The sequence below is a fragment of the Ochotona princeps genome, unplaced genomic scaffold (genome assembly GCF_030435755.1).
Source record: "Ochotona princeps isolate mOchPri1 unplaced genomic scaffold, mOchPri1.hap1 HAP1_SCAFFOLD_148, whole genome shotgun sequence".
NCBI lineage: Eukaryota > Metazoa > Chordata > Mammalia > Lagomorpha > Ochotonidae > Ochotona > Ochotona princeps.
The window spans coordinates 189443-242732 of NW_026697404.1; the positions used below are offsets into that span (position 1 = coordinate 189443).

Consider the following 53290-nt stretch of genomic DNA (forward strand, 5'->3'; position numbering starts at 1 on the left):
TCCCTGTGTGGAGGTGTAGTCTGGGGGGCCCCCCGATGAGAGCAGTGGACCCCACCACTGAGGAGCCTCCAATGTAGGAGGTCAGAGTCTGGGCGCTTTTACTCCTGAGTTTCTTCTAAAGATTCAGTTTAATCAAAGGCAGAGAATGGGGAGAGAGCGAGCTTCCTCCCACAGTTCCCTCCCACATGGCCACCTCGCCAGATCTCGGCACCTGGGTGGCCTTGGCCACTGGCCTGCCAGGCAGCAGAGGCCTGCAGCCCTCGAGGTCCTCACGGTCGTGCCCTGGGATGGAACAGATGCCAGTGAGGCCTCCCTGCACACACTCTTGGCTGACCACACCGGCCTTGCGCGTGTCCCCTGCCTGGGCCTGGCGGGAGCGCGGGCGGCCAGACTGTAGACCCTGCTGTCCCTTGGTTGTCGATCCCGTCTGGATCTGTGTGGCTCCTGTGCTCGGTGGGGTCCACATCCCTCCACCCCCGCAGGCAGAGGGCACAGTGGGGCCCCGGCCTCCGCCATGGACAAGTCTTGGGGCTATAGCGCTCGTACCACACAGTGGCCATGGACACACATGTGAGTTCCCCTCCAGCTCAGTGAGGGCAGAGGAGGTGGATCTGCCAGGAACCGGAGTGCCAGCGGTAGAGGCTGCGGGTCAGGAGGTGGCCGAGGGTGGCTCTGCCCGAGGCTCAGGCTGCTGGTCCCTGGCTGTCCCAGGTAGGTTGTCCTCTGGCTCCAGACACGCGTCCATGTGGCTGGTGCCATCTGAGTCGCTCTGCTGCTTCTGTCGCCGTGTCTCCTTGTATCGTAGTGTGATGTCCCTGGGGCAGCAGGGCCAGGTCAGCGCCCACCCTTCGCCTGCCCACAGGAAGTGAGGTCTGGGGTGCAGGGGCAGGTCCCCAGGTGCTCACCGCAGGAAGAAGCGCCAGACAGTCCAGGTGAGCACCAGGATGGAGCCGAGTGTCCAGCACTGGGAGATGTAGAAAGGCAGCGACAGCGTCAGCGTGTGAGGGTCGTACTTTACCACGATCAGCAGCTCCGTGACTGTGATGGCTGCCACCAGCCAGGCCTGCTGGCCCAGCTTCCTGTGGGGCTTCCTGCAGGGGGACAGACAGCTGGCCTGGAGCCCCACCCCACCACAGCCCTGCTCCAGAGCTTACAGGCCAACCCCAAGCCCCAGGTCGCCCTCACGGCCCCACCCACTGTGGCCCAGCCCTGGTGCTCACAGGTCATCCATAAAGTCATAGATCTCCCTCATGGCCACGCCGCCTACGTTGACCAGGAAGACGAGGCGCAGCAGTACCAGGTAGTGCTCGGGTGGCATCCACAGCACAAACTTGAGGTAGAAGGTGTTGAGCTCGGCTAGCAGGAACTAGGGGCAGGTCAGAGTGAGAGCGCAGCGGTGTGGGGTGCAAGGTGGGCAGCAGGGCGGGCCAGGCCTCACTCACCACCAAGATGATGCCGCACACGGCCAGCCAGCGCCGCAGGCTCGAGGCTGGCCTCCACTCGAAGCGCACCCAGCTGTAGGGTGTGAACTGGAAGGCAATCCTCTTCATCTTGCCCCTGTGAGTGTGGAGCAGAGCCGCTGAGACCCTCACCCGCCCGCACCCCTGGGCCCAGTGCTGGGGAGGGGCCGCACCTGTAGGTGGGGATGTTCCAGAGGCCCTGCCACTTGTATGTCTTCAGGGAGAGCCACTCGAGTGTCTTCATGCCGCAGTAAATGCCCAGTCCATTGCACACCAGCACATCCATGATCCACTGGGGGTGGCAGCCGGGTGGGGGGCTGAGGGACTCTCCACACTCACGGGGTCCCCACACTCACATGCCCCCTCCTGGGTCCCGCCACTCACGTGGTCCCACCAGCACTCGCTGAAGTTGGGCAGCTGGTGCTCCAGGCTGTACTCCAGGAACTCAAACATGACGCTCACAATCATGCACATCCACCAGTCGCGGATCATCAGGGTCTGTGGCGGGGTGGGGGCAGGGCACGCCTCGCAGGGCAGCCCCACACGGGGGCTACGCAGACCCCACCCCGAGGGCACAGGAGCGGGCACAGGAGCGGGCGCAGGGCTAAGGGACCCAGAGTTTGCCCCTGCCCAGTACTCGGCCAGGGCAAGCTTGCCCACCACCTACCCTACCTTCAGGTACCAGCCGATGAAGTGGGCAGGAACAAAGCCATCGAGCTTATCCTGTAGGCAACAGGGGCTCTGCTCAGGCACAGCCCACCCACAGCACCCTTATCCTGTAGGCAACAGGGGCTCTGCTCAGGCACAGCCCACCCACAGCACCCTTATCCTGTAGGCAACAGGGACTCTGCTCAGGCACAGCCCACCCACAGCACCCTTATCCTGTAGGCAACAGGGACTCTGCTCAGGCACAGCCCACCCACAGCACCCCCTCCCCCGGCCCACAGGAGCCTCACCCAGATGTTGTGGAAGGGGTCTGTCTCATTGCCCGGGTCATAGATGAGGCAGTTTCCCCCGTAGTCCCTCTCAGGCAGCGGCACCCCCAGTCGGGGGTCCACATACTTGAGGAACTGCCGGCCGTCCTGGACCGTCTGCAAGGCAGCACCTCCATGAGCAAGGCCCAGGATTCCACCCATGCCTACCCATGCAGTCTCTGAATGCCAGGACCCCTCCTGTAGTCCCCGCCTGGCCAGGGGCTCAGGGACAACTCCCGTCCTCTGCCCCAAGTGTGCGTGAGCTCCTGCTCACCTGGAAGAGAATGAAGATCAGGAACAGCTCGTAGACCACGCTCACGCACAACCAGAACCTCCAGTACGCTGTGGGGACAGCCAGACGGTCAGTGACCTCTGGGCCCCATCCCCACGTGCCACTTACCAGCAGAGGACAGGGCCTGCAGTATTCACAGCCTGTGTGGGCATCACAGGGCCCTGCAGTGTTTTCCCTGCCTGGCCTGACCATGGCAGCTCCTGCAACAGGTCTGCCTTCAGAAGGAACCGGTCCCACCCTCCTATACATAAGGGAGCTCCCAGCCATATTGAAGTCTTGCCTGCAGCAGGGCCAGCCCAGACACCTAGGCTACTTGCACTCACTGCTAGTTGGCTCAGAGAAGCAGTTTTTTGGGGCAATGGCTCAACTGGCTAATAATCCATTTGCAAGTGCTGGGATCCCGTATGGGCATCAGTTCATGTTCCGGCTGCTCCCCTTCCCATCCAGCTCCCTGCCTGTGGTCTGGGAGAGCAGTGGAAGACGGCCCAAAGCCTTGGGACCCTGCACCCACATGGGAGACCCAGAGAAGCGCCTGGCTCCAGCTTGGCTCAGATACAGCCTTTGGGGCTATTCTGGGAGTGAACCAATGGATGGAAGGTCGTCTTTGTCTTTCCTCCTCTCTGTATATCTGACTTTCCAATACAAAGAAACTAAACTAAACTAAAATAAAAATAAAATGCATTTCGCGTCTCCCATAACACATACCCCTGAGAGGAGCCCCCATTCCTGTCAGGGGTCACATGCCTGGGTCTACCTTCCATGGCACTGAGGCAGGGTATTGGGGAGCCCCACGCCTAGGCCCTGGCAGTGGCTGGGCAGGGAGCTGGCGCTCTCAACTCAGGGTCAGGTATGCTGCGGGAGGAACAGAGGTTACCTGGGTGAGGTCTAGAGAATGGCCCGTCCTTTGCTTGCGTGACTCCAAAGCACAAGAACACCAAGATGCTGGCCACGATGCCCCTGCAAGAGACGGAGACCCTCCTCGTGTGCACACACAGCCACGAGCAGACCCTCCTCATGCACACACAGCCACGAGCAGACCTCCTCGTGTGCACACAGCCACGAGCAGACCCTCCTCGTGTGCACACACAGCCACGAGCAGACCTCCTCATGGATACTCAGCCACGAGCAGACCTCCTCATGGACACACAGCCACGAGCAGACCTCCTCGTGTGCACACACAGCCACGAGCAGACCCTCCTCATGGACACACAGCCACGAGCAGACCCTCCTCATGGACACTCAGTCACGAGCAGACCTCCTCATGGACACACAGCCACGAGCAGACCTCCTCATGGACACACAGCCACGAGCAGACCTCCTCATGGACACACAGCTACGAGCAGACCCTCCTCGTGTGCACACAGCCACGAGCAGACCCTCCTCATGCACACACAGCCATGAGCAGACCCTCCTCATGGACACACAGCCACGAGCAGACCCTCCTCTCGTGCACACACCAGCCACGTACAGACAGCTGACTGTCCCTGTGTGCACACTTGGCTGTGTCCACAGTGCCCAGGGATCAGAACACTGGAAGACTCCAGCCAGGGCAGAGCTGGTCACCACTCTGCAACCAGCAGCTGGGCCTGGAGTGGCTAGGAAGTGGCCTCACTGGACGTAGGGTGAGCAAATGGAATCTGGAGCAGGTCACACCAATATACACAGTACAAAAATGCACACACTCACACGTGTACACACACCACATACCTATTGCACATGCAGCTCACCCCTGTACACACAGCACACCTGTGCATACCCCTGAGGTACACAGAAGGCCTGGAGAGCATCCCTCACCCCACAGCCAGGTACCAGGCAGGCCTTGGTAGACAAGGCCACACCGCCTCTCACCTCTTGGTGTTGTAGGCCGTGTCCTGAGGCGTCTCCTCCAACAGTGTCACGTAGCCCAGTGCACAGGTAAGGATGAAGAGGACAGTGAGGGTGTGTGCCCGCCTGCAACCAGACACAGCCAGCTCAAGCTGGGTGGGACACCAGGGTTCAGCTCACCTCCAACTCTCAAGGACATCTGACCCTTTTGGCCAGGGACTCCCAGCCGAGGCCTCTGCACCTGCCACAGGGGAACAGCAGAGCCCAGCGTCTCAGGGCTGATGGGGGCTACAAAGCCCACACAGATGACCCTGACTCCAGCGAGAGCAGCCAGGGCCAGGGTCCAAGGAGGGGGTGGAGAAGGTGCTGTCCACACCTCCCCAGGCCTCAGAGACCCCAGCCATGGCTGTTCCAGTGGGCCCACTGGCCTCGCACCAGAGGCCTTGTCCAGCATACCCTACCCCCAGGTATAGCCCCTGTCCACCCAGGCCCCTACGAGAAAAGGTGAGAAATGAGAGGAAGCCAGGGACTGGGGACTCCAGGAATGGGGCAGGTTGCACTCCAGGGGCAGGGCCCCCAGCAGCATGGGATCCGAGGCTGAGGACGCCGAGTCCACTTGGCTGGGACCAGGCTCCTAGACGCCCCACTTTCCATCTTAACCCTAACCTTAACCCTGCTCAGGGCCTGAGAAAGTGGCAGGTGGTGGTCCAAGTGTCTGGCCCTGGCACCCACATGGGAGACCTGGAAGAAGCTCCTGGCTCCCAGCTTCAGCCTGGCCAGCCACGAAAGTTGCAGCCATTAAGGGAATGAAGCCGCACCTCTCTCTAACTCGCCTTTCAAATATATAACGAAAGAAGGCAGAGGCCCTGAGACAAGGAGATGGCTGGAACCTGCCTTCTAACAGCCACGAAAGTCCATACACAGCAGCCACAGCTGGACGGGAGATGGCTGGAACCTTCCTCCACGCACACTCCAGTGAGACCATGGGCAGGACCGGCCCATGTCAATGAGACACAGAGCGGGCAGGACGAGGCCCCTATGGCCGCCTGCTCTGCAGTGGGGTGGGCTGTAAGGACACCATCCCAAGTCAGCCCAGCTGCTCAAAGTGAAACCAAGGGAGTTTCCCAGCACACAGCTGCCTTCATAGCCCACTAGGACGCAGCCTTGAGCCCACCTGGGTTAGCACAGGACACAGCTCCAGGCCCACATGCTAATAACATTTCAGCTGCAGGGGGCAGGCCTGGACCTACACACTGACCAAAGTATAAGAGTGTAAGAGTGTGACAGGACACAGCCCTGACCACACACTGGCTGTGCGAGGGCCCCTGGTCACTCACACAGCTGACCCTGCACGCCAGGCCATGGGGCCCTGGTCACTCACACAGCTGACCCTGCACGCCAGGCCATCAGCCACCATCCCTGGATGGTGTGTCCCTGTGCCTGTCGGGGTCTGCAGCCTGACCCCCAGCATCCCCTAACAGGTTGTCCCACTGCAGAAATGGCTGCGACCCATTCCCCGGGTGAGGTCTCGTTAACTGGCCGGCTGCAGCTCGGTCCAGCCCCTGGCTGCCGACCACGTCGCAGACACACACCACGACCCGCGGTGTGTCCTGAACGGCGCCTGCTTGGGTTAGCGGTTAACTTCCTGAGTCGCTGGACTTGTCCTAAATGCCGGAGAACCATGAAGGCCAGTGAGGCAGGCGGCTATGGGGCGCACTCAGTGCAACAAGCCTGCCCCCAGAACCACGCCGGCCCACTCAAAGCCTTGCTGACCTCCGGGCTGTGCCCGCTGCAGACCCGCAACCAGCAGGGTCCCCGGCCCCGCGCACACCGGCCGGGCTCTGCTCCCACCCCGGCCCCGCGCACACGCGCCGGGCTCTGCTCCCACCCCCGGGCCGCGCGTCCCTTCGCCGCGCGGCGCAGCCACAGGGCATCCCGCCGGCGAGGGCGGCCGAGCCCGCACTGCCCGCACCGGGACCCGCGGGTCACACGCGTGGAAGGAGCCAGGAGCCCAAGGGCGCGGGGCCCCGCCGGAGCCGGCGGCCGAGCCTCACCAGAAGAAGGTGTTGGTGCCGTCGTCGTAGACCTCGGACTCGGTGCTGCGGCGGCCCGGCCCCGGCGCTCGGCCGGCGGGCTCCTCCAGGCAGGCCTTGCCCGCGGGCGACCCCGGCCGCGACCCCCCGGCGCCCCTGCGCTCGCTCCTCCGCATGGCGCGCGCCGCGGCCGCTCAGCCCCCGAGGCCCCGGTCCCGGCGCAGGCGCGGCGGGCGGGCGGGGGTCGCGGGCGGCCGCCGGGGTCCAGGGGCGCCGCGGGGCGGTCAGGCGGGCGCGGCGCCTGCTGGGACTCGTAGTCCGCGCCTGCCCTGAGCATGCCGGGCTGTCCTGCACGTCACGGGGTGCGGCGCCGCAGAGCTTGCTGGAAGGACGCCGAGGGTCGCTAGGTGACGGGCGCGGGAGTTGGGGTGCCCCGCCAAGCCCGGGAGCATGGGGGCCGCCGGAGGCTCGCTGCGCTCGGCGCTGGCGTGGTGGGATCCAGGCCACCTCCGGCTGCTGTGGGAGCCGAGAGCGCAAACCCGGCTGATCCTGCCTTTCAAGTAGGTTAGAAACGGAAACTTCAACAATAAACATATTTTGGCTGAAGGCCGTCTCTTATTTTTATTTGAAAGGCGGGGGGGGGGGGAATCCTTCCGTGCACTGGTTCACTCCCCCAAATGACCAGGAAGGGATGGGGTGCTGGACCTTTGGGAAGCTGGAACCAGGAGCTCCCCTGGGATGGGGCAGAGGGAGAGGGAACCCAGCAGGGACCTTGTCCAAACTACCTGTGCAGAAAGTCGGGAGCTCTGGGGTCCTGGCTGCCTCCCCATGACTCCTGACGATCCTTGGAGACCTGCATTTCGAAGGTATTTTACCCCTTAATAAAAGTTCAACTTGGACTTCGTGTGTGACACAGGACAGCAGCACCCAGCCCTGCTACCTGCAGCACCCCGGGAAGGGACAAGCCAGGATGGATCCCCAACACAGACATCGGCATGAGTGTGTTCCGTGGTGCATGCGGAAGCTGGGGGACCTTCAATGCTAGGATCTGCTCAGGGACCCAAGAGTAGGCTCAGGGGCCATGGGGGCCGCACTCACGAGGGTTGGGCTGTCAAGAACACACACGGGCCCATGGTCACCACGTCAGACTCTGGGGACATGTGGGGCTCACAGTGACCAGGCCTGGGCTGCCAAGGACACACACAGGGGCCCACGGTCACCAGGGCTGGGCTGCCAAGGACATACACAGGGGCCCACGGTCACCAGGGCTGGGCCTCCAAGGACATACATGGGCCCCAAGGTCACCATGGCTGGGCCGCCAAGGACACACACGGGGCCCATGGTCACCAGGGCTGGGCTGTCAAGTAAACACACGGGGCCCATGGTCACTACGGCAGACTCTGGGGACACGTGGGGCCCACAGTGACCAGGCCTGGGCTGTCAAGGACACACACGGGCCCATGGTCACCAGGCCTGCGCTGCTTTGGGGTTGGAAGGCTTTCATGTTGCCAGTGACCAGCAGCAGCTTGGGTCTGTGTGAAGAGATGGGGTCCCCTCTGCCTGGGGCCCTGGACTAGGGTTCAGGGCTGGTGCTCCCCGCTCATGGCCTGGGAAAGCAGTGGATGGTGGCCAAGTACAGGGCAGACCTGGAAGAAGCTCCCACAGGTGTGGGCACTTGGGGAGTGAATGAACAGGTGGGAGACCTCTCACTCCCAAACAAAATAAACCTTTAAAAATAAGCCTAGCCATAGAGAAAAGAAGTAGCCTCCTTGTGGCTGTTGGTACAGCAGGTGATCTACCCACAGCCTCAGGGAGGACCCTCCTGCCGAGCATGGGCCTCACATGGGGCACAGACAGGCTCCTGCCTGTGGAAGCCACACGGGGGGTGGGCCAGTGGGCCAGTGGATGGAAGACTTCTCTCTGTTGTTTAAGTTTGCAAACAAATAAATGGATATTGAAAGAACAGAATGGGGCCAGCACGGCAGTGTAGCAGCAGTGGAATCCCAAGTTCATACCAGTTACAGTCCCGGCTTCTCCACTTTCCATCCAGCTCCCTGCTTCTGGCCTGGGAGAGCAGTGGACAGCCCAGAGCTGTCCCTGCACTGTTGGGGCAGACCCAGGGGGCTCCTCGCTCTGCTCCTGGCTCAGGTACTCTGGGGAGTGAGTGGGCCAGTGGGCGGATCGAATGAATACACATTTTTGACAGGGTTGGTTTGTCTGGCCTGACTCCCAAGTAAGAGCTGTGCTGCAGCCCCGTGCGTGTCTGAACGAACCACACACACACACACACACACACACACACACACACACACACACACACACACACACGAGGAAGCTCAGAGGGCCTTCCCCGCGGCTGGAGCACCGCGCTGACCGGCCTCGGGGCGCGCGCCGTCGGGCGTCGCGGGGCCTTGTGCGCAGTGTCCCCGGCTTACCTGCGCGCCGACGCCGCCTCGGCCGCGGCCTCTCAGTGGCCAGCAGGTCCGCAGAAGGTCGCTCCGGCTTGCCCGGGCGCCAGTGCCCGCAGCGGCCGGCCACCGCGGGGAGTGTCCCGCGCGGGGCAGGGGCGCCTCACCCGGCCGCGCGGGGCCCCGGGGCGCGGAAGCCGGAACCGCGGGCGGGCGGGTGACGTCTTGGGGTTCAGAGGAGGAAGCGAGCGGACCCGGCCCCCCCAACCGGCCTGGGCCAAAGTTCCCTGCCAGAAGGGCAGGGCCGCCGCTGTGGGGACACGCCAGGAGGAGCCCGGTCTGCGGGAATCAATAATGATAACCTGCCGGGTGCGGGGCGAGGCCGCGGCAGCCCGCGCCGGTGGGCGGGTGGACCCGTGGGCCGGTGGGCGGATGGAGCGGTGGAGCGGTGGGCCGGTGGGCCGGTGGAGCGGTGGAGCGGTGGAGCGGTGGAGCGGTGGGCGGGTGGGCGGGTGGACCCGTGGGCCGGTGGAGCGGGTGGAGCGGGTGGACCCGTGGGCGGGTGGAGCAGTGGACCCGTGGGCCGGTGGGCGGGTGGAGCGGTGGAGCGGTGGGCCGGTGGGCCGGTGGACCCGTGGGCCGGTGGGCGGGTGGAGCGGGTGGACCCGTGGGCGGGTGGAGCAGTGGACCCGTGGGCCGGTGGGCGGGTGGAGCGGTGGAGCGGTGGGCCGGTGGGCCGGTGGACCCGTGGGCCGGTGGGCGGGTGGAGCGGGTGGACCCGTGGGCGGGTGGAGCAGTGGACCCGTGGGCGGGTGGAGCAGTGGACCCGTGGGCCGGTGGGCCGGTGGGCTGCCCTCGCAGCACCCGGGCTGCCGAGGGGCCTCCTCTGATGGAGCGTCTGTGAGAGGGTGTCTGAGGCGTCTGTAACAGGGCATCGCTGATGGGGTGTCCCTGACGGGGGTGGGGGCATCTCTAACTGGAGTGGGGGGTGTCTGACGTGGATGGGGGCATCTGACAGGACATGGGTATCTCATATGGGCGTCTCTGACAGGGTGTTTCTGACGGGGGTGGGGGTGTCTGACATGGATGGGGGCGTCTCTGCGGCGTTTCTGACAGGGGTGCAGGATGTTGAACGGGGATGGGGCGTCCGACAGGGATGGGGGTGTCTCTAACAGGGATGGGGGCATTTCTGACAGGGGTGGAGGATGTCTCTAACTGGAGTGGGCGGTGTCTGACGGAGGGCGTCTGACAGGGCATGGGTCTCTCATATGGGGCGTCTCGGACAGGGTGTTTCTGATGGGGCTGCAGGATGTCTCTAGCGGGGGTGGGGGCATCTCTGATGGGGGTGGGGGCGTCTGATGGTGGGTGCCTTCTCTGACAGGGCGTTCTCCTGAGCACTCGGTTCCAGCCTGGGGTCCCCTGGTGGCTGCCACCTTGCTTTTCTTACTGTGGTCCCCTTCTCGCCCCCCACAGGAGGGCTGGCTGGGGCGCTGCCCTGTCCAGCTCCAGGCAGCCCCTAGGGTGTGGCCGAGGGTCCCCTGGCTGTGCCGGTCCAGTGTCGTCGGCTTGAGGCCGGAGCGGGGGACAGTGACTGTCCTGGTGCAGACACTGCTGGTCCAGAGTGAGGCTGGCCTGGGCCCCCTCCCCAAATGCTGCAGCTGCCCAAGTGGGCAGTGGGAACCTAGCCCCAAGGTGCCCACCGCGCCTGGAGCAGCAGGCTTCCTCCAAGGGACCCTGTGGGTTCAGCTGCACCCTTCCTTTGTGACAGGGTGAAACGCTGCAGAGTGAGTGTATCCCAGTCACTGGTGGGCTTGGACACCCTCCTCCCAGAAGGAACCAGGACCTGGGAGCTGAGCCCCATGAGAAATGGAGCCAATTCCACAAAGCTGAACCGTGACTGTCCCTGTGGAATTGCTGATTTGGGCTCTAACCTGCTCAATGCAGCTGCTGTACCCTTGCTTGCCAGCGGAAAGGCCAGGAATGTTTTTCCTTAAAAGCTCACTAGAGTGACAGTTCGCGGCTGTCTCCCGCAGACCTGCTCTGAGTGGAAGCAGTTGCCAGCTGGCTAATAAAGACTCCCCAAATTCTAAATTGGCTTTGGTGCAATGCTTTCATGCAATGTGCCCCCTATAATACCTTTATCCTCTGTTCCGCGTCACACACGCCTTTACCACGGGCTCACTCAGCACAACAGAGAGAAGCTGTCTGGGAACCCCCAGCCTCACGGCAGATACAGCCTGAGCACTTCGGCGCCACTGGTGAGGCAGGCGGCAAAGCCCTGACGCGGTGGGTGCCCGCTGGCCCCGTGGTCACACACGCCTTTACCACGGGCTCACTCAGCACAACAGAGAGAAGCTGTCTGGGAACCCCCAGCCTCACGGCAGATACAGCCTGAGCACTTCGGCGCCACTGGTGAGGCAGGCGGCAAAGCCCTGACGCGGTGGGTGCCCGCTGGCCCCGTGGTGCTCCTGTCCCCAGGCCCTGTCTGCGGACGCCCCACACCTGGTGCTCCCAGAAGCAGCCGGAGGTTGAGGTGGGGCTGGGTTGGGGCTGCTGCTGCAGGTCAGGCCCCACCGCCCGGCTGGCAGCTGTCCACCACGACCCTGCCCGCCACGGGGGCACTTCCTCGGCCCCCCACCGTCCACCTGGCCTTCCTGGGCAGGTGCCTCCCCCGGCTCCTGCGGGCTCCGCCCCCTCCGCACACCTTGGCGCGGCCCGGGAGGAGGGGCAGGGCGGGGCGAGCCCCACGCGGAAGTCCGCGGCCGCACCTGGCGCGCACTCCGACCCGCAGTCCCTGGCAGCCGCCAGCATGCAGGTGAGTCGGGCGCCCAGGGCCCGCTCCTGCGGCTTCCCGCCCTGCCCTGAACAGCAGCGCCTGCCGGGGGCTCCCTGTCAGGGCGGGTGCTGTGTGGGCGTCCACCCCAGCAGCGCCCTTCCGATGCCGTCGGGTCTCGGCCACCTGGCCTAAGCGGCTGCCTGTGGTACCCCTCACATCCCGGCTGGCACCGGGTCGGGGAGTGGCCGGGGTAGGGGTGGGGTCGCGTGTCCCCTACTCCCCAGACCTAGGGGGGACCTGCTGGGGCTCTGGGGAGCAGGAGAGGGTCCCAGAGGGCGGCTCTGCCTCTCCCGCCTAGAAAAAGCCCCCAGGCCTGAATCAGGACCAAAACCGCCTTCCTCTGGGCTCCCAGGGCCGCAGGTGGAGCTGAACTCTGCCCGTCCAGACTCCACCTGGGCACTCCGGCTGCTCCAGCCAGCACCCGGATGCCCAGCCTGGACCCGCTGGTGTCAGGTGGGCAGAGGAGTCGGGGCCAGGTGTGTGGCTGCTGCAGCATGGAGGACTAAGCCCCCATGCCTGACCTGCATCTAGACAGCCCCATGCCCACAAGCACCCCACTGTGGCCACACAAGGGTTGGGGGATAGGCCAAAGTGCAGAGGGTGGGCGGGGCACCGGAGGGGTTTGTTGGGTACTCAGGTGTGGCAAGGTAGCTCCTTGGAAGAGAGCGGGTGGGAGGGAGGCTGTGTCTCCAGGGAGCTGTTCCCCCCGGGCACTGAACCCCACAGGTGCCAGGGCCCAGCCGCCCTCCTCCCTCTTTGCTGCACATTGTCAGGTGTGTGACACCCAAAGTCCCGGCGACCGTGGGAGGAAGTAGGAGGAAGATATGAAGGGTAGGGCCCAGCCAGGGCCACCTGCCCCACCTGTGAGCATGGGGCTGGGGGGGCACAGTGGCCCCTGCCCTGGGTGTCCTGTCTGGACCCCACTGGTGAGGGTCCCTGCAGGCTGGCTGCCCTGGGCACCAATGGGATGTGGGGCTGTCAGCATTGGGCTTGGGGCCCGGAAGGCAGGTTGATGTTGTGACTCGGAGCCTGAGGGGGCGGGGCTGCAACATGGCTGTCTAGCAGAGCAGAGCCCTGTGTGTTGCTTTACTGGGTCAGTCCCCCAACCCCAGTGACCAGTGGTCAGTCATCTGGGGTGACTGTGGGTGACCCCAGATCCTGAGTTTCTGGGTGTCTTGTTGGCTGAGGCTGGGATCTCCATGTGCCTTTCCCTGCCTGTGCTGGGGGATAGGGAGTGTGGCTCCATCAGCTGTCCCATGGGAGACCCCAAGGCGGGCACGCCCAGGGCTGCTGGGACGTCACCCTGGGCCTGGGCAGCCATCTGTCTTGGGGAGCAGTGGTACCTGCCCCGCCCTGTGTGTCATGTGAGCAGTGCCCTGAGCCAGGGAGAAGTTTCAGGTACCAGCGCCACACCCAAGTGAGGTGTCTGTCCCTGGACAGTCAGGGGCAGTGGGGTGGGGAGCATGAACACTGGGAAGGCAGCTCGGCCAGGACTGGCCAGCCCTGGACTACGCGAGGGTGGGGTTGGAGCAGGGAGCAGTTGGCACCTGGTGCGGGGGGATCCCAGGTAAACAAAACGAGCTCAGCATGAATGGGTGCCCAGCAGTCACCTCCTTTATCTGCCATCAGAATGTAGGACTGGCTGGGGCAGTCAGGGGAGGCTTCCCGGAGGAGGAGGAGGCAGGAATGCTGCCTGGGAAGGGGAGTGAGCACTCAGAGGTTCTCTCTCTGTCTCTCTCCATCTCTCCTTCTCTCTCATCTCTCTGTCTCTCTGTCTCTTCCTCTCTCTTCCCATCACTTTGCTTTTCACATACACACATCCTCAGAAAAGCGAGCCAGGGTTCTGCCCTCTGGTGCCCACCTTTACCTGCGACCCTGTGGGTCCTGCCCCGACCACTCACTGCCCACAGCCTCTCCCCGCCCAGAAGGGCACTGGTGAGGATGCCCACATAGGTCTCTCTGGATCTGGGGAGCTATGGCACTGCAGCCCCATGTCTTTGTAGCTGTCAGCATCAGGCCTGTGGCTGGAGTGCCCAGTCCCCTCACTGTGCCCCCGGTCACCATGGCCTCAGGGGTCTAGGGGTGTCCAGCACCTGAGCCGGCCACTCCAGTCCGGCAGCTGTGCCTTCAGCTGTGATGTGTGCAGCTTCTCTAGGGTGTCCAGTTCCGGAGGCCACAGGTGTTCCCCAACTGCCCACCCCCACTGCCCTGTAGGAGACATGTGTATGGGGAGTTCTCACCCCACAGCCGGCATGTTGGGGGCCCTGGGTGGCAAGGCACTGGCCTGCAGCATCTCCCCTCCTCCCTGTTTTGTGCCCCCAGGAGGAGGAGGAGATCCTGGCGGGGGCAGAAGGGGACAGCTTCCCCCTGATGGACATGTACAAGCAGGAGGTGAGTCTGGCGGGTACCCCCAATTCACCCCAGCCTCACCCTGCCTGAGTCTCACCCCAGCCTCAGACCTGCCTCCCGCAGACCCCAGATCCCGAAGCGTGGGACTTCGTCTTGGTGGCCGCCCAGAGCACCCAGAGCAACCGTGAACAGATGGAGCGGCAGCAGCGCTTCCTGGATGAGTTGAGAAGGAAGGGCTTCCGGGTCAAGGTGGGCTGGCACCAGGCACTGGGAGCAGGTCAGGGCAAACGGGGGGGTAGGGTGTGGCCAGCGCCAAGACCCATGGCTTCACCCCCAGGTGCTGGAGACCAGCAGCCAGATGTTCTTTGGGATTGGCACCAGCAGCAGGGTCTTGGACCTGTACCATGCCCTCCTTCTGGAGCCCAAAGGCTCCTGCCCCAGCCCCAGCAAGGACCCCAACTTAGCCGCCACAAGGTGAGAGGGACAGGCTGGTGACCCTGAGCCCCCATAATGCCCTGTCCAGGCAGCGTATGGTACATCTGGGTGACCATGGCCTGGGGGAGTCAAGCTGGCACTTGCAGGGTTGGGCAGGACTCACATAGGCCACTGGTGGGTCTTGGACAGCTGCCCTGGACTTTGGTCTCCAAGAAACCACTTCTCCAACAGGTGCGCCTCCCTACCTCCTGACTGGCCCCTCCAGGCCCCTCTGCCCTGGGCTGGGCTGGCTGGAGAGCCCTGGTAAAGGACTCTGAGTCTGGCCCTAGGCCTTGGAGGCCACCTGTGGGTACAGAGTGGCCACTCTCAGGGCTTGCTGTGCTCTGAGGGCTGGGCTGTCCACTTCCTGGGCCTGAGGCTATGTGAGCCCCATGCTGACAGGAAGCTGAGCTGGGTGTGGGGTCAGATGTGGGGTCCAAGGGTCAGGTGCAGGTACAGGTGTGGGGTCCAAGGGTCAAGTGTGGGGTTAAGTGTGGTGTTCAGGGGTTAGGTTGGGCTTAGATGTGCCCTGGAATGTGGGGTCCCTGGGGAGCTTGGGGGCACAGTTATGGGAAGGAGAAGGAGCCCCCAGCCAGGGCCTCACTCTGGATGGCGTGGGCAGGCCTGAGTGAGAGGACTAGGGTGGTAGGCTCTGTCAGGTCAGCGAGTACTGGGCCTGGGCCTGGCCGTGCCTGAGGGGTCAGTCCCTGCAGGGCCAGGGTGACGTGGCCCTACACGTGGGTTTCAGAATCCGAATCATCAACTTTGTCCTGAAAAGAAAGACGGAAACTGGAGGTGAGATGTGACTGGTGGGTGACGAATGGATCCCTGGGCTGTGTGATGGTCAGGGTCCCTGGGGTGTATGATGGAGGGTCTCTGGGCTCTGTGATGGGCAGGGTCCCTGGGGTGTATGATGGAGGGTCTCTGGGCTGTGTGATGGGCAGGGTTCCTGGGGTGGTGTGATGGAGGGTCTCTGGGGTGTGTGATGGGCAGTTTCTCTGTGCTGTGTGATGGGCAGGTTCCCTGGGCTGTGTGATGGGCAGGGTTCCTGGGCTGTGTGTGATGGAGGGTTCCTGGGCTGTGTGTGATGGAGGGTTCCTGGGCTGTGTGATGGACAGGGTCTCTGTGGCGTGTGATTGGTTGTGTCCCTGGGGTTGTAATGGGTTCCTGAGTGTATGTGTGTGATGCAGGTGGTCCTACCCCCTGACCCTTGCCACCTCTGATCCCAGACACCTTTGATGATATGATGAAGGACGGGGTCTTTGAGGCCAAGTTCCCCCTGCATAAGGTGAGCCCTGAGCCTGCTGGGAGCTCCAGGGATGGGACCCCGGGGTAGGGATCTCACTGTTGCTTGCCCCAGGGGGAGGAATACCTGAAGAGCAAATGGGCCCAGTGGAGGGACATTTTCCAGAAGCAACCGATTGACAAGATCAGGTAACTTCTCCAAAGGCAATGGCCTGAGCGGCAGACACACCTGTACACACAGACCCACCTGTGTCCACAACTCTACCCACAGATACACCTGTATACAAGACACACCTGTACACACAGACCCACCTGTGTCCACAACTCTACCCACAGATACACCTGTACACAAGACATACCTGTACCCACAGACACACCTGTACACACAGACCCACCTGTGTCCACAAACTCTACCCACAGATACACCTGTACACAAGACATACCTGTACCCACAGACACACCTGTACACACAGACCCACCTGTGTCCACAAACTCTACCCACAGATACACCTGCACACAAGACATACCTGTACCCACAGACACACCTGTACACACAGACCCACCTGTGTCCACAAACTCTACCCACAGATACACCTGTACACAAGACATACCTGTACCCACAGACACACCTGTACACACAGACCCACCTGTGTCCACAAACTCTACCCACAGATACACCTGTACACAAGACATACCTGTACCTCCATAGACACAGCAGTACACACAGACACACCTGTACACATAGACACACCCATGCCCACAAATACACGGTACCCACAGATACACCTGTACACAAGACACACCTATGCCCACAGACACACCTATACATGCAGACACGCCTGTACCCACAGACATACCTGTGCTTACACACACACCTGTACCTCCATAGGCACCCCTTGAACCCACAGACACTCCTGAGGCCCCATACACTTGTGTGACCACACCCCAGGAGGCACTGGTGCTGCTGGTGTGCCTGTTCTCTCACTGGACAGCCCTAATGGGGACTGTGTCGCAGGGACTACTTTGGCGAGAAGGTGGCACTGTACTTTGCCTGGCTAGGCTGGTACACCTACATGCTGGTGCCTGCCGCCCTGGTGGGCCTTATCGTCTTCTTCAGTGGATTCGCCCTGTTTGATGCCAGTCAGATCAGGTGGGTCTGGGTGAGGTGGGGATCCTGGGATACGGTGGGGGTTCCAGCAGGAGCTTGGGGTCCCTGGCCTGGTGAGAGATGGCATGAGCACCTGTGCACCTCCAGCAAGGAGATCTGCAATGCCACCGACGTCTTCATGTGTCCCCACGGGGAGCGCCAGCGCACCTACCGGCCACTCTCTGACACCTGCACTTTTGCCAAGGTTCAGCCCTGGGCCTGGGGGCTGGGGGCAGGGGGTTCCCCCTTTCCCAGGATCTGGACACCAGCCCTGCTTCCTCTCCAGCTCACCCACCTTTTTGACAACGAGGGCACAGTGTTGTTCGCCATATTCATGGCGTTGTGGGGTAAGTCACCCCTGGGAAGGAGCACAAGTGCTTAGCCCATCCCTTGGGGTATTCTGTTACCTGTCATGTTCCACCACAGCCACCGTGTTCCTGGAGATCTGGAAGAGACAGCGGGCACGGGTGGTCCTGCACTGGGATCTATATGGCTGGGACGAGGATCAGGTGAGGAAGAGGGAGGAGGGGAACCCACTAGTGCTAAGAATAGGAGAATTTCCCATGGCTAATGAGTGTGTCCCATGTCAGAGGTTGTGTCCTGTGTGTGTGTGAGGAGTGTGTCCCGTGTGTGTGTGAGGAGTGTGTCCTATGTGTGAGGAGTGTGTGTGTGAGAGGAGTGTGCTCTATGTGTGTGAGGAGTGTGTCCTACTTGTGAGGAGTGTGTCCTGTGTGTGAGAGGAGTGTGTCCTCTGTGCCCTGTGTGTGTGAGGAGTGTGTCCTCTGTGCCCTGTGTGTGAGAAGAGTGTGTCCTGTGTGTGAGGAGTGTGTGTGTGAGGAGTGTGTCCCGTGTGTGTGTGTGAGGAGTGTGTCCCGTGTGTGTGTGTGAGGAGTGTGTCCTATGTGTGAGGAGTGTGTGTGTGAGAGGAGTGTGCTCTACGTGTGTGAGGAGTGTGTCCTACTTGTGAGGAGTGTGTCCTGTGTGTGTGAGGAGTGTGTCCTCTGTGCCCTGTGTGTGTGAGGAGTGTGTCCTCTGTGCCCTGTGTGTGAGAAGAGTGTGTCCTGTGTGTGAGGAGTGTGTGTGTGTGAGGAGTATGTCCTGTGTGTGAGGAGTGTGTCCTTTGTGTGAGGAGTGTGTCCTATGTGTGAGGAGTATGTCCTGTGTGTGAGGAGTGTGTCCCGTGTGTGTGAGGAGTGTGTCCTGTGTGTGTATGAGGAGTGTGTCCTGTGAGTGTGTGTGAGGAGTGTGTCCTTTGTGTGAGGAGTGTGTCCTATGTGTGAGGAGTATGTCCTGTGTGTGTGAGGTGTGTGTCCCATGTGTGTGTGAGGAGTGTGTCCTGTGTGTGTTTGTGAGGAGTGTGTCCTGTGTGTGAGGAGTGTGTCCTGTGTGTGAGATGTATGTCTGTGTGTGTGAGGAGTGTGTCCTGTGTGTGTGAGTAGTGTGTCCCGTGTGTGTGAGGAGTGTGTCCTGTGTGTGTGTGAGGAGTGTGTCCTATGTGTGAGGAGTGTGTCCCGTGTGTGTGAGGAGTGTGTCCTATGTGTGAGGAGTGTGTCCCGTGTGTGTGAGGAGTGTGTCCCGTGTGTGTGAGGAGTGTGTCCCGTGTGTGTGAGGAGTGTGTCCCGTGTGTGTGAGGAGTGTGTCCCGTGTGTGTGTGAGGAGTGTGTCCCGTGTGTGTGAGGAGTGTGTCCCGTGTGTGTGAGGAGTGTGCCCTGTGTGTCTGAGGCCTGTGTCCTGTCTGAAGTTGCCTCGGATCTCCTCAGGAGGAGATGGCGCTCCAGCTCATCAACTCTCCTGAGTACCAGCTGCAACCTCACCAGCACTCGTACGTGCGCAGCACCATCATCCTCATCGTGTCCCTGCTCATGGTACTCCCTGGGGAACCAGGCCAAGCCCTGGGTCGGGGCGCCTCTCCACTCCTCCCCACCGCAGCTGCTGACCCCCACAGATCTGCCTGCTGATCGGCATGGCCCACGTGCTGGTGGTCTACCGCGTGGTGGCTGGCCCCCTCTTCAGCAGCTGGACCTCCGGTATCCTGAGGGAGGAGTATGTGACCACAGCCGTGGTGGTGACGGGGGCCGTGGTACATTACGTCATCATCGTCGTCCTGACTAAGGTGGGTTGAGGAGCAGGGCCGAGGGCGGGCCAGGCCGCGAGGCCCCGGGTGACTCCTCACGGTGATGCTCCCGCAGGTCAACAAGTGTGTGGCACTGAAGCTCTGTGACTTCGGTGAGAGCATTCGGGTGGGGTCTTGGAGCTGAGCCGAGGTCTGGGGAGGGTCCTTCCATGGTGCAGGGTTGGCAGGGATGGGTGAGGGACAGGGGAGGCCCAGCCACGTGTCCTTACAGAGAAGCCCAGGACCTTCTCAGAGAGAGAGAGAAAGTTCACCATTAAGTTCTTCATGCTGCAGTTCTTCACCCACTTCTCCTCCCTGGTCTACATCGCCTTCATCCTGGGCAGGTAGGCCCCTCTCCCAGCCACGTGGGTCAGTGTGGGCCTTGGCCCAGCCCTGCTCTGGCTCTTTCCCCATCAGTTCTCCCGGAGAGGGGTTCCGGAGGCCTCTCGGCTAGACAGTGTCCGCACGGCAACTCCTTGGCTGTCCGCGGCTGTGTCTTCTCCAGGACTCTCCTCCAGATGATGCCTGGCCACGTGTCAGCCCCCGGGAGGAGTGCAGAGGTGGACACAGCAAGGGCAACCTGTGGGCCCTGTGAACCCACTTCCATGGCTTGAAGTAAACTGCCTGAGAGGCCTCGGGCAAAGGGTTCACTCCAGCTCAGAGCTGGGTGGTCAGTGGCCACTGGACGTGGCAGATACAGTGAGAATCTGAGCACCTGAGCCAAGCTCAGACACCCCTTGCCCACTGATCCCCACCGACCCCCACTGACTCCCATCCACCTTGGCACTCTCAGCACTGTAACCAGCTCAGGTCTCCCCCACTCACCCATCAACCCTCACACTGAATGTAAGTGTCTGTGTGAATTCTGGGGAGGCATTCCTGCTGTACCCCGCAGGGTTGCTACCTGCCTCCATGTGCCCAGTCAGGGCTCCAGCAGGTGCCTGTGTCAGGTCCCACACAGGATTGGTTCCACCCACTGCAACTCCCAAGGCTTAATTATTTTTACTTGAAAGGCAGAGTTATACACACACACACATACACTCTATTTGCTGGTTCACTCTGAATGACTGAAGTGGGTGGGGCAGGACCAGGTGAAGTCTGCAACTTCCTCCATACCTGCCACATGGGTGCAGGGTCCCAAAGATTTGGTCCAGCCCCCACTGCTCTTCCAGGTGTATTAGCAGGGAGCTGGATGGGAAGTGGAGCAGCTAGGATTGGAACTGGTGCCCAATAGGATGCTGGTGCCTCAGGCATAGGCTTAGCTTGCTACCCAGTGGCGCTGGCCCAACCCCCAAATCTAAGCCGAGTCCAGCATTGATTTCAAACTCCAAAGTCCAGAATCTGATCTGATACTCAAGGCAAACTCTTGGCCAAGAACCCAAATAGACACAGACAGCTTGCACTAACTGGATCAGTGAAGCAGACAAGGGTCGTGGGTGAGAGATGGGGAGGCGGACTGGCTTCACGGGGTGGCCAGACTTGTCCACAGGCCCACACCCTTCCCCTGTCCTGGGGGCTGGCTGCGCCAGGCCCCTCGGCTCTGCCAGCCCTGCCCCTCGTGGCGACTCTGCCCCTGGAATCCTCTAACTGGGTCAAAAGACCCCTAGAATCTAGGGGTGACCCAGCACCCTCTCCCACCATGTCACTTTTCGCTGGCCTGGCTGGACAGCTGACAGCCGTTGCCGGCACCATCTCCTACAGGTGGTGCCTCTGTTGCCTGGGCCAGTGGCTGTCCTTGGCCTGGCCCCCACCCTCTCCCTTGAAACAGGAGGGGCCAGGGTTGGCACATCTAGTCCATCTATGCAGGGCAAGCAGGGAGACCAGTAGTCTTTTATCCTACCTTCGTCCCCTGGCCAGCCTTTCACCTGCGGCCTGGCCCTGTGTATGCTGCCCCTTGCCTGCGGCCCAACCCTGTGCCCGCAGCCCCTTGCCCACACCCTGACCCCCGGCCTGCTGCCTCTCACCCACTCATTGCTGCTCCAGGCATGTGGCTTTCTACTGCCCTCTTCTTGCCAGGCTGTGCTGTGGCTTCCTCTAGCCACGCCCCTCTCCTACTCTCAGGATAAGGAATGTAACACAGCCCAGACCCTCACTGCTGAGCAGGAAACACGGCCTCCTGGCCAGTTCCCTGGTTCCCTGGCCTCCTGGTCTTGCCAGGAGCCTCGCTGGCCAGGCCTATTCTGCCCACATGCCTACCTGCATCTTAGCACACATTCGGGGTGCCCTCCAGCTTGCTGCCTGCGCCCATCTGAGGTGTGGCTTGCAGCAGGCACCCTCTCCTGCCCCTACTTCCTGTGTCACTCAGTTGCCATGCACAGGAGCGGTCATGAGAGCAGGGGAGGGTTTGTCAGCTTCCAGTACGAAGGCATCAAGTCATGGAGGCAGCTATGGAGTCCAAGGTCATGGGATGAGCTGGGGCAGAGCTTCCGCTTGGAGTCACCCGGCCTGTCCCTAGGACCAACACACCTTGCAAGCTAAGCTCCCCTCCAGACACCCCCGCCACAGCTGCCTCTCTGCGGCTCATGGGAGACGGGCCCTGGATCAGAAACTGAATCCTGTGGCGCTGGGGTGCTGGTAGGGTAGAGTGCCCCCTGCCCCTGTGCCCTCTGTGTAAAGCTGACCTCATGCAGCTCTTCAGGATGGTGACCCTGGGGTGGCCCAGCAGCTCAGTCTGTGACCACAGGCTGTGATGGTCATAGTTTGCATGCGGGCTGCTTCCTGGGTGCTGGCACTTTGTCCTTGTTGGGGTTGGGTGGCTTGCCTGTCCCCCCTGCCTTTGCCAGGCCCTGCTGTCTCTCCATGGTGCCCTCTCAGGAGGAGTCCCCAAGCCTTCTTCGTGCCTGGGTTTCCTCATGTACCTGAGCAAGTACATGGGGGACCAGTTTTCTGAGTTATTGCGTGATTACCACGTGTCGGGTCTGCTCTCCCACAGGCTGGCATGCGTGGGCATGCCTCAGTTCATGTTCCCTTCTTGGAAGTCACTCCTGCGCTCACTGCTGCATTTGTTGTCCTGGAGGCCGAGGCCAGGGGCTGCCACCTGCCTCCCTGTGCCTAGCCAGGGCTCCAGCTTTCCTGCTCCAATAATTCCCCTGGGCCCAGCTCCTCTGCTTGGAGTTCTGCGGCCCTGGCCTCTGTGGCCTCAGTCTCCTAGGCACTGATCTCTGTGGCAATGCCCTCCGTGACCCTGGTCCCCGTGGCCTTGCTCCTCCATGGCGCTGGCCCTCCGTGACTCTGGTCCCCACCATGGCCCTAGCCCCCGTGGCCTCCCCCTCCTGTGGCCCTGGCCCCCGTGGCCTCCCCTCCTGTGGCCCTGGCCCCCGTGGCCTCCCCTCCTGTGGCCCTGGCCCCCGTGGCATCCCCATCCGTGGCCCTGGCCCAGTGGCCTCCCCCTCCTGTGGCCTTGGTGGCCTCACCCTCCTGTGGCCCTGGCCCCCGTGGCCTCCCCCTCCTGTGGCCCTGGCCCAGTGGCCTCCCCCTCCGTGGCCCTGGCCCCCGTGGCCTCCCCTCCTGTGGCCCTGGTGGCCTCACCCTCCTGTGGCCCTGGCCCCCGTGGCCTCCCCTCTCTGTGGCACTGACCTGCGGCCCGTGCTCCACCCAACACCAGGATCTTTCTGTCCTCCCAGAGAACTTTTCAGTTAAAGCCTTAGTTTCTACAATTTCAAATCTTTCTTTATAAAGATTTATTTGTTTGAAAGAGTTTTATATAGAGAAATACTGTCCACATGCTGGTTTATTCCCCTCACTCCCCAAATGGCTACAACAGCCAGGCTGAAGCCAGGAGCCTCCTCGATGTCTCCTACGTGGGTGCAGGGTCCCAAGCACTTGGGCCATCTTCTGCAATCCCAGGCCATCAGCAGAGAGCTGGATAGAAGTGCAGCAGCTGGGACAATTGGTGCCCGTGTGGATGGCTGGCACTGCAGGGAATGGCTGTTGGGTCACAGCACCAGCCCCTACTTGTTTATTTTTTGTAAAAAAAAAAAAAAGTTTGTTTATTTTTTGAATTTATTTGTTAGTGGGGCCATAGCCTGGTGCCATAGGTAGACTAAGCTTCTGTCTGTGGTGCTGGTAGGACCGTCCCTTGTTCTCCAGTACAGCGTGGGACTTGGCCAACGCACCCAGTCAGGCTGTCCCTGCTCCCCACTTCCCACTGCTCCAGGGTCTGCCTGCCGCCCCCTCCTCCAGTGCAGAGCTGGGCTCCCTCCGGACTGCCCCAATGCCCTGCCTGCACCTCGGCATTGCCGGCACCACAGACCTGGGAAGGGCAGTGACACTAGGGCACTGGCCATGCCGGCTGACCCACCACCTCCACTGTGGGGGCGCAGACATAGCCACACCCTCCTGTCCCGTTTCTTTGTGGTACTCACCCCCCACAGTCCCCACATCTACCCTGTGGCCACTGCGCCCTCCCCCCAGGCCTACTTCTCACCTGCAGGATTAATGGCCATCCTGGGAAGTCCACGCGCCTGGCTGGCCAGTGGAAGCTGGAAGAGGTCAGTTGGCCCTAGCTCCAGCTCCCACCACCCGGCCCCTGCTGCCCTCCTGCCCCCTGTGGCTGACTGACCACCCAGCCCCTGCTGCCCCTTGCCCCTGTGGCTGGCTGACTGACCACCCAGCCCCTACTGCCCTCCTGCCCCCCGTGGCTGACTGCCTGACCACCCGGCCCCTGCTGCCCCTTGCCCCTTGTGACTGAACACCCTGACCACCCAAACCCTGCTGCCCTCCTACCCCCTGTGGCTGACTGTCTGACCACCCGGCCCCTGCTGCCCCTTGCCCCTGTGGCTGACTGTCTGACTACCCAAACCCTGCTGCCCCTGGCCCCCTGTGGCTGACCACCCAGCCCCTGCTGCTCTCTCGCCCCCATGGCTGAGTGCTCTGACCACCCACCCACAGTGCCACCTCAGCGGCTGCATGATGGACTTGTTCGTGCAGATGGCCATCATCATGATCCTGAAGCAGACCTTGAGCAACTGTGCGGAATACCTGAAGCCGTGAGTGCGCCACGCTGCCCCACTGCCCTGCCACCCCTCACTCCCTCTGTCCCGGCCCTGCCCCATGCGTCCCTTGTCCACAGGTGGTTGACTCACAAGTGGCGCACCATGTGTTCAGGGTCCCATCGCCTGGCCCAGGACCCTGAGCTCGCACACTGGCAGCGCAACTATCTCCTGAATGAGGTTAACACCTTCAGCCTCTTCGATGAGTTCATGGAGATGAGTGCGTGGGCAGCGGGCAGAGGGGATGAGGGTGGCACAGTGTGGGGTAGCTCTCTGTGACCCGCCACCCTCCGGCTACCCACAGTGATCCAGTATGGCTTCACCACCATCTTCGTGGCCGCCTTCCCGCTGGCGCCGCTGCTTGCCTTCTTCAGCAACCTGCTGGAGATCCGCCTGGACGCCATCAAGATGGTGCGGCTGCAGCGGCGCCTGGTGCCTCGCAAGGCCAAGGACATTGGTCAGTGCTCACCCAGGCAGGCTCTGGGAGGCCCCATGGCTGGCACCTGACCCAACATCATGGTGGGGGGTGGGTTGCCAAGGTGGGGCACACTGGGATGGGTGGGGGTCAGTGGGAGACATGGGGGCAAGAGGGAGGTGGGAGGCAGGTTCCAGGATGGACGTCCATGGCAGAGCTGAGGCCAGGGCACTGGGGACCACCCCACCTAGCCTGTCAGCAGGACTTGGGTGGCCATTGTTGGTGTCACCTCTAGCTAGCCAGGCTACTCCGGCCTGGAGGAGCTGGCAGCTGACGGCCACCTCCACCCAGGGACGTGGCTGCAGGTGCTAGAGACCATCGGAGTGCTGGCCGTCATCGCCAATGGGATGATCATCGCCTTCACGTCTGAGTTCATCCCCCGTGTCGTCTACAAGTACCGCTATGGCCCCTGCAGCCGGGGGACCCCCACCACCCAGGAGTAAGCAAGGCCTCAGCCTTCTTGGAGCAGCCCCTTCCCCGACCAGCTCAGCCCTGGGTGAGGCCAGACCGCTGTCCTGTTGATGGCCTGGGCTTCCACGGCCATGGGGTCCTAGCTCTGCTGTTGTTAAGGGGGCCCCAGGGGGAGGGACAGCTGCCTGCCCTGCCCCATCCCATGGCCTGGTACATGGAGAGCCTTCCAGGAGCCACCGCACCTGCCCCCAAGCCTCAGCTCCTCTCCACCCCAGGCTGATGGGAGAAGTGGAGGTGGCTGGCCCCACTGCCCCCAGGGGACTGGGCCAGCCCCCACACTAGCCACTCCTCCCCCAGCTGCCTCACCGGCTACGTCAACCACAGCTTGTCCATCTTCTACACCAAGGACTTCCCACACCTGGCAGGGACTGAGACTCCAGAGAACGTGACCCAGTGCAGGTCTGGAGCCCCCACCCCTGCTGGCCGCGCAGAGGCCTGCGATCCCCCCGCCCCAGCCTGACCCCAGCTGTCCCACCCCAGGTACCGGGACTACCGCCATGCCGGCGGCGACTACAACCTGTCGGAACAGTTCTGGTACATCCTCGCCATCCGCCTAGCCTTCCTCATCCTCTTTGAGGTGAGGGCTGGACCAGGGCCAGGCCAGACTCTGCAGCCCCCTCTGCGGCCTCGGCCCAGCCAGCCCTGATCCCACCCCTGCTGCCTGCAGCACGTGGCCCTGTGCATCAAGCTCATCGCGGCCTGGTTTGTGCCGGATGTCCCTCAATCCGTCAAGAACAAAGTCCTTGGGGACAAGTACCAGGAGCTGCAGGAAAAGCTGCGGTAGGGGCGGGGCCTACGTGTGGGAGGGGCAGGGCAGCGCAGGGCAGGGCCTGGACTCTGACCCACCAACCCCACCCTGCCTCCAGCTCCATTTCCAAGAGCACTGAGGTGTAGATCCGGAGCTGGAACCAGAGCTGCACTGCTACCTCGCACCGGCCCAGGCTCCACGGGGAGCGCGCGTGCGTGTGTGTGATTGCGTGGATTGTGTGTGCTGTGTGTGTATATGTATAGAGTATGTGTATTTCTATGGGCTGTGTATGTCACGTTGTGGACCTGTGTATGTGGAGGGGTGCGGCCGTCACAGAACTGCCACATCTGTCTGGGGCCTGCTCCATCGTGTGGACACTGTCCTGACTTCACCTCTGGGGAACCTGGAGACATGACCTTGGGGAGCAGGGGTCCTTGGGGCAGTCACAAGGCAGGACCAAGACCCCTGGGTTCCCCTGCCCTAGCTGGGGGCAGCTGAATGCGCATAATAAAATCATCCGTCTCTGTCGAGTTCTGGTCTACTGGGCATGCTCCAGGGGTGGAAGGAGGACAGGTCCCTGGACCCCTACTAAGGCTCTCGGGACCTGCAGTCTGGCAGGAAAAGGCCGGCTTGGTCGTGGGCGAGGGTCAGGACTGGCTACCGTGAAGGGGCAAGGGGCAGAGGCCTCCCGCAGCCATGAGCGTCGGCACGCTGGCTGAGCCGGTTTGGCCTCTGCCCCCTGGGTCAGGCGGCCACTGCGACCTGCGAGCGCACTCCAGCCTCCGGCGCAAAGCGGCACCCTGGGGCCCGCCCTGGGCCTGGCTGCGGGGCGGGGCTGCACCTGCCGCCGGCGCCGTCGCCTGCGCGCACCTGGCCCAGGTGAGCTGCCCCGCCCCCGCGGTCGCGCGAGCCCGGAGGCCGGCGGCAGGTGCGTGGAGTCGCGACTCTGACTTGCGGAGGTCGCCGGCCCCGGCGCCTCTTCGGCTCGGAGTGAGGGCGCACAGAGCGCGCGGGAACCAGCTCTGAGCGCCGAGGGCTCCTGGCGTCCCGGAAGCCCGTGCTTGGCTGCGTCCCGGCCCCTTCACGGCCTTGCTGGGCTCCGCAGGTGAGCGGCTGCCTCGTGACCCTTACTGCGGAGAGCGAGGGGAAGGAGGAAGCGGGGACTCCAGCTACACCCCGCAAGGTCGGTACCTAAAGCGCTGGGGGCGGGCCGAAGCGCTGGAGGGACCTGAGCTTGCGCGGGGCGCCGCTTCCTCCAGGCGCGCCCAGGGCCTCGGTGCGCGCTCACTTGGCGCGCGTTCCCGCCTCCGCGAGCACCACGAGACGCCCGCGAACACGCGGGGTGCCGAGGCCGTGTGCCCCAAGGAACGACGGGGTCAGCAGAGAGTCTGGGGCGCTAGAGGCCCCCGTCCCCTCCCCCCGGGAGCCGACGGGGATCCGCGCGCTCAATCGGCCCGGGGACTCGTCCTGGAGGAACGCGAGGCGCTGAGGGGCCCGATTGCGCGATTGGGTCCTGGGCCAGTGATCGAGGTGCCAAGGCACGCAGCTGCGGACAAAGCAGGACTTCCTAGGAAAGGCCGCGAGGTGTGGGACAGAGCGGGGTGTAGCACGGGTTCAGGCGGCGCTGCCTCCGCGGGCCCCAGGAAGCGGGTCTGGAACTCCAGCCAGCTCTCCTTGCTGCACCTGCTGGTTCTGGGGCCATTGCCTGGGAGATGGGGGGCGAGGGTCAGAGAGCCCTGCTGGACACCCTAAGCCTTCCACCCTAGCAGGTCAGAGGTCAGAGACACTGAGGGTGAAGGAGTGTGTCTCCTGGCCAGGACCCCTACAATCATGCTGAGCACCCACACAGGTATGCACACAGTGTGCTGCCCCCCCACATGTATGTGCGCCCACATGATACACCCCGCGCATGAGGATTAAACCACATGTACACGCCCACACATGTGTGCACATACATGCGCACGCTCCACATACATGTGTGTGCACACTGCACAGGAAGTGTAGGGCCCTGTTGACTGGGGCGGGCCCCAGAGGAAGCCAGGCCTGACTCAGCCACAGGAAGAGCTGGCGGGTGGGGCGGCACCTCAGCCCACCCCCAGGGGAGGGGGGCTCGGGTGGGGTGTAGGTCTGAGAGGATGTGACCACAGTGCAGGAAGCTGACGGGGCCCACGTAAACAAAGGCAGGCCCGGCGCTTGGGGATGAGGCCTGGGCCCTGCTGAGGGGAGAGGTCGCCCCGAAGCCTGTCTGTAACCCCAGTGGGCGCTGCTGGCCCCCAGGACAGGAGAGCTGCGAACAGGTGACTACTGTGGCCTCCCAGAACCAGCAGCTTTGAGGCTGGGCCTGGCTGAGAAGAGGCGTGGGGAGTGGGGCACGCATGCATGTGTGTGGGGTGTGTGAGGTCTGTGTAGCTGTGTGTGCGAGATGAGCTGTGCATGTGTTTCTATATGTGTGGAGGACTCTGTGTGTGTGTATGTGAAAGCTGTGCATGTGTGTCTGTGTGGAAGACTGAGCTGCACGTGTGTGTGTAGGGGTGTGTGAACTGTGCATGTGTGTGTGTGTTTGGGTGTGAGCTGAGCTGTGCATGTGTAAGTGTGTGTGGAGGGGTATGTGAGCTGTGCATGTGTGTGTGTGGATGGGGTGTGTGAGCTGTGCATGTGTGTGCGTGAGCTGTGTGTGTGTGTGAGCTGTGCATATGTGTGGAGGGGTGTGTGCGCACTGTGCACGTGTCTGTGTGTGTGTAGGGGTGTGTGAGCTGTGCATGTGTGTCTGTGGGTGTGTGTGAGCTGTGCATGTCTGTCTGTGGAGGGGTGTGTGAACTGTGCCTGTGTGTGTGTAGGGGTGTGTGAGCTGCACATGTGTGTGTGGAGGGTGTGTGAGCTGAGTTATGCATGTGTGTGGAGGGTGTGTGAGCTGTGCATACGTGTCTGTGTGTGGAGGGGTGTGTGAGCTGCATGTGCATGTATGTGTAGGGGTGTGTGAGCTGCACATGTGTGTGCGGAGGGTGTGTGAGCTGAGCTGTGCATGTGTGTGTGTGGATGGGTGTGTGAGCTGAGCTGTGCATGTGTGTCTGTGTGTGTGGAGGGGTGTGTGAGCTGCATGTGCATGTATGTGTAGGGGTGTGAGCTGCACATGCGTGTGTTTGGAGGGGTGTGTGAGCTGAGCAGTGTATGTGTGTGTAGGGGTGTGTGAGTTGTGCATGTGTGTAGGGGTGTGTAAGCTGTGCATGTGTGTGTGTAGAGGGGTGAGTGAGCTGTGCTGTGCATGTGTGTGTAGGACTGTGTGTGAGCTGTGCGTGTGTGTGTGTAGGGGTCTGTGAGCTGTGCATGTGTGTGGAGGGGTGTGTGAGCTGTGTATGCGTGTCTGTGTGGAGGGGTGTATGAGCTGAGTTGTGCGTGCGTGTGTGGAGGGGTGTGTGAGCTGTGCATGTGTGTGTGGAGCGGTGTGTGAGCTGTGTGTGTGTGTAGGACTGTGTGAGCTGTGCATGTGTGTGTGGAGGGGTGTGTGAGCTGTGCATGTGTGTGTGTTTGGTGGGGTGTGTGAGTTGTGTGTGTGTGTGTAGGACTGTGTGTGAGCTGCGCATGTTTGTGTGTGTAGGACTGTGTGTGAGCTGTGCGTGTGTGTGGAGGACTGTGTGTGAGCTGTGCATGTGTGTCTGTGTTTGAGCTGTGCGTGTGTGTGTGTGTGGAGGGATGTGTGTGAGCTGAGCTGTGACCTGCCCTGGTGGGAGCTGTGTGTGTACACAGCAGACGCAATGCAGTAGCTGCACCAAAGGGCTGCGTGTGCAGGGGACAGCACACCTGCCTTGCTGCACGGCTGCAGCCTGTGACTTGCATGTGGGCTGAGTCAGCCTCTGCAAGGGTTTGAAGGTTCTGAGCTCTGGGGGTGCGGTGGAAATGGGATGTCCCCTCAGGGACTCTCCTGGACCAGTCCCCTCCCCTGAAAGGGTTCTGGAAGGACCCCTACAAGCCCTGTGGGCAGGGTCAGGCTGAGAGGAGAGGTCACCATTGTCCCAGCCCCAGGGCTTTAGGAGAGGGGAAGTTGGGGGCCCAAGGCCCTGAATCCCTGTCCCCTCCGGGAAGGGAGAGGGGCTGAGCATACCCAGTGAGGACACGACCCTACTCAGCACTCACCCGTCAGCCATGGCACCACAGGGTGGTTCCTGCAGGGCAGACAGGATAGTGGGGCATCCCAAAGAGGCTGCTTGGCAGCTCCACATGAGGGTACCACGGTGACCCAGGCGTGACCCCAGGGTGACTACTGTGTGAGCAAGCCCAGAGCCAGGCAAGGGACGTGTGTATGTGGGCACTGACACTACGGCTTAGGGCCTGCCCCGTGGCAGCCCCCAGCACTCATCGCCTGTGGATGCCCATTGTAGCGGACAGTGAGCGCTGGGACCCCCATCACCATGTGGCTCCAGGGTGGGTGGGCATGTCCAGGGTTTCAGGTCTTGGGCTCAGGGGTGCCTGCTGCTGATCGTGGCACCCACAGCCCCCCAGGGTGCCCTTGTCAGATCACTATTCCTGTAGGGATGGTCACTCTCTGATCTATCCAGGCGCCCTGCCCAGCTGGCCACAAGGACAGAACCGAGTTCCATCCAGCCCTTGGGGACCAGTCTGCTTGGAGCCAAGGTGGCACAGGAGTCCAGCCTACCCCCAGGAGGCCCCGGCAGAATATGGCAGGTGAACCCTCACTCCCAGCATGCCAGGGACTCATGCACAGCCCTGGGTCTCCTGCCATAGCCTCATGGCACAGGACTAGGGTTCAGGTACAGGGAGTGGGTGAGTGACCCCCAGGACTGCACGCCCTGGAGCCTCACCTACAGCATCGGCTTGGCTGGATGCAGCTGCACCAGCGTTAGAGGCCGAATGTCATTGGTAGCCCAGTGGCCAGATAGGTCAGGGGCTACTGCTCAGGAAAACGGGTACCTGGCCCAGCCCCTAGAACTCACAAGTGGACATGGTGTGACCATGAAACCCCTGCGGCTCAAAGCTTTTGAGTCCTACCCTGTGGGTGGGGGACCTGGTGCCATGTGGCTAACCTGCTATGCCTTCTCTCATAGGCATCTGCAGTGGGGACCCCCACTTCCTCTCCCCACCTGATGACCAGGTCCTGGGGCCAGTGCTGGGCAGTGCTGTCCCCTTGAACTGCACGGCCTGGGTGGTCTTTGGGCCCTTCTGCCCCCAGCCTGTGGTCCAGTGGTTGAAAGATGGACTCCCACTGGGCAATGGGAGCCGCTACAGCCAGGAGGACTTCTGGTGAGAGCCTGGGGTGTCCAGGGCCAGACAGCGGGATGCTGCTGCAGCCTGCCCAGAGCCGTGGCCTGGGTGAGGTGTAGTGGGCTGGGTGAAATGTAGCAAGCTGGCCAGGGCAGTGGGCTCGGTGAGGTATATAGTGGGCTGGCCAGGGCAGTGGGCTCGGTGAGGTATATAGTGGGCTGGCCAGGGCAGTGGGCTCGGTGAGGTATATAGTGGGCTGGCCAGGGCAGTGGGCTCGGTGAGGTATATAGTGGGCTGGCCAGGCTGCTGGGCTGGGTAAGGTGTAGTGGGCTGGCCAGGCTGGAGGGCTGGGTGAGGTGTAGTGGGCTGGCCAGGCTGGAGGGCTGGGTGAGGTGTAGTGGGCTGGCCAGGCTGCTGGGCTGGGTGAGGTGTAGTGGGCTGGCCAGGGTGGTGGTCACCGTGGAGCTAGATACACACCCACCCTTCTTAGCTTGTGTCCCAGAGTGTCCAGGAGGGGAGGCGAGGGGCAAGGCTTGCTTGGAGCCTCTGTTGAGTGGGTGGGCCTGGGTCCTCCCAGGGTCAATGCCAGCTTCTCAAAGGCTCTGGTGTCCAGTGTCCTGGGCGTGAACCTGACCAGTGCAGAGGACTATGGGGTCTACACCTGCTCCATCCAGAACGCCAGCTCCTCCTCTTTCACACTCGGCCGAGCTGGTGAGGAGGGCGCCTGGGCAGGAGGACGCGCAGTTGGCGGGCCGAGCAAGGCTCAGGCCTCGTGCTCTCCCAGGTCCTGCAGGCCACGTGGCCGCGGTGCTGGCCTCCCTCCTGGTCCTGCTGGCCCTGCTGCTGGCGGCGCTGCTCTACGTCAAGTGTCGCCTCAACGTGCAGCTCTGGTACCAAGACGCCTACGGCGAGGTGGAGATGAACGGTGCGTGCGGGGCGGGAGGGTCCGGGGAGGAAGCGGGGCGGCCCGCAGGCCCAGGGCTGGGGCGAGGACCCACGGCTGCCCCGCGCCCGCAGACGGGAAGCTCTACGACGCCTACGTCTCCTACTGCGACTGCCCCGAGGACCGCAAGTTCGTCAACTTCATCCTGAAGCCGCAGCTGGAGCGGCGCCGCGGCTACAAGCTCTTCCTGGACGACCGCGACCTGCTGCCGCGCGCAGGTGCCGCCCCGCCCACCGCGCGCCCGGTACCGCCCACCACGCACACGCCCCGCCCCTGGCACCACCGACCACGCCCGCCCGCTGCGCGCCCGGTCCCGCCCACCATGCACACGCCCCGCCCATCGCGCTCCCCGCCCCGCCCACCACCTCTAAGCCCCACCCACCCACACCTGGCCCCGCCCATCATGCCCACGCCCCTCCCGCCGGCGTCTGGTCTCGCCCACGCCCCGCCCCCTCAGCGCCCCGCCCCCCGCAGAGCCCTCCGCAGACCTCCTGGTGAACCTGAGCCGCTGCCGGCGCCTCATCGTCGTGCTGTCCGACGCCTTCCTGGGCCGGGCCTGGTGCAGCCACAGCTTCCGGTGGGTGCCGCGGGCTGGAGGGCTTGGGGGTCGGCACAGCCCACGGACGCTGATGCCGCTGCCGCCCCGCAGGGAAGGCCTGTGCCGGCTGCTGGAGCTCACGCGGAGACCCATCTTCATCACCTTCGAGGCGCAGCGGCGCGGACCCCCGCACCCCGCCCTGCACCTGCTGCGCCAGCACCGACACCTGGTGACGCTGCTGCTGTGGAGGCCCGGCTCGGTGGTGCGGGCGCGGGGCCCACTGAAGGGACCCTTGGGTGCAGCCAGGCTTGGTGCTGTGCAGGGAGGGACCTTGGGCAAGACCCTGGTGTGGGCACAGGACCCCTCCGGTGGGTCCAGTTCCGGGTGCTCAGGACCCCTCTTTGCCCCCAGGCTCCATCCTCTGAGTTTTGGAAGGAGCTGCGGCTGGCTCTGCCACGGAAGGTGCAGTACCGGCAGGCGCAGGGGGACCCCCAGACCCATCTGCAGGAGGACGAAGACCCCATGCTGATTACGGGCGGGCGCCACCGGCAAGGCCGCGAGGGAGATGCAGGTGCGCCTGCCCAGCCCAGCGGGGACCCCACAGGGCGGAGGGGAGCGCGCCCTCTGGACACCTTTCTGTCCTGCCTAGCCTCAGGCCTCGCTGTCCCCTGCAGGTGCCCGAGGCCGAGTCTTTGCGGAGCCATCAGCCCCAGTGCCCGCGCTGGGAGAGGGCCAGGGCAGCGAACTGGACGTGTCGGACCTGGGCTCCCGGAACTATGGCGCCCGCACCGACTTCTACTGCTTGGTGTCAGAGGGCGACGTGTAGCCCCAGGTGCCCCAGGAACCCCAGAGTGACAGAAAATAAAAGTCCCGGACTGCCCTGGTCTCCTGTCATGGCCCCCTGTCACTGGGGCGGCCCAGCACCGTGTGAGGCCCTGGCCAAAACCCCGGGACGGCCAGGGTGAGCAGAAGCTGTTGTCCAGTGGGGCAAGGGCAGCCCTGGCACCTGTCCATGAGTGTTCACGGCTCCACTGCCCACCACCCCGTCACCTCTCCCTCACTGTGCTGGGAAGCCCACCCCAGAGGCTGTGTGAGCTCTGGGGGCTTCAGGGGAGCACGCGGGCCGGACGTGTTCAGAACCAACTTTATTCCCAGCACGGCTGCCATCCCCACGTCTGCCAGTGGGACAGCCCCTCCCCAGCACCACAGCAGCCTCGGGCGCTGCCCACCCCTGCCCTGCAAAGCCCAGTCCCCAGCTGCAAGCCCCAGCCCCTGTTCAGGCCTTCCTGGGAGCCCCTGGGCCTCCGGCCAGGCTGGCCACCAGGCATGTCCCTCGAAGGTCTGTCTCATAGTCCGGCCACACCGCCGCCTTCTCCTCCAGGATGCCCTACGGGCCCAGGAAGTCCTCCTTCCGATAGCCCTTCTGCAAGACAGAGGCCGGAGTCAGGGGCAGCTTGTTGGCCAGCCGCTGCCCAGCACCGGCTCCCCCAAACCCGATCCACGGGAAGGGCCTGCTCCTCCCTGGCCCCGCCCCCCATGCAAGCTCCTCCCCATCCCCATCCCCCACACCCACACAGGCTCTGCCCTGCCCCATCCCCCATGCAGGCTCCGACCCTGCCACCTCCCCCATGCCCACGTACCGCCCTGAAGTCCCGGTGGAGCTTGTTGTACTGCCATAGATTGGCCAGGAGGCTGGAGGCCGCCCGGGAAGACTTCTCACTGTCAGGACTGGGGGGACAGGGCAAGGCTCAGGGCTCAGCGCTGTGGGGGAGGACTGGACTGTGGAGGAGGACTGTGGCCGGAGCCAGGGCTGTGGGGGAGGACTAAGCATGGGGGGAGGACTGGGGCCAGGGCCAGGGCTGTGGGGGAGGACTGAGGCCACTGGGGCCAGGGCTGTGGGGGAGGACTGGGGCTTTTGGAGGTCTGGGCTTTGGGGGAGGACTGGGGCTGTGGGGGAGGACTGCGCTGTGGGGGAGGATTGGGGCTGTGGGGGAGGAGTGAGGCTGTTTGGAGGATGGGCTGTGGAAGGAGGACTGGGCTCTGGGGAAGGACTGGTCCTGTGGGGGAGGACTGGGGCTGTGGGGGAGGACCAAGCATTGGGAGGAGGACTGGTCCTGTGGGGGAGGACTGGGTTTGGGGGAGGACCAAGCATTGGGAGGAGGACTGGGCTGTGGGTGGAGGACTGGGGCCTGGTCCAGGAGTGTGGAGGAGGACTGGGTTTAGGGGAGGACTAAGCATTGGGGGGAGGGCTGGGGCCGCCCTCACCCGTCCCGTTTCTTCTTGATGAAGACCAGCTTCCGCAGCCCGTCGAAGTAGAGCAGGTCGCGGGCGGCGATGGGGCTGGCCACCACCAGGTTGTTGAGGACGGCTATGATGTTCACCAGCACTTCTGCCGGCGGCGCCTTCTCGCCCACACTGCCCGGCAGCTTCTCTATGAGGTGACTCACCACCTTGGTGGCTGTAAGGGTCACGGTGACTTAGTTCTGCTTAGGCCGCCTCCTCAAGGAGCTGTCCCTGTCCCTTCAGTGCCCAGGAGGGACCTTCCGGTCACCTGTGTGGCGCACCTGCCTCAGGCAGAGCTGGGTGCCAGCACCTAGTCCGCACCCCCCCACACACACACACTCACACATCTCGTCTTTGTTCCTGGCGTTCCGGGACAGGTTCCGGATGAGGCCGGTCAGAGAGCGCAGCTGGTGGTGGTCAGCGGTGCGCACACGGTCCAGCAGCGGGTTCAGGATGCGCTCTTGCTCCAGGGCCAGGCGGCTCAGCACGCCCGCCCACTGCGGGGACAGCTCTGTGAGGGACCCCCAGGCCCTGCCGCCCACCCCCCGGGGCCGACCCCTGGCTCTGCCGCCCGCCCCGGTCCTGCCCGCCAGCCCCCAGCACCCGCACAGCCCACGCGCCCTCACCCTGCGGTCGCCCGCCGTGATGTTCTGCAGGGCGCCGGCCGCAGCCTCCGTCGTGTGCCGGTTCAGCTCGCAGCGCTGCAGCAGCCGGTTGTACAGCCCCACAACCTGCGGGCTCCACAGCCACTCCAGGCCCTTGGGGTCTTTGGACACCTCGGCAAACGTCAGCGCGTCCGCCGTGAGCGGCATCTGGCGGGATGCGTGGGGGCGCACAGGGTCAGCAGGGCCAGGCAGGGTCGCCTGCCCCCGCGCCCTGGTGTCCCCGCGCCCCAGCGGCGCCCACCTCTCGCAGCCTCCGGCTCTGTGGCGTGAAGCAGCCCACGGCCTCGCCGGACGGGGCTCCCGCCGCGTCCCTGCGGCCACGGCCCTCCAACCGCTGCAGCGCCGAGGGCGGCATCTCGTCGTACAGGCGGTAGGACAGGTTGCGCAGCACGCACACGGCGTTCTCCACGCTCTGCGGGGGAACGGGGGTCAGCGAGAGCCGCGCCCGGGGGGGGGGGGGGCCCTCTGCACTGGCGGCCCTCACCTTGTCCTCACACTTGCCCACGTCCAGCGCGTGGTTGATGTAGGTGACCAGTGCATCCACCAGGCCGTGGCACTCACGCATCTTCTGGCGCGTGGCCTGGGACGCCGAGCTGAGGTTCCTGGGGGCAGAGGCCCGTGAGATCCCTGCCACCAGGGCATGAGGCCCCGGGGTGCCCTCCCTGCTCCACGGCAACTGGCCAAGCCCAGGCCGCAGCCTGGGGCGGCGCAGCAATAGTCAGGTCCTGGGTTTCAAAAGCTTTCGGACTGAAGATCTTCCTCTCTATCTCTCCTCCTCTCTGTATATGTGACTTTGTAATAAGAATAAAATAAATCTTTTAAAAAAAAAGCGTGTGCTGGTCCTGCCCTGGGGTCTGGGAGCGGGATCCTGGGCTCCTAGGGTTCCGAGGCTTCGGAGCGGGGTCCTGGGGTCTCCAAGGCCAGGGAGTGGGGTCCTGGGGTCTACAGGCCTGGAACTGGGGTTCTGGGGTCTCCAAGGCCTGGCCTCCAGTGCCGGCTCACCTGAGGAAGCCAGTGGCGTTGTAGAAGATCTCAGCCTCGGACGCGTTTTGCTGGATGAGTGGGGGGCCCCCGGCCCCCGATAAGGGGCTCAGCACCAGGTCCGTGAGCTGCTCCAGCGTGTCCCGGGCCAGGCGGTCCTTGAGGTGGTCGCTGGACGACAGGTTCCACAGGATCCCTGGACAGGCACGCGGTCAGCACCCACCTACCCACCCATAGGCCCCTCGCGGACCCCGGGATTCCAGGGGCCGGGCAGGTGGAGAGCGCCACGCAGGCCGGGCATGAGGCCTGAGCTGGAGAGCGCCCCGGGGTCCCTGATGGTGGGACAGCGGGGGCGTGGCCAGGCGGTGGGCGGGGCGGCGGAGGCGGAGTCAGTGGGCGGGGCCTCGAACCTGTAACGTTCTTGCGCAGCTCGTCATCCTGCTCCCGCAACGTACGCAGCAGCTCGAAGATGCCGTTCTCCTCCACCAGCGCCAGCTTGTTGTCGGCGTTGTCGTAGATGAGGTTCCGCATGGCGCCCGTGGCATGGCGCTGCACCTCCTGGTTGGCGTGGTTGAAGAGCTTCACGAGGCGCGGCACGGCCTGCAGGCTGCGGGCCTGTGGGCAGGGGAGGGCGTGGGCTGCGGGCAGGTCCAGGCCCGGGAGCACGGGGTCCCCAGCCCCCCACTAGGCCGTGCCGCGCTGCGCCCCGGGGTGCGTCCTCACCTGCCCCCCACTAGGCCCTGCCGCGCTGCGCCCCGGGGTGTGTCCTCACCTGCTCCCCACTAGACCGTGCCACGCTGCACCCCGGGGTGCGCGCTCACCTGCCCCCCACTAGGCCGTGCCACGCTGCACCCCGGGGTGCGTCCTCACCTGCCCCCCACTAGGCCCTGCCACGCTGCACCCCGGGGTGCGTCCTCACCTGCCCCCCACTAGGCCGTGCCACGCTGCGCCCCGGGGTGCGCCCTCACCTGCTTCTTGGCGGCTGCGTCGCTGTAGCACTTGTGCTGGATGTAGGCCGCTCCCAGCACCTGCAGGTTGGGGTCTGAGGCCATGAGGTACTTGACTGCTGAGGGCAGGTCGATGTCATCAAAGCTGCGGGGGCAGGGGGCGGGGGGCAGGGGTCAGGCTGGCCCCGGGGCACGGCTCGGCCAGCACGGACGCGCAGCTGCGGGCAGGCCCCCGTGCTCACCCGCTGCTGAGCCTCTGCAGGGAGCGGTGGCCCAGGTAGCTGTCCAGCCCGCGCACGTCCGGTAGGTGCCCGGAGTCGGCCAGGCTCAGGCTGAGGCTGCGAACTGAAGGTGCGCGCGCGACGGGGTCCAGCACGGGCCCCCCGGCCACCCCGCGGCTGCGGTGGCTGCTCTGAAACCGCTGCAGGGTCCGCATGGCCGGGGCCCGGATGGTGCGGCTGGGGGCGCCCTCCAGGGCCTCGGGCCAGTCCAGCCCCACAGCGCGGCCTGAGCCAGCGCTGGCCTGGCGCTCGTAGGCGAAGGCCCTGTAGGAGGCGGTGGCCGCGGGCTCCAGCTGCTCGGACACCACGCTGTAGCGGTCGTCCAGGCCCCCGGAGCCCAGCCGCAGCGAGCGCAGGGAGAGCGTGTCGTAGTCGGCCCGGCCCCCTGCGCCCCCGCGCTCGTGGAAGGACACGGGGCGCGCAGGCATGGCGGGGCCGGGCGGGGCGGGCGCGAAGCTGCCCCCGTTGTGGGCCGAGCTCAACCGGCGGCTGCAGCTCAGGTCCACGGCTGAGCGGGAAGACCAGGTGGCCGGGCCGTAGGCTGGCTTGGCCAGCGGCCGGAAGGTCTGTGGGCAGAGAAGGGGCAGCGAGGGGTCACAGGGGTCCCCAGAGGCTCTGTCCTGCCTGCGCCCCCTCCAACCAGCCCGTCACTCACCGAGGTCTTGTCCCCGCTCAGGCCCTGCGAGCGGGAGCTGAAGCCCGACTGGAGGGTGTGGAACTGACCCCTGGACGGGCCTGGCAGGAAGCACAGGGATGGCTCAGCCTGACCACACGGCTGCACGCTGCCCACCACCTTCCTTCTCACACCCCCTGGCTTGCTCTTGTCCCACACCCCACGACCTCCTCTCCCCAGCGACCCCCTAGCTCCCAGGATTAGCTCTGCTGACCCAGCCAGCCCCCTCCCTCTGAGAGCCCGCCTGGACTGCAGGGCCGCACTGACTGTCGCTGAGCTGCTCCTGGGTCCAGACCCTGCCAGCACCTGGTCGCAGGGCAGTGTGGCGGCCTGGACCAGCCTGCTCCGTGGGCACCGAGTGCCCGAGGCAGGGACCACACCCGGCCCATCCAGCCACGCACAGGCTGGCGCCTGACTGCTCGGTGAGTGGACAGACAGGTGTGTGGGTGGACGGGTGAGTGGATGGGTGAGGGAGTGGGTGCTAGAGAAGTTGGCATGGAGGGAGTGGATGCCAGGGTCCCTGGGATCCCCCAGCAGGGGAAAGGTCTCCCTTGTGCAACTAGCTGGGGTCCCAGGGGCCACGGGGGTCCAGATAGTTGGCCAGGGGTGGGGAGTACCCCACCCGCACACACCCCAGACCCACCCTGGTTAATGAGGCTTTTGGACAGGCTATTAACCCTTTGACTGCGAGCTGGTGGCCTAGGGGCCTGACCCCCACCCCCAAATTATAATCCTCCTCCCCCTAATTGGCAGGGTAGCCAAGTGGTAATTAACCCCCTCTCCCACCCCATGACCCCTGGGACTGACTCGCTGCCAGCTAGGCCGAGGCCCGGGGAGGGGCCACCCCCTCACTGGCTGACCCTTCACTCAGCCTGGGAAAGAGCCAGGAGAACTGGTCCAGAAGATTTGTGTCCCTGTGACCCTAACTCCTGTCACCTACATGAGCCTCACATGCACACACACAGCAAGCAGTGGGCCAGGACTCCTGCCAGCTGGCCCCCAGGGACACCCCCGCCCAGCGTTCCCACGGGCAGCCTGGGCCGCCTGGGTTTCCACAGGGGCCCCAGTCCACACAGGCCCTGGCTTCAGCCCAGGACCCCTCCTCTCCGGTCTCTGCTCTCAGGCAGGGGGACCATGGGCTCAGGCTCAGGCTGGGAATGGGCGCTGCCTCCAGCTCCCAGGTTCCGGGTTTGCCAACCCACTCCCTGTCCGTGGCCTCAGTCTGACCTCCATGTGCTGGTCCCAGAGTGTCCCCCTCAGTGCGGCCCACGGGCTTGTGCAGAAGGACAAAGGGGTCCCTGCGGGGGTCCCCAGGGAGGTGGCTTGCCCCGCCCTGGGCCGCTCCCCTGGCGAGGCTGGTGGTGACTCAGAGCAGGTGAGACAAGGGCCGGACCAGGGCCCAGCGGCCTCTGCCCCCGCCGCGCCCGGCATACCGCCCCCCGCCTGCCGGGCTCACCTCGAGCTGCCTCGGCTGCAGCCTCCGTCTCAGCCGCCCCATTATGCCGTGGCTGCTGGCCCAGCTGCAGCAGGCGGGCACGGACCTGCTCCTGGACACGGGCCGCCCGCAGCCGCTGGGCCTCGGGCCCCTCAGCACTCCGGCGGTCCAGCTGCAGGTCAGAGGGCAGTGCCAGGGAGCACACGCCAGCCTCGGGCTGCAGGGCCGACAGCAGGAAGTTACCGTCCTGCATGGCGCCGTGCTGGCCTCAGGATCTGCCTGGCCCGGGCCGGCCGCCTCGGCCGCCGGCACTGTCTTCACCGTCCTGTCCCCAGAGTCCCCTCCCCGCTGGCGCGCCCAGAGCCGGCCCGGCCAGCCCAGCTCTCGAGGGGCGGGGACACCTGGGCCAGGTGGGAGGGAGGGGCCAGCTCTGGGTTAAGGTGGAATTTGGCGGAAGAACAGGCCCTGCCTCCTTCCCTCCCACCCCTGGGCAGGGGTCTAGGCCCTTCCTTCTCAGGCCTGGCAGGGCCCTAGCGGGGTTGTTGGGGAAGTGAGGGGCTGGTTGGAGCCTGGTGAGGACTGGGGAGTCCCTGATGGGCAGGGCATCCAGGGCTGCAGGATCAGTGGGAAGCCCAGGAGCTGAGAGACCCCCGACCTAGCCTGTCCTGCTGGGAGCCCCTTGGCCCCCTCCTTGGCTGGTGCCCCAGGGTCTGGACTGGGAGCCCCATTACCAGCCATGAGTCAGGCCCAGGCGGGGCTGCCCCAGGGGGTTGACTCAGAGGGGCCTGGGCTCCTGTCAGCGCCTGCCAGGCTGGGGGGAGGGGGACAGACAGAAGTCGGGGGTTCAAGGAGGAGCCAGAAGTCTGGGGGCCCATGGTCTGAGGGGCTGGGGAGTAGGGGACAGCCCCCAGGTGGGGGGAACAGGAGGAGCTGTCGCCACAACTGCACTGCACCCTCTGCTCTCCTTTGCCCAGGCTGGAGGGTGGGGTGCCCTGTGGAGGGCGGGGCTAGGGACACAGCCCTAGGGAGTCCAGGTGAGGAGGTGGGGGTCTGAGGTCAGGGGGGCTGGGGAGACCTACCCTGCTGTTGGTCTGGACCCCGCAGGCCCCTGCTGCTGGCCGAGGCGTCCTGGGCTCCATTCCGGCCCTGCTAGAGCAGGCACAGTGGGGCTGGAAGGGCGGAGTGCGACGCCGCACGCCCAGCTCATCCAACCGGTTGCTTCCCTGGGAGCCAAGCTCCGTGTGGAAAACCCTGGGAGACAAGTCTGTGCGGAGCTCAGTGCCCAGGGCGCGCCTGCAGCAAGCTCCCGCCCCCCATGCCCGCACCCAGGCTGGCCCTGCACCGCACCCTGCATCCTGCTCATCGCTGCGTCCCCTGCTCCATACCCCCAGCACCCAGCCAGCCTAGCTTGGCTCAGTCCTTTGTCCACTCATCAGCTACACACCCAGGCCGGCTCTGCACCCCTGCCCTGTGCCCTTACACCCTACTTCTCCTCTGTGCTTGGCACTCCCTCAGGAATCTGGAGCCTGCTGGGCTCCTGGGGGTCTCCAGGTGGGTGTCACTCTCACCATAGGTGGGAGGGGGGCATGGGACAGGCCTGGGTCATGTGCTGGGCCAGGACAGGGCTGCGAGGACTAGGGCTGGGGTGTGAGGACTGGGGCTGGAGTGATGGGACCTAGGCTGGGGTGAGGGTACCAGGACTTGGGTGAGGAGGCTGGGGCTGGGGTGTGAGGACCAGGACTTGGGTGAGGGGGCCGGGGCTGAAGTGAAGGGACCAGGGCTGGGGTTATGGGAGCTGGGCTGGGGTGTGAGGACCAGGACTGGGGTGTGAGGACCAGGACTGGAGTGTGAGGACCAAGATTGGGGTGATGGGACCTGGGCTGGGGTGATGGGAGCTGGGGCTGGGGTGAGGGGATTGGGGTGATGGGAGCTGGGGCTGGGGTGAGGGGATTGGGGTGATGGGAGCTGGGGCTGGGGTGAGGGGACCGGGGTTGGAATGAGGGGACTGGGACTAGGGTAAGGCGACCATGGCTGGGGTGAGGGGATCGGGACTGGGGTAATGGGACCATGGCTGGGGTGTGAGGACCAGGACTGGGGTGATGGGACCATGGCTGGGGTGTGAGAACCAGGCCTGGGGTGATGGGACCGGGTTGGAGTGAAGGGACTGGGACTAGGGTGAGGGGACCAGGGCTGGGGTGAGGGGACAGGGCTGGGGTGGACTTGTCCAGCCTAGGCCCCCCGAGGTATTCCTGTCTACTTCCCTGTGCAGGCTCCAACTAGCATTGACCTGACACCTGGGCCTTAGCATGTCCCCAGTGGGCCGGCCCAGGCTGCGGTGGGCTCCCTGCTCCACTTCTCAGCTGACCACAGGTCAGTGTCCAATTGGCCATTCCTCTTTGTTTCCTAAAGATTTATTTGAAAGGCAGAGGGACAGAGATACACGGTGAGAGTGAGCCCTGCTTCTGGCCACAGCTAGGACTGGACCAGGCTGAGCTGGGCATCGGAGCTCCCAGGTCTCTCTCAGGGGTGCGGGGCCCAGCTCTGGACCTGGGAGGCTGGGTGCTGGTGTTGCCGTGGCGGTGTGTTCACAGGGCCAGCACTGCCCGTTTGGTTTGGTTTGGTTTGGTTCTGTTTCGGTTTTGAAGGTTGGTTTATTTAGGAGCCTGGCTGTTGCGGTCTGCGGAGCAGACAGTGGGGTGGACAGCTTCTCCCTGCCTGTCCGTCACTGCCCTGGGGTACAGCCTCTACTCCACCCTCAGGCTCCCTCAGCACTCCCAACCCCCAGCTCCTGCAGTGTGAGCAGGCAGGCCCTCCGCTGGCCAAGCCCTGGCCACTCTGGGCCCCTTCCTGCAAAGGGCCTTCTCTTGGGGACTGCGAGGCCCTATGCTTTGCAGCCAAGCTGATCCACTAAGGTGGGATTCTGGAGGGGTGTGGCTCGCGGGCCAGATCCCACCCAGAAGAGCCTGTCTGAGCTGGGCCAGGCTGAAGCCAGGAGCTCCCTCCAGGTCTCCCATGTGGGTGCACTTGGCCATCGTGTGCCGCCCCTTCCCCTCTGGCCATCATTAGGGGGCTGGATCGGATGTGGGACAGCCAGTACACCCACAGGCCCCGTAGTCCGGGATGTAGTATCCCTGTTGGCTCCGGTGCCACTGCTCCTGGGAGATCATCCATTTGAGTGGACCGTGCTGGACTGAGCAGCCATGGGCCTCAGGACCAGCAGGGCCTGGGAGCTTGAGCATGCCAGGAGAACTGGGGTCCGCCCTCTGTGGCAGTCAAGTGCCCCCACCCCTCACAGCTTCAAGAGGATGGGTCCACTGCAGAAGGCATGTGGCAAGAGGGCTCATGGGAGGCCCTTGTGGTCATGTGTCCGGGGCCCAGGTTGGTCCTATCTTGGTGCCCTGGTCAGGCCTGGCCTACCTTATGGCTTGGCCCGTGTGCCATCCCTCCCCATCCCTCCTGGCTACTGTGTCTATGGAAGCACCTCCTCTGGCCCCACCTGAGGTCCCAAGTGGTCGGTTTTGGGGGGCCCAGGTGTGGCCTCTGTACTGTCCGGAGAGAGGAGACAGACTGGGGCCCAGGGAGGATCTGGGGTGGGCAGGGCCCTCACAGGAGCCTGGACAGGCTGAAACTGTCGCCTTGGGCTGAGGAAACAAAGCCAGTCCTGGGCCCTTGATCCGGACCACTTCCTGTCCGCTCCCACCCCCCCACAGACAGCGAGGCCAGGAGCACAAATCCAAACTAAAAAAAATATTTCATTTCATTCTGAATAAAAACCAGAACAGACGGAAATCCTGAAAACAATGTCATCACTACGCAAAATTTCACAGAAATCGTCGCAGTGCGCAGGAGGCCAGCTCGGCGCTGGGGCGGCCAGACAGGCGCAGTGGTGCGGGCTGCCGGCTGCTGGGTGCGTCATCAGGGTCCCCCAGGACGGGCGCCCCACATGCCACGCTTGGAGTGGTAGTGGTGGTAGAAGTGCCGCAGCCGCAGCCGCTCCACCTCCAACCCTGCCTGCAGGACCCTGGGGAGGGTGATGCGGGTCAGGGCCGGGTGCTAGGGGGAGCTGCCAGGGGAGGTGGGGCGGGAGGGGTTCGCCGGAGCGGAAGAGGCTAGAGGCCGAGCCTTGGGGTAGGACAGGGCTCCTGGTGCTGGGGTGGGGATGGGAGGGGGCTTCTGGTGGGTCTCCTGGGACCTAGAGACAGGCACCTGTCAAGCAGTTCCCAGTCCTCGCCGCCCCACTGGTCGCGGAATTCCTCTGTGTTCATGCCACCCACGCGGTCGAAGTCGGACTTGTAGATCCCGAAGAGGCCGAATCCATTCACCTCCCAGTAACCTGGGACAGGGACAACCTTTAGGCTGAAGGGAGCGACCCAGGGTTAAGGCCACCCGAGAGGGCCATGGGGGCATATTACCGCGGGGGTTCCCTGGAGAGCTCCCGCAGCCCAGGCGCATGACCACGGGGGCGAAGGCCAGCTTGCCCTCCACGCAGTGCTTGCGGATGCTGTCTAGGATGCTGGGTGGGAAGTGGATGTGCAGGTCGCAGAGGAAGACGATGCTGCGGGGATCCTGCGGAGTGGATGGTGTGAGCTGCGGGCGAGGTGCCCGCCCGGGCCCGGCCCCTGCATGGCCCACAGCCTGACCTCCACAGCGTCTACTCCAGCCTGCAGCCCAGCCGAGCGCTCGAAGTTCCCGGTTCGTCTCAGATACTGGTACCTGAGTAGGGGGAGGGAAGGCATCGCCGGAGCCCATCTGGGGGCCACACACGGGCTGGGGCGCCCGCGCGGGGCCCTTACCGGGGCAGTCGTGCCATGCGCAGGGCCTTCTCCACGTCCATGTCGTCGCTCTCGAAGTCCACCAAGACCACGCTGAAGTGCGAGTCCCCGGTGCGCGCCTGCAGGGCGGCCATGTCCGCCAGGAACTGTGCCACCCAACGCGCCTGGTTCTTCACTGCGGGGGCCAGGCGGGGGTGCTCAGCCAGTCCTGCGTGCCCCCACGCACTCTCGGCTGGCATCCCGGTGCCCTGGCCCCCGGGTCCCGCCCCGCACCTGGCACGATGAAGTGAACTGTCACGTCCTGGCGCCACGACAGGCGCAGTGGCCGGCACAGCTCAGGGCGCCCGTCTGGGCGTGCCGAGGCAGCGGCGGGCGGCGCGGGGCTCTGCGTCTCCGCGTCGTCGGCATCGGCGCTGCGGGCCCCGGGCAGACGCAGGAAGACGTACTCGGACAGGCGCCGGCGGCCACCGCCACGCTCCTGCAGCTCCAGCTCCAGCAAGAAGCGGCTTCCACGTGCCGAGTCCCGGCGTTTCTCCACGTTCACGATGCGCAGCAGTGCGAAGCGCCTGCAAGGCGGCACAGATGGGGTCAGCCCTGGAGGCCTGCATGCCGCTCGGCTCTCGCCCACTGTCCGCTGGCAGATGGCCCTGCAGGCGACCCTGAGAAGTCTGCTCTTGCTGCCCCTCCACCAGGCCAAGGACCCTGCTTTCCCTCCTTCTGAGCCTCCTATCCCCAGAGCCGACTCCGCTCTGCTTGGCCTCTCAGAGGAGCCTTTCCACACTTCTCACTCCGGAAACATCCAGACTGAACTTCTGTGGGGCTCAGGCACCCAGTTCCTGCATGCCCCACACATCAAGGCTCCTGCTCCCCCATTTGCAGTTGGAGCCGCGACCCCTGGCAGGGCAGGCCGTTGGAGGCCACAACCCCTGATCAGGGCTCAGAACCAAGGGTAGACCATATGCCCGCCCCCAGCTCTAGGGTCCTGGCCACTGGTTCACTGCTCTGACTTGAGCCCTCTGGGTCCCTCCCACAGCACACACTGGAGTATGTGGCCATGGGGCAGCCCCAGACCATGCCACCTTCTCCCGGGAAGCCACCCGAACAAACCTGCACAGGCTCCTGGGGCCTAGTCCTGCCTGAGAAAGTGGCTGGGATCCCTCCTGGGGTCATGCCCATGGCCACAGGACAGACAGGGGCATCCCTAACCTGGGCCAGGGCCTTGAGGTCTCACCCCCGTACCCGCCATGGTGTCCGTTGAGCCGCTCCATGTACTGTGCCACCACGTCCACGGCCTCGGCCTCAGCCAGCTGTAGGTTCCCAGACACATTGCAGCGCAGGTCGTTCCAGTCGGAGCGCAGCAGCTCAAAGTCCACGGCGCCTACGCTGAATGTGCGCTGCCAATCGATGGCCGCCTCACGCCAGCGCCCCGGGGTCCGGCCCATGGCCGCCTCCGCGCTGTCGCCAAGCGCTGCCTCCTCACCATCGTCCTCCTCCTCCTCGCCCTCCCTCAGCCGGGTCGCCTGGGATAGGCTTAAGAAGGAGGTGACAGGCCGCGGCTCTGAAGACCAGTTCGAGGCTACTGGTGTTGGGGGCCCTGGCGAGCTGGCCTGGCCCTCCCAGGCCCCTACGGTGGGTTCTGCGTGGGTCTGGGGAGCACCGGTCCTGCGGCCACGGGGATGGGGCACGCGTGGGGGTGGCCGCAGCCGCACTCTGGGTAGAGGCCTGGGGCGCAGGAAGACACCTGGGAAAGGCGGCCAGGGCGGGCCACGCAGTGCAGATGCCCCAGGGCTCCTGTGACGACCCAGCCGCACCCGGGTCACGTACACCCGTGGGGGCGCAGGCGGGCGCTGGCGCTCGGTGTTGCGGGGCGGCGGGGCACGGCCCAGGAAGAGGGGCAGGGGGCGTGCGGCCCCTGTGGCCCAGCTCAGGGCGCGGGAGCGCCGGGGCGTCAGCTCATCTGGGGCGCTGGGGGGCGTCGGGGAGGCAAAGCCGGCCACCTCTGTGGGCTCTGCGCTGTCCAGCAGGTCCCCCTCGCCTTCCTCTTCCAGGAGGTCTGCAGAGAGCGCGGGCTCAGCGGGCATGCTGGGGGTGGCTAGGGCAGGGCCCGCCTGGGGTGAAACTCACCCTCCGGGTTGAGAAAGAGAAAAGCTCGGCGCTGCACCTCCTCCTCCTCGCCCTCCTCCTTGTCCATCTTCATGTATTTGTAGAACCCGAACCTGGGCGAGAGTGGGGCCTCAGACATCTGCCACAGAGGCCCCGCCCTGCTCCAGCGGGAGCCCCCACACCTTTCCAGGTAGAGTGGCGACTCGCGGTAGAAACACTTGTTCTCCGTCTCCATGTGGGTGAGGCGCGTGTGGTCGTTGGGGTACACGAAGGACAAGTACACCTGTGGGGGGCAGAGTGAGGGCGCGAGAGCCGCTGGCACTTGGAGGGCGCAGGGTAAGGATGTGGCATCCGCTGACACTTACAAACTGTAGGCCCTGATATCTGGCGATTGGGAAGTCCTTGACAACGTAGGTGGGGGCGTAGGCGCAGGGTTCCAGCACATTCTCCACAGTGGCGGGCTCCACGCGTGGGGCTGCAGGAAAGGCTGTCAGGGGCGGCCCCACGGCCCCACAGCCAGCGTGCCCTCCGGCCCTGCCCGCGCCTCACTGAGGAAGAAGGTGTCCCTGGGGTCCGGCCGCAGCATGTCAGCGCTCGGCTCCTCCGGCGGTGCGCGCCCCCCAACGTGGCTGGCTGGAGACTGAGGCACGTGGGCCACGTAGTCCATCTTCAGCGCGGACTCGTCTGCGGGCGCAGGGGCGTGTGAGCCACAGCATGGCCTACCTTCACACACAGGTGCCCACCGCTCGCCCCCAGCACAGCCCGCACCTGTGTACAGGGAGATGTGGGCGGAGCCGATGACCTCAAACTTCAGGCCGGGCAGGAAGGCACGCCACTGGGGTGAAAGGCGAGTGAGGCAGTGCTGGTTGAGCCGGGTCCACGTCTCTCCAGACACACGCCCACGGCTCCTCCCTGATCATCTGGAGCCCAAACCCACAGCCCCTCGAGGTCCATTTCCACATGCTGTCCTCTGCGTGCCCCGTGATGAGGGCCACGCCCTGACAGGCCACTGGCTGTACCCGTGGGCATGCAGACCCTGGCGCAGGCTCCCATAGGCTCCACTCACGCCCACTTCCACGTGGTCCGAGCCGCGGTCGTCCTGCTTGTGCAGCAGCTCGAAGTAGTACCTCCTGGAAGCCATGAGCCTGGGGGCCAGAGGAGCCGCTGTGGGGCTGCAGTGTGTGGGCATGACCCCCCCCATGCATGTTACCTTGCCAGTGCATGCTCTAACACATGTTATCCCCCACGCATGTCACTCACCGCCTTGGCTTTGACACCTGTGAGCTGAACTTGGTAAATTCTCCAGGAGCTGTCCACTCAGAGCCAGTCTGGGGGAGACAGCAGGGCTGTGGGGGCAGCAGGCCCCTGCAGACCCCATTTCCAAGAGGCCAGGCAGAGACCCAGGGTGGGTAAGGGCAGGGCAGAGTACCTTGCCCACAAAGGCCACCAGCTGGGCAGCCGCTGGGCTCTCGTCCACGCTCAACCAGAACTCTGAGTTGTCGTCGGAGGCCACAGAAAACTGGACATCACCTAGTCCAAGGGCAGGGGTTCAGGGGGGCTGATGCGTTGACACTCCCACCCTGCACCCCTCCACACACCATCTCTTGCTGGGTGGAGGAAGCCGAAGATCCGAAGGCCATAGTTCTTCCACTTGGGAGACACGGCAAGCTTCTTCACCGTGGTGCGAATCTGGGGGCAATGGCTGCCAGGTCAGGCCTGCCACCACCCTGGCGCCCATGTCAGGCCCACCTCCTTCCTCGCCCACCCATGTCAGACCCACTGCTGTCCTTCTCACCCCAGTAGGCTCACCTCCCACCTCACCCATATACATCAGGCCCACTGCTGCTCTTCCCACCCCCAGCAGGCCCACCTCCCACCTCGCCCATATACATTAGGCCCACTGCCGCCCTTCCCTCCCCCAGCAGGCCCACCTCCTTCCTCACCCACCCATGTCAGGCCCACTGCCACCCTTCCCACCCCCAATAGGTCCAGCTCCAGTCCTGTCCACACAATCAGGCCAGCACTTGCCAACCCACTCATATCAGAACCAGTGCTTGCTCTGCCAACCAAGGTCAGGCCCCTGCCCACTGTGTCCCACCCACACAGTTCAGGCCCACCCCATCAGGCCCAGTGCCAGCCTGCCTCCAGTACTCACATGGGGGAACAGTGGGAAGTGCAGGTTCCTTCGCAGGTGGCCCACCGCACCTCCACACCAGTCCTCGAACACATGCAGGTTCACCTGCCCCTTGTACTGCGGACACAGAGGGCTCACCTTTGGCTCAGCCCCACACCCTGCCCTTGCCTTGGGCCTCGCCAAGCAGACCAGGGCTCACCTCCTCCCGCCATGGGGGCACCTGGTGGGTGAGGTTCATGGGGAGTGACCTCCTAGCACCCCCAGGAAACAGAGCATGGGGGTCTTGACCTTCCAGCTATGGAGAGAAAATGAAGGCAGAGTCAGAGTTCAAAGGGCAAAATGAAGTCACACAGCCACACACAGCACCCAGATGTGCACTCAGACATATACACACGTGTACACTCAGATACACACACAGGTGTACACTCAGATACACACAGGTGTACACTCAAATATACACAGGTGTACACTCAGATACACACAGGTGTACATTCAGATACACACACAGGTGTACACTCAGATACACACACATGTACAGTCAGATACACACAGGTGTACATTCAGATACACACACATGTACAGTCAGATATACACACGTGTACACTCAGATACACACACGTGTACACTCAGATACACACATGTACATTCAGATACACACAGATGTACACTCAGATACACACACATGTGTACACTCAGATATACACACATGTACACTCAGAGACACAGGTGTACACTCAGATACACACACAGGTGTACACTCAGCTACACACACATGTACACTCAGATATACACACAGGTGTACATTCAGATATACACACGTGTACACTCAGATACACACACGTGTACATTCAGATACACACGTGTACACTCAGATACACACAGGTGTACACTCAGATATACACAGGTGTACACTCAGATACACACAGGTGTACACTCAGATACACACACGTGTACAGTCAGATACACACAGGTGTACACTCAGATACACACACGTGTACACTCAGATACACACACAGGTGTACACTCAGCTACACACACATGTACACTCAGATATACACACACGTGTACACTCAGATACACACAGGTGTACATTCAGATATACACACAGGTGTACACTCAGATATACACAGGTGTACACTCAGATACACACACGTGTACACTCAGATACACACACAGGTGTACACTCAGATACACACACATGTACACTCAGATATACACACACGTGTACACTCAGATACACACAGGTGTACATTCAGATATACACACAGGTGTACATTCAGATATACACACAGGTGTACACTCAGATATACACAGGTGTACATTCAGATATACACACATGTGTACACTCAGATACACACACGTGTACATTCAGATATACACACACGTGTACACTCAGATACACACACAGGTGTACACTCAGAGACACACACAGGTGTACACTCAGAGACACACAGGTGTACACTCAGATACACAGGTGTACACTGATACACACACATGTACACTCAGATACACACACGTGTACACTCAGATACACACAGGTATACATTCAGATATACACACATGTGTACACTCAGAGACACACACGTGTACACTCAGATATACACACAGGTGTACACTCAGATACACACAGGTATACATTCAGATACACACAGGTGTACACTCAGATACACGTGTACAGTCAGATACACACACGTGTACACTCAGATATACACACAGGTGTACACTCAGATACACACAGGTATACATTCAGATATACACACATGTGTACACTCAGATACACACACGTGTACATTCAGATATACACACACGTGTACACTCAGATACACACACAGGTGTACACTCAGATACACACACGTGTACACTCAGATACACACACGTGTACAGTCAGATACACACAGGTGTACACTCAGATACACACACGTGTACACTCAGATACACACAGGTATACATTCAGATATACACACATGTGTACACTCAGATACACACACGTGTACATTCAGATATACACACAGGTGTACACTCAGATACACACAGGTATACATTCAGATATACACACATGTGTACACTCAGATACACACACGTGTACACTCAGATACACACACGTGTACAGTCAGATACACACAGGTGTACACTCAGATACACACACGTGTACACTCAGATACACACACGTGTACAGTCAGATACACACAGGTGTACACTCAGATACACACACATGTACACTCAGATACACACAGGTGTACATTCAGATATACACACAGGTGTACATTCAGATATACACACACGTGTACACTCAGATACACACAGGTGTACATTCAGATATACACACAGGTGTACATTCAGATATACACAGGTGTACATTCAGATACACACACACGTGTACACTCAGATACACACACACACGTGTACACACAGCACCCAATTGCACACAGTGAACTCCACTCCATGTATGTCTATATCACTGTAACACCCTGTGGTGTGCAGTCTTGCCCACCCCATGTGCCCACCTAAAATGCACCCTTTGCACACCTGCCCAGCACACGCATGCCCCTGCACCTGCAGCCATGCAACCCAGGCTGATGCTCCTCTAGGCTGTGCTGGATGCTGGGGCACACACAGGCCATACTGCATCTGCCCATGCACACAGCTCACACTGACTCCCTGGAGCACTGCACACAGCTCACACTGACTCCCTGGAGCACTGCACACCCTCAGCTCTGCTCACCCCCTGCTCCTCTTCCTGACTCTCACTGGAGTCCTCCACCTGCTGTGTGGACAGCATAGCCTGGACGCCTCGCCCCTCAGTCACACCCACTGGCCGCTCACTGTCTGTGGGCAATAGGGAAGTCCAAGGCTTGGATCAGTGAGGGCCAGTGTCAGCTGAGGTCTGGGGTCAGCAGGGGCTTGGGGCTGGAGTCTGCTGGGGCTCAGGGCCTGCTGTGATCTGGGGTCAGTGGGGGCCGAGTCCTTTACCCCACAGTCTGCGTAGGGTGGGAAAGCTCCCTGGTGCCATCCTGTGCCATGCCCAGCGTCCAGGCCTCCCTCCCACCCAGAAACAGGTGCAGATGCCTACAGGCACCCCAAAGCTCTCTCTTGGTTTCCCCTCAGGGATCCTGGGAGAGGCCCTGGAGGATGGACCCTGAGTCCCTCCACGCGGCGCCTCCTACTCCATCTAGATCCTTCTGCTATGCAAATACCGTCCAGGCTGGAACCTGAACAGGCAGATTGTGGGGGAACGTGAACATGCTGCCCACCCCGCGGCCAGGACCTGGGACAGCGCCCACTCGTCCCCACCCCCAGGGCCGAGGCGTCCTCAGGGAGGGGTGCTGGGCCCCCCAGCCCGGGTCAGGCGAGCCTAGGGAGCCTGTGGGTGCCAGGGTACCACACTGGGAGGCCTCATCCCTGCACAGGGCAGACTCGGGAGGGACCCCGCAGGTGCCTACTCTGCCCCATTGTCTTGCTTCCGGCGCCGCTCTCTGGAGCGCCCGCCCGCAGGGTCAATGGTCGCCATTCCCCAGGCCTGGCCGCGGGTTGTGTGCGTTCTGGGACCCGCCACCCCTGCCCAGGACCCACTCCAGGCAGCTCGGGCCGCATCGCGGGCCTCGCGCCTCGGTGCGCCTTGGGGAGCTCCAACGCGAAGCGGGGGAAGGGGCGGGAACTCGGTCAGGGGACCCCCATTAAGCCCCGCACCCCCGGCCCTAGGCCCAGGCCTGCGGCCACCCGGGTCCCGGACGCTGCCCGGGGAGGGTCGCGCGCGTCACGGCTGACGTCACCAGGCCGGGCCCGGGGGAGCGCCCCTCCCCCCGCAGCCCTACCTCCCGGGAGTCCCGGGCGCCGGCGGGGCGCGCGGCCCGGGCGCGCCAGGCTCAGGTGCACGAAGGTGAGCCAGGCGGCTCCGGTCAGCAGCAGCAGCAGCAGCAGCAGCTTCGCCTGCTTGCGCACCTTCTTCACCGGGAAGCGCGGCATCGCGCGCCGCTCAGGGCCGCATGCCCGGCCCGCCGGGCCCGCACTCAGCGCCCGCGGCCCCGCATGGCCCCAGGTCCGCCGCCCGCGGCCGCCATCGCCGGCTGCCCGGGGCCGCGGGCGGGGCGGGCGGCGGGACCGAGCGGCATCTGCGCGGGGCTGCCCGCCGACAAGCGCGGCCCGGCCGGCGCGCCCCAGCCAGTCCCGCCCGCCGGCCCTGGGAGCCAATCGGCGGCGGAGGCGGGCGGCGCGCTCCGAGATGCCGGCCCCACGCGCGCACCCACCTGGCTGCGCGGGGCCGCGAGGACCGGGCCCGGGCACTCGTAGCGAGGGCGGAGGCGTGCGTGGGGCTGGCAGGCCAGGGCCTCGCCCCGAAGCCCGGATGGATGGAGACCTTTGTCTGTGTTTCTACATGCCCACAGTCCGGTCCGTGTCCTGCAGCCCATCCCGCCCCGGGTCCAGGCCTCAGGTCTGGAGACGGGATGGCCAGTAGTGACCGCTGGATTTCCCGGGCGGCC

At 63.6% G+C, this 53290-nt stretch overlaps 5 protein-coding genes across 12 annotated transcripts; 2 read left to right on the forward strand and 3 right to left on the reverse strand.

Annotated features, from left to right (window-relative positions):
* Positions 1 to 312: 312 nt before the first annotated feature.
* On the reverse strand, positions 313 to 9184 carry LOC131478948 (phosphatidylserine synthase 2). 2 transcript variants are annotated; one of them, XM_058659624.1, is made up of 12 exons: positions 9019 to 9184; positions 4575 to 4676; positions 3601 to 3683; positions 2709 to 2776; positions 2417 to 2551; positions 2133 to 2183; positions 1845 to 1958; positions 1634 to 1752; positions 1443 to 1557; positions 1221 to 1366; positions 906 to 1091; positions 313 to 815 (listed from the first exon to the last, which is right to left on the reverse strand). In XM_058659624.1, exons 7-12 carry the CDS (start codon positions 1950 to 1952, stop codon positions 650 to 652), a joined length of 840 nt encoding a protein of 279 aa, XP_058515607.1. In that variant the 5' UTR covers positions 1953 to 1958; positions 2133 to 2183; positions 2417 to 2551; positions 2709 to 2776; positions 3601 to 3683; positions 4575 to 4676; positions 9019 to 9184; the 3' UTR covers positions 313 to 649. The 2 variants fall into 2 exon arrangements, with proteins under 2 accessions (XP_058515607.1, XP_058515605.1); XM_058659622.1 differs by lacking the exon at positions 9019 to 9184 and adding an exon at positions 6605 to 6902.
* A 2531-nt stretch (positions 9185 to 11715) lies between these two features.
* LOC101517214 (anoctamin-9) lies at positions 11716 to 26060 on the forward strand. 3 transcript variants are annotated; one of them, XM_058659632.1, is made up of 24 exons: positions 11716 to 11806; positions 14150 to 14218; positions 14285 to 14425; positions 14514 to 14650; positions 15399 to 15445; positions 15880 to 15938; positions 16011 to 16084; positions 16911 to 17045; positions 17151 to 17247; positions 17329 to 17389; positions 17469 to 17551; positions 18803 to 18907; positions 18988 to 19155; positions 19232 to 19268; positions 19388 to 19499; positions 23588 to 23645; positions 24046 to 24143; positions 24227 to 24366; positions 24451 to 24603; positions 24913 to 25060; positions 25390 to 25491; positions 25573 to 25669; positions 25760 to 25872; positions 25959 to 26060. In XM_058659632.1, the coding sequence occupies exons 1-24, from the start codon at positions 11801 to 11803 to the stop codon at positions 25984 to 25986; spliced, it is 2268 nt and encodes a 755-aa protein (XP_058515615.1). In that variant the 5' UTR covers positions 11716 to 11800; the 3' UTR covers positions 25987 to 26060. The 3 variants fall into 3 exon arrangements, with proteins under 3 accessions (XP_058515615.1, XP_058515616.1, XP_058515617.1); XM_058659633.1 differs by having other exon boundaries at positions 14300 to 14425; XM_058659634.1 differs by lacking the exons at positions 11716 to 11806; positions 14150 to 14218; positions 14285 to 14425 and having other exon boundaries at positions 14559 to 14650; positions 15841 to 15938.
* A 796-nt stretch (positions 26061 to 26856) lies between these two features.
* LOC101518606 (single Ig IL-1-related receptor) lies at positions 26857 to 33418 on the forward strand. Of its 4 annotated transcripts, none has more exons than XM_058659626.1 (10): positions 26857 to 27023; positions 30394 to 30520; positions 30901 to 31096; positions 31635 to 31768; positions 31842 to 31982; positions 32075 to 32218; positions 32475 to 32577; positions 32650 to 32800; positions 32950 to 33109; positions 33213 to 33418. In XM_058659626.1, the coding sequence occupies exons 2-10, from the start codon at positions 30514 to 30516 to the stop codon at positions 33362 to 33364; spliced, it is 1188 nt and encodes a 395-aa protein (XP_058515609.1). In that variant the 5' UTR covers positions 26857 to 27023; positions 30394 to 30513; the 3' UTR covers positions 33365 to 33418. The 4 variants fall into 4 exon arrangements, with proteins under 4 accessions (XP_058515609.1, XP_058515610.1, XP_058515611.1 ...); XM_058659627.1 differs by having other exon boundaries at positions 26857 to 26945; XM_058659628.1 differs by lacking the exon at positions 26857 to 27023 and adding an exon at positions 27850 to 28137 and having other exon boundaries at positions 30368 to 30520.
* A 249-nt stretch (positions 33419 to 33667) lies between these two features.
* Positions 33668 to 40153, reverse strand: LOC118760601 (plakophilin-3). The gene is made up of 13 exons (XM_058659573.1): positions 39825 to 40153; positions 38351 to 38430; positions 37657 to 38261; positions 37436 to 37559; positions 36878 to 37082; positions 36489 to 36663; positions 35971 to 36088; positions 35728 to 35898; positions 35448 to 35633; positions 35165 to 35318; positions 34804 to 34996; positions 34179 to 34266; positions 33668 to 33961 (listed from the first exon to the last, which is right to left on the reverse strand). Exons 1-13 carry the CDS (start codon positions 40054 to 40056, stop codon positions 33926 to 33928), a joined length of 2367 nt encoding a protein of 788 aa, XP_058515556.1. The 5' UTR covers positions 40057 to 40153; the 3' UTR covers positions 33668 to 33925.
* A 3439-nt stretch (positions 40154 to 43592) lies between these two features.
* LOC131478949 (N-acetyl-beta-glucosaminyl-glycoprotein 4-beta-N-acetylgalactosaminyltransferase 1-like) lies at positions 43593 to 52867 on the reverse strand. Of its 2 annotated transcripts, none has more exons than XM_058659631.1 (20): positions 52625 to 52867; positions 51535 to 51638; positions 49033 to 49107; positions 48834 to 48929; positions 48277 to 48367; positions 48108 to 48208; positions 47939 to 48006; positions 47745 to 47823; positions 47447 to 47513; positions 47228 to 47362; positions 47044 to 47153; positions 46861 to 46961; positions 46700 to 46791; positions 45815 to 46628; positions 44849 to 45141; positions 44597 to 44750; positions 44444 to 44516; positions 44216 to 44369; positions 44010 to 44136; positions 43593 to 43824 (listed from the first exon to the last, which is right to left on the reverse strand). In XM_058659631.1, exons 1-20 carry the CDS (start codon positions 52773 to 52775, stop codon positions 43719 to 43721), a joined length of 2991 nt encoding a protein of 996 aa, XP_058515614.1. In that variant the 5' UTR covers positions 52776 to 52867; the 3' UTR covers positions 43593 to 43718. The 2 variants fall into 2 exon arrangements, with proteins under 2 accessions (XP_058515614.1, XP_058515613.1); XM_058659630.1 differs by having other exon boundaries at positions 49012 to 49107.
* Between the last annotated feature and the right edge of the window lie 423 nt (positions 52868 to 53290).

Excerpts from the sequence above, each read along its gene's own strand:
- LOC131478948 (XM_058659622.1), bottom strand. The coding sequence starts at position 6,759 with ATGCGGAGGAGCGAGCGCAGGGGCGCCGGGGGGTCGCGGCCGGGGTCG. Across the intron at positions 2,777-3,600 it reads ATTCTCTAGACCTCACCCAG|CGTACTGGAGGTTCTGGTTG; the intron begins GTAACCTCTGTT and ends CTGTCCCCACAG. Across the intron at positions 1,753-1,844 it reads GCGAGTGCTGGTGGGACCAC|TGGATCATGGATGTGCTGGT; the intron begins GTGAGTGGCGGG and ends TGCCACCCCCAG.
- LOC101517214 (XM_058659632.1), top strand. Across the intron at positions 15,446-15,879 it reads AAGAAAGACGGAAACTGGAG|ACACCTTTGATGATATGATG; the intron begins GTGAGATGTGAC and ends CTCTGATCCCAG. Across the intron at positions 24,604-24,912 it reads TCGCAAGGCCAAGGACATTG|GGACGTGGCTGCAGGTGCTA; the intron begins GTCAGTGCTCAC and ends ACCTCCACCCAG.
- LOC101518606 (XM_058659626.1), top strand. Across the intron at positions 31,097-31,634 it reads TACAGCCAGGAGGACTTCTG|GGTCAATGCCAGCTTCTCAA; the intron begins GTGAGAGCCTGG and ends GGGTCCTCCCAG. Across the intron at positions 32,801-32,949 it reads TGTGGAGGCCCGGCTCGGTG|GCTCCATCCTCTGAGTTTTG; the intron begins GTGCGGGCGCGG and ends CTTTGCCCCCAG.
- LOC118760601 (XM_058659573.1), bottom strand. The coding sequence starts at position 40,056 with ATGCAGGACGGTAACTTCCTGCTGTCGGCCCTGCAGCCCGAGGCTGGC. Across the intron at positions 38,431-39,824 it reads TGCAGCCGAGGCAGCTCGAG|GCCCGTCCAGGGGTCAGTTC; the intron begins GTGAGCCCGGCA and ends GCTTCCTGCCAG. Across the intron at positions 34,267-34,803 it reads ATCAAGAAGAAACGGGACGG|TCCTGACAGTGAGAAGTCTT; the intron begins GTGAGGGCGGCC and ends CTGTCCCCCCAG.
- LOC131478949 (XM_058659630.1), bottom strand. The coding sequence starts at position 52,775 with ATGCCGCGCTTCCCGGTGAAGAAGGTGCGCAAGCAGGCGAAGCTGCTG. Across the intron at positions 47,363-47,446 it reads CCACATCTCCCTGTACACAG|ACGAGTCCGCGCTGAAGATG; the intron begins GTGCGGGCTGTG and ends CTGCGCCCGCAG. Across the intron at positions 47,154-47,227 it reads CAGGGACACCTTCTTCCTCA|CCCCACGCGTGGAGCCCGCC; the intron begins GTGAGGCGCGGG and ends CCTTTCCTGCAG.